General features: G+C 44.8%; 1 protein-coding gene across 2 annotated transcripts; it reads left to right on the top strand.

Annotated features, from left to right (window-relative positions):
- The first annotated feature begins 12,408 nt into the window (after positions 1-12,408).
- Positions 12,409-66,655, top strand: LOC115149130 (acetyl-CoA carboxylase 1). 2 transcript variants are annotated; one of them, XM_029691671.1, is made up of 52 exons: positions 12,409-12,580; positions 15,512-15,785; positions 20,638-20,782; positions 20,884-21,022; positions 21,403-21,512; positions 21,630-21,711; positions 21,834-21,932; positions 23,617-23,834; positions 24,092-24,301; positions 24,450-24,620; positions 25,367-25,692; positions 25,817-26,071; positions 26,218-26,445; positions 26,542-26,692; positions 26,813-26,947; positions 27,096-27,242; positions 27,374-27,562; positions 27,696-27,796; positions 27,905-27,993; positions 28,277-28,401; positions 28,525-28,638; positions 28,747-28,860; positions 28,979-29,068; positions 29,247-29,365; positions 31,869-31,892; positions 32,881-33,030; positions 33,619-33,762; positions 33,925-34,027; positions 35,056-35,163; positions 35,422-35,478; positions 35,744-35,788; positions 39,466-39,507; positions 40,307-40,522; positions 40,648-40,803; positions 40,942-41,166; positions 42,191-42,346; positions 42,870-43,016; positions 43,208-43,477; positions 43,801-43,898; positions 44,145-44,265; positions 45,192-45,302; positions 49,996-50,139; positions 50,295-50,415; positions 51,339-51,435; positions 52,232-52,328; positions 52,442-52,577; positions 52,675-52,852; positions 55,564-55,676; positions 61,252-61,406; positions 63,286-63,456; positions 65,641-65,777; positions 66,030-66,655. In XM_029691671.1, exons 2-52 carry the CDS (start codon positions 15,547-15,549, stop codon positions 66,157-66,159), a joined length of 7,248 nt encoding a protein of 2,415 aa, XP_029547531.1. In that variant the 5' UTR covers positions 12,409-12,580; positions 15,512-15,546; the 3' UTR covers positions 66,160-66,655. The 2 variants fall into 2 exon arrangements, with proteins under 2 accessions (XP_029547531.1, XP_029547530.1); XM_029691670.1 differs by lacking the exon at positions 12,409-12,580 and adding an exon at positions 13,535-13,586 and having other exon boundaries at positions 20,650-20,782.
- Positions 66,656-72,089: the final 5,434 nt, after the last annotated feature.

Here is a 72,089-nt window from a genome sequence, read left to right as displayed (position 1 = left end):
CATGTGGTTCTGTAGATATCCAGAAGACATTACTGCTGGGCAAATACTGGCTGGATTATGCTGCACTCCAGACAGGAGACAACAGAGCATGCAAACACAGATTAAATCAGATGGAGACTCTTGCAGTGTTAGTAAATATCCACTGGGTGGCAGGGTTGTACTGTGATCTTTATGTGGTTACCAAACCCTATCGTCCACTTTTTAGTCAGGACTACATCACCTTCTGTTTAAGGAGGGGAAGGACCTCAACCTTAAGGCCTAGAATGTTCCCTGCACAGTTCACAACAGATCACCAGATGAGGCAGTTTAAGAAAAAGCAAAATGGCAATTTTATTACAGCGTTTAAATAGTTTCACAAGGGTTAAGGAATGGGTGATGGTTATATATTTAAAATACTCTATCCTGTCTAGCCGATCACCAGACCGATCCCGGGGAGCTGGAGCCTGCTTCCAACCCTTGTCCCCGAATCAGGCATCTGCAAGGGAAATAGTGATGTGAAAAGAGAGAGAGAAGGAAAAGCACAGCAAACCAGGGCGGACTGGCCATCTGACATGTCGGGCTAATGCCAGATGAGCTGGTTCATTTTTTGCCTAGTGGACTTGTCTAACTTGTTTTTTTTAATGCAAAATTATCATTATCTGGCTAATAATAGAAGCCTCAAGGGAGGGAGGAAAAAAATGTATTGCTGGGTCTCAGGAGGATCTCTTAATTGCCAAGAAATATTCACTGATGCAGTCTCAATTACCATTGGGTCTTCAATGCCACTTGCTCCTTCCACTCTTCTCACTGCCTCCAAATAGGAGACCCACTGGACAACCCTTTTTCTCACCACCTCTGTCTCCTTCAGCCTAACAAGGCAATTTGGGGATTTGGGCACATGTTCGTCAACACAGTTGCAGCATATAACCTCAGCTGGCATACACTCAAAACATTTTGAAGAATCTTAGGGTTCTTGGCACGAAATGGCCCCCAAAAGGTTCTTCCAAGAACCCCATAGGAGGTGGGGTTCATTGAGGAACCTCCTTATTTGGTGGGGGTTCTTGCAGGAGCCTAACTGCCCAACTGAACCATTTGGATTTGAATTTGAAAGGATTGCAGGTTAAGGCACTTAACTGAAAAATGTAAAGATCTCCTTAATTTAAGGTCCCTTGTATTATCTAAATTGATATTGTTTTATGATGATACCATCTATCTTTTCATATTTGTGCAAATCTTTCTAAAACAGAGAATGGACACAATTCAATGGATATGAATCAACAAAGAGGTAAGAATGTAGGCTATATCCAGGCTGTATCACAACCGGCCGTGATTGGGAGTCCCATAGGGCGGCACACAATTGGACGCCAGCGTCGTCCAGGTTTGGCCGGTGTAGGCCGTCATTGTAAATAATAATTTGTCCTTAATTAACTGACTTGCCTAGTTAAATAAAGGTTAAAAAATAAATCAAAATAAGAATATGTTGAAGGCTAGCTGTACTGGGTACAGATGACTGAACTGCTCACTTTTGTGTCTGTGTCTGCAGGTATACAGACAAGGAGGCATAAAACGGTATGTCAATTGGTATTGGTATGTTATGCAGATCACAGTTACCATCCTCCTCCTTTACCTCTTCAATGAATATCCCATAGGCCTCTACATTATGGACAATGTGTGTGTATGAAAACTATTATCAAACATTTTTTTTCATTCACACTCACCACAGATACCAAAGGTATGAATACTGTTGTGTGTTTTGTTAATCATCTGTATAATCATCTGTATAATTATATTTTTGGGATTCCCAGAATCCACCCTCTCTACACCTCTGATTAATATAACAGGAAACCTGTTCAATCACCATGCACTGCAAAATCATTCTGGCTAAGGATACAGAGAACATCAACACATTAACATCAACACGCCAGAGGATAAACTCATTGGACTTGGGGCTCTGCTGGGAATTTACCTCATATTTAGATTTTTAAATGCTGCTTTGCCACTAAAATCATAATAAACACTGAGAACTAAAATATTTTGTTATTGTTGTTATTGTTATACATATTATTATAATTACTAATAACAGAGGAGGGGTAGTTTAAAAATTAACCCCAAAAGGGTCTTCAAAAGGTTCTTCGAGGATCCATTAAAAGGGGTTCTTTGAAGAACCGCTGAAGGATACTCCAGGAACCTTTTCTTTTGAGAGTGTACATTATTCTTCCCTATCTGCATACACTGGATACATGACCAAATATTTTGCATTTATAACACTGGAGGGGCTTATGCACAAAATCTCTTGCAGGGTATAACATAAAGCCTAGCTTTACATGAGAAAACAGTAATATGGACAAAATGGGTTTCCTTACTCCATCCACCATACAGTCGACATGTACCAATCACTTCATCTTCTTCTTCTGCGTACACTTCATGCGCAACCACAAAAATAGCCCCCTTGAGAGGGGCTCTGCTTCGAAAATCCATACACAAAATATTCCAATCGCAAAGCATGCTACTTTTGTTCCACGGACACGCAAAAATCTGAATAAGATCACCTCTTGTGACTCTCACCCAAGCCACCTTACACAACGCCTCCATGATACTCTTTGAGACATCGAACAGATCCCCCAGGTAACATTGATCCAAAACCCTCACTATAAACAAATCTATGGAATTTCTTAGTTTCAATCACAACTTTAATTATTTTGTTTCCTTTCTTTTTCACAACTGTTACCAACTCGTTCTCAAGCTCTGTACTCTCATCGTCACCCGACCCACCATCAATTTCCAACAGAATATCTGTTTCCGCAATCTTCCCTGAGAGCAGTCACTCCATTACCTCTCTCTCAAACCAAAGCAGAAATGCCTTTCAAATACTCCACACTGCCCACATCTAGGCTATTGGGTCTTGGGTGACTTCTATGGGTGCACTACTGTGTGGGGACTGTAGATGTCAGCCTGGTAAACACTCATGCTGGACTGGGCTTCTTCTTTGAGGTTTTATTGCAGACCTATTGGTGTATTGCCACCACCTACTGTACACTACAAAGTCCACTTTCTTAACATGCAACATGTCAGTGTCCTTCTGTTGACAGGGAATATTCTCTGGTGTCTCTTCTCCTACCACCATTACTTCTTCAACATCACTCTTTTCATTGACTCTTCTCACCACCGCCAGATAGGAGACATGCTGGACAGACTATTTCTTTTTAATTTATTTAACTAGGCAAGTCAGTTAAGAATCAATTCTTATTTACAATGACAGCCTACCAGGGAACAGTGGGTTAACTGTCTTGTTCAGGGGAAGAACAACAGATTTGTACCTTGTGAGCTCGGGGATTCGATCCAGCAACCTTTTGGATACTAGCCCACCGCTCTAACCACTAGGCTACCTGCCGCCCCTTTATTCTTGCCACTTCTCTCCTTCACCCTAACAGGGCACTTCAGGAATTCGGGCGCATGTTCGCCACCACAATTACAGCATTTAGGCCCCATCTACATACCTTGACACATGACTGTCACAGGAATTTTCGAATCCCAATGATAATAATTAACAATCAATAAGCCTTGACTAATTCCCAAGGTTTGTAAGACACTGGGTAAATAATAATTAGGCAAAAGGTCTGTACAGTTTATTCAGAGAACGTTCTGAAGTACAATTACACAAAGAAGTTCATTTTATGCTCCCTCCCCGCTTACGCACATACCTCCACACAAACAGTAGATATCCTACGCACACCCATACACACAAACAGTAGGTGAATAGTATCCCTCCCCGGACTTCCCACCACTGTTAATCACTATCCTGCGCTGCCTGTTCCTTTCCCCCGAGATTAGGGGGACCTTGAAAGTTACTCCCTGTTGCTTCCAAGCCTCTTCAAGTCGGGACACACACACACACACACGTCTACAGTTCCCTTAGGCCCACTAATCTCACACACACACACACACATTTCTCTGCCTTCCGGGTCTCTACTAGACCTTATGGGATTTCCGTTCAGTACTTTAATTATTCATTACCCATGCTACATAACTACTAATTGGTTACGTGACAGGGTCTAATTCTTTATTCATTTACCTTTATTATATAATTCTCTTATCAATGACCAAATACTGTAATTTGCATTTATCACACTGCATGGGTTTGGGCCCAAATGCTCTTACAGGGTATCTCACAAAACCCAAATACACGTGCGAAAGGAGAGACTTTTCTTTTAAAAAACTATGGAATGGATGGAGTCAGTCGGTGTGCACCAACCACTTGATCTAATTCCTCAAGTTTATCCTGTGCATTGTATGGATACATAGAAAACCAAAATAAGCTCACTTCTCGATACTCTCACCTACGCCACGTCAACCAACGCATTCACAATTCTCATAGAGACTTCCAACAGATCTCCCAGGTAACTCCATTGATCCAAACCCCTCACTCTGACCAAAAAATAATCAGCACTAAGCTTGGATTTACTAGATTCCACTATCACTTTATTTCTCTCATTTCCTTTTGTATTCGTCACTGTAATCCTTACTCCCATCTCCACTCAACGCGCCTTCTGATTCAAACTTCCAATACCTCCGCTCCCTGGACTGAGCTTGGGCACCACACTTAGCTTATTACAGAGTTACTACACCACATAGATCACATCCCTGTAGCAAGGACTATTTAAAATCAAATTTATAACAATCCTGTTAGGTAGACTGCTCAAAAGGTTTCACTCAGTAACATGATGGGGAACAGGAAAAAAGTACTGATCAATTTGACAGACAAGGTATTGCAGTGTCTCTAGTCACCCAATTGGCAATATATCTGATCTTACCATAATATGTCTGCCGGCTCTGGGTAAGTCGTTAGGGTCAAGGCTGCATGTTTAGTGGGGACACAGCGGCCTGTGGCCAGCCAAACTGTGGTGCATCCGCCATGTGGTTCCAAAGTACAGTTCAGGTTCTGTAAAGAGTAGGACAAAGGGATAAATACACCAGGGAAAATAAGTGATACCAGGAGGGGGTGGAGACAATCACAAGGACAGGTGAAACAGATCAGGGCGTGACAGTACCCCCCCTCTAGAGACGCCACCTGGCATCCTACCTGGGCACATACCTGGCTACCTGGCTGACCGGGGTGTCAGCGGTGAAAATCGGTGATGAGGGCAGGGTCCAGGATGTCTTTAGCCAGAACCCAGCACCCCTCCTCCGGGCCATAACCCTCCCAGTCAACCAGATTCTGGAAACCCCTGCCCCGTGGTTGAACCCTCAGGAGGCGTCTCACCATATACGCTGGCTGGCCATCGATGACACGGGGGGGAGGGATGGGCCTAGAAGCAGAAGATAGAGGACAGTGAGACAAGGGTTTAATCCTGGAAACAGGAAAAGTAGGGTGAACACAGAGGGTACGGGGCAACAGCAGACAGACAGCAGTGGGACCAATGACTCTAGAAATGGGGAATGGACCAATGAAACAGGGGGAAAGTTTTCGGGATTCTACCCGGAGGGGTAGGTCCCGAGTGAACAGCCATACCCTCTGCCCGACCCGATAGCGAGGAGCCAGAGTCCGGTGCTGGTCCGCTTGTCGACGATACCTGGAGGTGGTCTTGAGAAGAGCCGCCCTAGCTCTTTTCCAGGTACGCCGACAGCGGCGGACGAACATCTGGGCTGAAGGTACGTTGACCTCAACTTCTTGCTCTGGGAAGAGCGGGGGCTGATACCCCATGTTGCATTCAAAAGGGGATAGTCCAGTAGCTGAGCAAGGGAGAGTGTTTCCGGCATATTCCATCCAGACCAATTGCTCCAGGTGGTGGGGTTACTGGCAACCAGACACCGGAGTGCTGTCTCCATATCTTGATTGGCTCGCTCCGACTGGCTGTTAGGTTGGGGATGAAACTCAGAGGACAGGCTGGCTGACGACCCAATAAGAGTGCAGGACGCCTTCCAGAATTGGGACGAGAACTGAGGACCACGGTTCGAGACAACGTCAACCGGGAGTCCATGGATACAGAAGACGTTCTGCACCATAAGCTGGGCCGTCTCCTTGGCTGAAGGTAACTTAGGAAGAGGGACGAAATGGGCGGCCTTGGAGAATCTGTCCGCCACCGTCAGAATGGTGGTGTTGCCATCTGACGGAGGAAGCCCAGTGACGAAATCCAGAGAAATATGGGACCAGGGGCAATGAGGGACAGGAAGTGGCTGTAGGAGGCCCGACAGAGCTTGCAGCGGAGTCTTGATTTGAGAAACCACGGTAGGCCACCAGAAGCGTTGACAGAGGAAAGCTTCTTCCGGTCCAACGAGTACCAGCATGACAGGTAAGCCTGGAGGAGTGAGCCCATTCCAGGATCTTAGACCGGATCGCATCAGGCACAAACAGACGGTTAGCCGCTGCTGCCCTCCCCAAACAGAAGCCATCAAACAAGAGGCAGGGAGGATGGTCTCAGATTCAGAGGGAGTGGCAGAGGAACTGTATAGATGGGAGAGAGCGTCCGGATTCACGTTTTTGGACCCCCTCTGGGCCTGCCTGAAATTAAGGCGCTTGGCTGTGCAGAGATATTCCAGATTCTTGTGGTCGGTCCATACCAAAAACGGATGTTCAGATCCCTTAAGCCAGTGTCACCACTCCTCCAGTGCCATCTTGACTGCCATGAGTTCTCGGTTACCCACGTCGTAGTTTCTTTCTGCCGAGTTGAGTTGATGGGACAGGAAGACACAGGGATAAAGCTTTTGGTCCTGGGCAGATCGCTGGGACAGGATGGCCCCCACTCCAACATCAGACGCATCAACCTCAACCACAAATTGACAGGATGTGTCCGGATGGATGAGGATGGGTGCTCTTGTGAACCAATGCTTCAGGTCCACAAAGGCTTTGTTGACAGCTGGAGACTATGTAAATGGTACTTTGGGAGAGGTGAGTGCAGAGAGGGGTGCTGTAACCCCGAATGAAATGGAGGTAGAAGTTAGCAAAACCTTGGAAACATTGCAACTGCACTCTGGACGTGGGTTGAGGCCAATCCACCACTGCTTTGACCTTTCCAGGATCCATCTGGACATTTCCCTCAGCAATGACATATCCCAGAAAGGAGATGGTAGAGAGTTAGAACTCACACTTGTCGGCTTTTACGGACAATTGGTTCTCAGAGGCGTTGAAGGACCTATCTGACATGCAGAACATGTTTTTGGGCGGACCGGGAAAAAAACAGGAAGTCGTCAAGGTGTACGAACACAAACTTGTTTAGCATGTTCCGGAGCACATGTTTACCAGGGCCTGGAAGACAGGTGGTGAGTCCAAACGGCATGACCTGGTACTCATAATGTCCGCTGGCTGTGTTGAACGCTGTCTCCTTTGTGTATCTGAACCAGGTGGTAGGCATTCCAAAGGTCCAGCTTGGAAAAAATGGTGGCCCCCTGGAAAGGTTCAAAAGCTGAGGATAGGATTGGTGGGGGTTAACTATTCTTAATCGTAATCGTAATCATTATGACCTGGTATTCAATGCACGGACGCAGGGTCTTGTCCTTCTTCTCCACAAAGAAAAACCCTGCGCTGGCAGGAGAAGCAGACGGACAGACAGCCCCAGTAGCCAGAGACTCCTCTATGTACTCCTCCATGGCCTTGGTCTCCGGTCCGGATAGAGAATATAACCTACCACGAGGGGGTGTGGTGTCTGGGAGGAGATCAATGGCACAATCACAAGGACAATGCGGGGGAAGAGAAGTAGCCCGTGCCTTGCTGAAAACCTCCAGGAGGTCATGGTACTCTGTGGGGACGGTAGAGAAATCCAAGACTTAACTTAAGCCCTGAGGAGGCTGTCTCGGGGACGGCTGCGCTGCTTTGAGGCAATGGGAATGGCAAAACGGACTCCAACCCAGGATTGAACTTGTGGTCCAATCAATAACGGGGATGTGTTTCTTAAGCCAAGAAAATCCCAAAACTACTGGAACATGTGGAGACTCAATGAGAAGCAGCTGTATTGCCTCACTGATTTCCTGAAACCCGTAGATTAACAGGAACAGCGCTGTGGGTAACTCTACCAATGGAGCGTCCGTCCAGTGCTCTAGTGTCTATGGGAACAGAGAGAAGTTGTGTGGGAATACCTAATTCAGAAACTAGAGTAGCATCCATAAAACTCTCATCTGCCCCAGAGTAAATGAGCACCCGTAGAGATTTAGACTGGTCTCCCCATAGCAGTATAACAAAGGAGGAGGTGCGGTTAATGGGAATAAGAAGACTCCCAGTCTGGCTCACCAGAGTACTTGTGCCTACTATAGAGATAGGTCTCTTAACTGTGCAGGTGGCTATATAATGTCCTGCAGCCCCACAGTACAGACAGCTGTTGGAACTCAGCCTATGTGAACATTCCTTAGGCGATAATCTAGCTCTGCCCAGTTGCATAGGTTCCAGAGTATCTGACTCATCCGTCGCTGATGATTCTCGAGGGAGCTCGGGTGGCTTCGGATCCTCTCAGAAAAATAGCCTTCGGGGACTTCCGGATTCCTTTGAAGGTGAGCGAGCCACTGCGGATGAACGAGTGTGACCCAGGCTATAACTCTCACTCCTGTGTTCCCTTAGCCGCCCATCAATTTTAATGGTGAGGGCGATGAGGGAAACGAGGTCCACCGGCAATTCCCGAGTGGCTAGCTCATCCTTTATCTCCTCAGATAGTCCGTGAAGGAAGGTATCAAAAAGGGACTCCGGATTCCAGGCACTCTCGGCGGCCAGCGTGCGAAAGTCAACAGCGTAGTCTGCCACACAACAATAATTTTGACGTAAATCCAGCAGTTTATGGGCCGCCTCTCTTCCGCATACCGGAAAATCAAAAACCTTCCTCACCTCTGCCATAAAGTCCTCCAGATGACGACAAATGGCGGATTGTTGCTCCCAAACTGCTGTCGCCCAGGAGAGCGCCCTTCCCGACATTAGCGTAATAATATATGCTATGTTAGATCAGTCCGAAGGAAACAAAGATGGCTGTAGCTCAAAAATAAGGGAGCATTGAGAAAGAACCCCGGCATGTATCAGGATCCCCAGAGTATCGCTCCGGAGGAGGTAAGCAGGGGATGGTCTAATTTACTCAACAATCAAAAACCCATATCTGTTTAGATTTCTTAATGAACCAAAAAAATATATGGTTATTTCCAGTGGTGTAAATACTTTAAAGTACTACTAAAGTAGTTTTTTGGGGTATCTGTACTTTACTTTACTATTTATATTTTTGACAACTTTTACTTTTACTTCACTACATTCCGAATGAAAATATTGTACTTTTTACTCCATACATTCTCCTTGACAATCAAAAGTACTCGTTACATTTTTAATGCTTAGCAGGACAAATTCAAGCACTTATCAAGAAGACATGTGGTCATCCCTGCTGCCTCTGGCCTGGGGGACTCACTAAACACAAATGCATCTTTCTTAAATAATGTCTGAGTGTTGGAGTGTGCCCCTGGCTATCGATACATTTTAAAAACAAGAAAATGTGCTTTGCTTAATATAAGGAATGTTGAATGATTTACACTTTTACTTTTGATACTTAAGTATATTTTAGCAATTACATTTACTTTGATACTTAATTATATTTAAAACCAAATACTTTTAGACTTTTACTCAAGTAGTATTTTACTGGTTGACTTTCACTTTTACTTGAGTAACTTTCTATTAAGGATAGTATTCCCATTTTATTTGGTGTACCACTGCCGTCGTGGGTACACCAAATAAAAATGTGATTCACATTTTTTTTAAATAAATAAATATATATATATATATATATATATATATATATATATATCACTGTTCAAATAAACCTACCATTAAAATTATAGACTGAACATTTCTTTGTCAGTGGGCAAACGTACAAAATCAGCAGGGGATCAAATACTTTTCTCCCTCACTGTATATATTTTTTTATCACATTTTCAAACAGATTTTCCAACGAGGCTATACATTTGGGTGAGGTTTCTTTCTCACCTGAGTAGCCTCGTTTCACTGCCAAAAATAAAATTAAACCATCTAGTGTTCAGCGAAATAACAACACAATGTCAAATATAGGTACCCTGGTCAAATAATTAACATCCAATCACATTAACCGTTACTCTCTCGCTGGAAACCTTCACTCTTGCGCAGACATTTAGAAACAAAACATGACAATTTGAAAAATAAGCCACGGGAGCTTTTTGAGCGAGAATAAAGATGACTTTAGAGTAGTAAGACATGTATAAAAGCAACCGATACCATTAATAAGAAGGGGCTAGAAGCGTCTTATATGGTGAGCTACGGAGTGGCTAGGACAGGCAAGCCCCATACTATTGTGGAGGACTTAATTCTTCCTGCTGCCGTGAATATGGCTGGGACAATGCTGGGGGAAAAGGCCAAAAAAACGATCCATAAAATGGCTTCATCAAACAAAACTGTTTCACAACGCATCAGTGACATGGCAGGAGATGTTTTGAAACAATTACTGGTTTGCATACAAGCCAGTGAATTATATGCGTTACAGCTGGATGAGTCAACAGCTCCTGGTATATGTCTGTTACGTTTATGGGGGTCAATAATGGAAGACATCCTCTTCTGCAAACCATTGGAAACCAGGACAACATGAGAGGATATTTTTAAAGTAGTAGACAGCTTTGTGACATCAAATGGACTTTGGTGGTCAAGATGTGTTGGTATCTGTACTGATGGCGCAAAAGCCATGACAGGGAGACATAGTGGAGTGGTAACGCGCGTGCAAGCAGTGCCACTTGGGTACACTACAGCATCCACCGAGAGGCTCATGCTGCCAAGGGAATGCCTGACAGCTCGAAATACTTTTGGACATTACAGTGAAAATGGTTAACTTTGTTAAAGCAAGGCCCTTGAACTCTCCTTTATTTTCTGCATTATGCAATGATATGGGCAGCGACCATGTAACGCTTTTACAACACACATATATGCGCTGGTTATCAAGGGGCAAAGTATTGACACATTTTATTTTATTGAGAGACGAGCTTAAAGTTTTCTTTACTGACCATAATTTTCAATTGTCTGACCGCTTGCATGATAACGAGTTTCTCACACAACTGGCCTATCTGGGTGATGTTTTTTCTCGCCTGAATGATCTGAATCTTGGATTACAGGGACTCTCCGAAACTATATTCAATGTGCGGGACAAAATTGAGGCTATGACTAAGACGTTGGAGCTCTTTTCTGTCTGCATTAACAAGGACAACACACAAGTCTTTCCATCATTGTTTGATTTTTTGTGTGCAAATGAACTCAAGCTTACGGACAATGTCAAATGTGATATAGTGAAGCACCTGAGTGAGCTGGGTGCGCAATTACGCAGGTACTTCCCCGAAATGGACGACACAAACAACTGGATTCGTTATTCATGCCCTGCCTCCAGTCCATTTACTAATATCTGAACAAGAGAGCCTCATCGAAATTGCAACAAGCGGTTCTGTGAAAATGTCATTTAATCAGAAGTCACTGCCAGATTTCTGGATAGGGCTGCGCTCAGTTTTTCTTGCCTTGGCAAATCACGCTGTTAAGACACTGATGCCCTTTGCAACCACATACCCACGTGAACTCGGCCCTCACTAGCATGCAAACTAAATACAGGGACAGACTGTGTGTGGAAAATGATTTAAGACTGAGACTCTCGCCAATACAATCCAACATTGCAGAGTTATGTGCATCCTTTCAAGCACACCCTTATCATTAACATGTGGTTAGTTATTCACAATTTTTGATGAACAATAAGGTTTTATATGTAAGATGGCTAAATAAAGAGCAAAATTATTGATTATTATATTATTATTTGTGCCCTGGTCGTATAAGAGCTATTTGTCACTTCCCACGAACCGTGTTGTGACAAAAACTCACACTCATTCTTATTTTTAATAAATGTATCATATAGTGTGTGTGTTGCAGGCTTACAATGATGGTCCCGTTTGGCTCAGTTGTTAGAGCATGGTGTTTGTAACGCCAGGGTTGTGGGTTCAATTCCCACGGGGGACCAGTATGGGGAAAAAATGTATGAAATGTATGCATTCACTACTGTAAGTCGCTCTGGATAAGAGTGTCTGCTAAATGAATGAAATGTAAATGGCTAAAAACAACATTTGAGAGTGCACTGGTGCAGCTGGAGGTTGAATGTTTGAAGGGGTACAGGACTATAAAAAGTTTAGGAACCACTGTATTAAGGTATCTATACTTTTACTCAAGTATGACAATCGTGTACATTTTCCACCACTGGTTATTTCTGGTGGTTTATAAAAGTTAGCAGGCGAACCCATTGATTCTACTACGTAGTATACCACCCCAGGCCATACTGGACCAAACACGTGGACAGTACAAAGGTTTTCTCATTGGGCACACCTCCTCCCAGTCAGTTCCAGTTATGCCTCTTTCTGCCCTCCTCCTGATATCGTAGCGCAATCCGATTGGTCCTCCGCTGCAGCGTGAGGCCAAAAGTAAACCATCTTCGCATCACACCATTCGTTGCTGTCAAAAGCATCTCTTGTAGTTGCGTTAGGTCATCACAGTGTGATTTTTGTTTGGAAATGCATGTCTGAACCAGAGTGAATAAATAATCACCCATCCTTTGGGATAAAATATCCAGGATTGCTTGTCGGTTTATTTCACACGGTGAGTATCTTAAGCTCATGACGAGCACACTGACTGTCTGTGTACAGTATAACGCTAACTAGCTAGCTGCCTGTATATAGCTACACCTTGCATGCCATTGTGCTAGCTAGCAAGATGCCGGTCTGACTAGCTAGCTGGATAGCCAGTAACCAACACTTTCTTATATGATACGCATTCACATCCACCAGATTTGTATTGAGACGAAGGCGTATTGATTTATTTGATTATGGTAGTTAAACCATAACGCGACACAAAATTAGTAGCTACTAGCATGATTTGATGTAACTACTGTAGCTAGCTAACGTTAGTTACTTTGCTCGACATAGGATTCCCATCCATAAGATTCACCAGTTTTGGGCCAGTGCGGGGGAGACGTTTGTTTCCCATCATTAGAGACAACATGGACTCGGGGGTAGACGTAACATAGTAAACGTAAATCCGGAATACTCCATTTAGTTTGTTTCGTTTTGTTCGTATGGTATGTATTAATATGTGGGTAATGATCCAATTCGTATGCTATGTTACCAATGTCAATTTGTGAGCGATGCTGCAAATGTCAAGTCGTTAAGCGCTTATGTTAATTAGGCTAGGAGTTAGGGTTGGGCAGTGGTTTCTACTAGTTCTGGGTACTTTTCAGCCATGTACTTTTTCCACTTAAATTAACTATGCTACTTTTTTACAATTCGCAAGGACGAAAAAAGTCAGCCAAACTCTCTCCCGCATGAATGAATGATAGTAATTAACTAGGCTACTTTTCAATTCGCAAGTCAGAAAGTCGTCAGCTGAGCCCTCTCTCGTTAGAATGAACGATATGCATCTTCTAGTGATCTATTGATAGGACAAACGCTTGTCAGTCACAAAGTGAGCGATGACATGAAACGCTACTGGTTTGACAGTCTGCTGTCTGTCACGCCTCACTGTACCTAGGTGTGTGTTGTGTACGCTGTGGTTGCAGTCAAATTTCTTTACATGGATGGAGAGGGCATGATGTTTTTTCAATGTCTATGTGAGTCCCGTATAATGTAGTAACAATGAGTCCAAATCCACTTAGCCTATTGTTTTTTGGCACATTAATTTATTTTCTTTTGCGTGTTTCATATGCAGCCACGAAATGCTGGTGCGTAGGCTTACTGTGATTTGATTTATGAATGGCAAACTTGACTAGTTTATAAATGGGGTTGAACTGACTAAATACAGTCTCATATATCCTTGCCATTCATAAATAATACAACGTAGTTATGTCTATGGTATCGTAACAGGACAAGTAAACGAAAGATCTTGTTTGTATTTTTGATATGAAGTCCATCAGGACTTTCCAGACAGACGTTAAAGTGAGTGACTTGTCAGTAGCCTACCAAATCGCATTGGTAAGAGCCATTCATTTGACTCTCTGATTTGTAGCCTTTTTGGTGATTATCTGCAGATAAATGATGAAAACATTAGATGAAGATGATGAGTCCTCCTCACTGCAGGAACAAAAGGTAGGTTAGTGGAGCAATAGCCTCACTCTGGCCCAAAATATGTATGAATTGTTTTAAAAGCTAATGACACTTATGGTATTTTCAAAGATATTGATATAGGTCTACTGATTTAATCAAAGTATTGGCAATGGACTGCTGTTTTCAGTGTAGGAAGGCCCATGATTACCACCTGCTTCATTTTTCAGTCATACCTGTATTGCAGATAGCTGAGAATTCCTCTTAAAAGGAAGTTTGAAGCCTGTGGAAGTCAGCAGACTCTTAAAGATTTTAGAAGAAATCTGTGGGTCAGTTGTTAAACAAGTTTTTTTTTTTTTTTAATAAATGACATACTATAGTTCACTTGTTGAAATTCTTTCAATAATTTAACTGATCTTTTCTCTTAACCTGTATGGACCCAAAACTTAATTGAGCATCTCTTCTGTTTATTTTAGAGACCAATTTTTCTGTTGGTGAAAAATCAGGTCCTATTAAAAACCAACTTTATGTAAAGTTGTTGGTGCTATAGCTTGCAAAATAAACAAATGTGACTTTAGGTGACAACAAAATACTGTTTGTTTCTAACATTATAATTGTTTTCCTCAAGAAATTAAAGTCTGCTTCATGTTTTATTTCCTTGCCACGATACTTCAGAGTATGGCGATACTGGTATTGTGACAACACTGCAATAAAGTATTCAATAATTTCACTGTGTATTTAGGACGGAATCAAGCTAAAACACTGAAGTTGTTCGTGATCAGATTTGAACACGCAACTTCCTATCCACCCCGAACAATTGCCCTACTTTAGTTTTTGCCTTAAGTAAACTTCTTTCTTATGTAACCATATCAAACGTAAGATATCATACTAATTTGAGTGTCCCAGATTTACATTTACTATGTTATGTCTTGTCTATGATACCAGGCTGTTAGAGCCATGTTGTAAAACATAATGTATTATCATGCTGGGTTGCTATGTCTCTGATCAGTGCTGTTCACTCACCTTCACTTAAATTATGTCTGATGCTGGGCTTGTTTTTCAGGTCCAGCAGCTAAAACTGCTGCTGATAAGGTGTGTCTGTCTTCTGGTTGCTCTGCTCATGCGCAGTTGCAGTTTCCAGAAATTATACCCCCTCAAAGACTAATATCAAGGCAGACCATCCCTCTCAAACCAGTCAACTAGCAGTAGTTGACTGTGGTTTTGGATTGGAGTTTGTTGTAGCTATGAGATATATTACAGTAAGCACTTTATTTAAGAAGGATTGGGAGGTATTGCAATCTGTACCATTCTTTTGCAATATGAATGCAGCGTCAGCATAATTGTTGTGCAGCTGAACTCACTGATGAAATCTGACTAACAGCAGCCCATGCCAGGATGACCCTGTCATCATGCTGTGGCCTGACGTACTTGAGGACTCAGTCCTATCTCCTGCTTTATAAATACATGTGGTTTTGAATCCCCTCCTCTCCCTCAGCGTTCACAGCCTGCCAGGGTGGTGACAGTCCAGCCATGGCACAGCAGGACGCGCCTGCCAGTAAGACCCCTGCCCCCAACCTGGCCGTGCTGCACTCCAACTTTATCATCGGCTCTGTGTCAGAGGAGAACTCTGAGGATGAGTTTTTGGGGAAGCCAGACCTGATGCTGGGCCTGGAGGAGAAGGAGCGCTCCATATCCCCCACCTCTAGCCTCAGTTCAGAGAACAGCAGCTACGAGATGGGTTTTGACAACATTGACGGACCCCACATGAGGTCAGAACCCGGGCTTTTCTTTCTTGTTTGTGTTACCTGAGTCTCTCTGTTTGGTTTGTATTGTGTATCCAGGCATGGCAACCACACCGGTGTTTAATCATAGCGTGATCTTTACGGAGGTTACCGTTATCTCAATAGATTATACAAGATGGTACTGCACTAGTTTTGATTGCAGCAACAATCTGGCCCCAGTCATATGGGATGAAGAAACCTCCAATACAGACCTGTCTCCATCAGATGAGTCTGGAGGGGAGTATTCTGAAATGGCAGCAGGAGAACACTGGGTTCAGTTCAGTGCTCCCGCTTCTCTGCTATGTGTGTTTAAAAACGTGGCCTGGCCAGGCCAGCTTCACACCCTGCCTGCCTGCTATAGAAGAGCTGTGTGTTCTGGGAGGACTGGCCTCCCTGCTGCTGCTGTCCTGCCAACAGCCTCAGCCCAGAGCTCTCCCTGGAGCCTGGTTTCACCAGCTCTCCTTTGTATTCAGTGGCTCTTTTTGCAGCTACTGGCACTAGTCTGTAGAGAATGGACATTGTGAATGAGTGTGGCATACATCAGACTTGATTTGTATGATTAAGTGGCAGATATGGTGCTGGCAGGAAGAATATGGCTACATTTGTGCACATATAGTAGGCTTTGGCTGTTAATTTAATGGTGTTCAGATTTGTTTCTCACTGTTTTTCTTGTTGCAAACTCTGTTTTGTGTGTAGGTTATTTGGTCTAGTGAGGTTAAGCTAGAGTATATGCCTGCCTCAGGTCTGGGTTGTTGTTGGAATTGAAGCATTGTAAAAGAGACTAAGGCTGTGACAGTCATGGAATTTTGGATGACAGTTATTGGTCAGCCAAATGATTGCAGTCACCATTATAACCGTTTGAATAAAAAAAAGATATACACATTATATATTACAAATTTTCTCATCATCTGCTCCTGACTGCATGTGCTCCTGCTGCAGGGAGGGGCATGTTGCCATGCAACCTAAAACTTGTTTGCTACAACACCTTGCTTGTTTCAATATGGAGCAACAAAGTCTCATCTCGTTGTAGAGCAGGGATCATCAACTAGATTCAGCCGGGTGGACTTTTTTTTCTTCTCTTGAGCGTATTGTCACAGCTTGCAGGAACATCATTGCAAATCATTTGTATACTGCAAATTGACTGCAAGATGGCCAAATATATTAAAGTATTTATTTATTAATTAATGTATTTAATCCAGATAGTTGATGTTCTGAAAGAGCTGCAAAATCTGGACCCCTACAAATCAGCCTGGCTAGACAATCTCGACCTTCTTTCTAAAATCATCTGCCGGAATTGTTGCAACCCCTATTACTAGCCTGTTCAACCTCTCTTTTGTATCGTCTGAGATTCCCAAAGATTGGAAAGTTGCCGCGATCATCGCCCTCTTCAAAGGGGGAGATACTCTACACCCAAACTGCTACAGACCTATATCTATCCTACCCTGCCTTTCTAAGGTCTTTGAAAGCCAAGTTAACAGATTACCGACCATTTCGAATCCCACCGTACCTTCTCCGCTATGCAATCTGGTTTCAGAGCTGGTCATGGGTGCACCTCAGCCATGCTCAAGGTCCTAAACGATAACATAACCGCCATCGATAAGAGACGTTACTGTGCAGCCGTATTCATCGACCTGGCCAAGGCTTTTGACTCTGTCAATCACCATATTCTTATCAGCAGACTCAACAGCCTTGGTTTCTCAAATGACTGTCTTGGCTGGTTCACCAACTACTTTTCAGACAGAGTTCAGTGTGTCAAATCGGAGGGCCTGTTGTCCGGACCTCTGGCAGTCTCTATGGGGCTGCCACAGGGTTCAATTCTCGGGCCGACTTTCTTCTCTGTATATATCAATGATGTCGCTCTTGCTGCTGGTGATTCTCTGATCCACCTCTACGCAGAGTACACCATTCTGTATACTTCTGGCCCTTCTTTGGACACTGTGTTAACTACCCTCCAGACGAGCTTCAATGCCATACAACTCTCCTTCCGTGGCCTCCACTGCTCTTAAATGCAAGTAAAACTAAATGCATACTCTTCAACCGATCGCTGCCAGCACCTGCCCGCCCGTCCAGCACGGTTCTGACTTAGAATATGTGGACAAATACCTAGGTGTCTGGCTAGACTGTAAACTCTCCTTCCAGACTCACATTAAGCATCTCCAATCCAAAATGTAATCTAGAATCGACTTCCTATTTCGCAACAAAGCATCCTTCACTCATGCTGCCAAACATACCCTCGTAAAACTGACCATCCTACCGATCCTCAACTTCGGCGATGTCATCTACAAAACAGCCTCCAACACTCTACTCAACAAATTGGTTGCGGTCTATCACAGTGCCATCCGTTTTGTCACCAAAGCCCCATATACTACCCACCACTGCGACCTGTATTCTCTCGTTGGCTGGCCCTCGCTTCAAACTCATTGCCAAACCCACTGGCTCCAGGTCATCTGCAGTCTTTGCTAGGTAAAGCCCCGTCTTATCTCAGCTCACTGGTCACCATAGCAGCACACGCTCCAGCAGGTATATTTCACTGGTCACCCCCAAAGCCAATTCCTCCTTTGGCCGCCTTTCCTTCCCGTTCTCTGCTGCAAATGACTGGAATGAATTGCAAAAATCACTGAAGCTGGAGACTCATATCTCCCTCACTAGCTTTAAGCACCAGATGTCAGAGCAGCTCACAGATCACTGCACCTGTACATAGCCCGTTTGTAAATAGCCCATCCAACTACCTCATCCCCATATTGTATTTATTTATTTATCTTGCTCCTTTGCACCCCAGTATCTCTACTTGCACATTCATCTTCTGCACATCTATCACTCCAGTGTTTAATTGGTATATTGTAATTGCTTCGCCGCCATGGCCTATTTATTGCCTTGCCTCCCTTATCTTACCTCATTTGCACACACTATATGTAGACTTTTTCTACTGTATTTTTGACTGTATTTGTTTATTCCATGTGAAACTCTGCTGTATGTGTTGAACTGCTTTGCTTTGTCTTGGCCAGGTCGCAGTTGTAAATGAGAACTTGTTCTCAACTAGCCTACCTGGTTAAATAAAGGTGAAATAAATATTATTTGCAATGATGTTCCAGCCCCCCTGACAATCCACTAAAGAAAATATATCGGCCCGTGGCTGAAACTAGTTGATGATCCATGCTCTACAACATGATTAAATATTATATTTGACTAGAACATATTCATTTCATACCTTGATTATGTTTGTGTACGGTCACATACACTGTGTACAAAACATTAGGAACACCTGCTCTTTCTGTGACAGACTGACCAGTTGAATCCAGGTGAAAGCTATGATCCCTTATTGATGTCACCTGTAAAATCCACTTCAATCAGTGTTGATGAAGGGGAGGAGACAGATTAAAGAAGGATTTTTAAGCCTTGAGACAATCGAGGCATGGATTGTTTATGTGTGCCATTCAGAGGGTGAATGGGCAAGACAAAGATTTAAGTGCCTTTGAACGGGGTATGGTAGTCGGTGCCATGCGCACCGGTTTGTGTCAAGGACTGCAACGCTGCAGGTTTCTTTTTACGCTCAAGTTTCCTGTGTAAAATCACTGAATTTGGCCAGTAGGCCACGAGTTTGGGAACCGTTTTTTATAGTCCATGTTGCAGCAGAAACGGACTCAACCACACAAATGCCCGGCTGTCCAGTCTTCAGTCAGCTTTTTTAAAAATATGTAAATGGTATCATGGTTATTTTATTTTCATGCTGGTTTTCATTCATAATCATCAGTTACAGTAATACGGTAATTGTGCCAGCCCTAATAGAGACTGGTGAGAGTCAGGCCTACAGTCACTCTAGCAGTAAGGTTTTAGTGTTGTAGTGGGCCAATACCCTGAAGAAGTACATTTTCACACTGCTGTTCACCTGTCAGCTAGGCCTAACTCTTTCACACACCTCAGGCTACATTCCATAGCCATGGTTGGACAATAGCAGTGTACACACTCCTATATTAGCCTATTGGCAATCATTTGGTGGGAGGATAGAAAGAAAACAATTGAAATGTACATCAGATATCAAGTTAAGTTTAACTAAACATCATGCCAAAGTATTTACCTACAGTCTATTTGGTATTGACTGAGCTTTCAGACTGTTATGATGTGCCAGTTTGACAAAGAGGGAGGCATGTTTTTGTTGTTGATCCTTTTTTTTGTGAGCAGTTGTAGTTTCACATCTCTCCACAGCTGCCCTCTCATGTCTGGTTAGTCTTCAGGGGACGGGGAGTATGTGATGAGGGAGTGTGAGGGTTGATGATAACTGGAATTACCGGACAGTGGAAGGGGAGACTCTCCTCCCCCACCCCTCTCTCCTATAGGGCAAGGGGGAGCTCAGCTTAGCTCTGTAACGGGAAGTGCCATTCTCTGGGGGGCTTCATTCAGAAGCCTCTGTCTGCCTGTCTGAATGTAGCATGCCTGCTGAGGAGAGCACAGATCTCCCCAATATCCTCATGATGCAATGCCTGCTCCTCCCCATCCTCCCACTGGCTCTCTCTGTGGGTGGAACCTAGTTTATTTTTCCCTCAGTGGAGACGCAAGAGTGTGCAAAGCTGTCATCAAGGCAAAGGGTGGCTACTTTGAAGAATCTCAAATATAAAATATATATTTTGATGTGTTTACACATGGAATCATGTAGTAACCAAAGTGTTAATTTCATAATTTTGATGTCTTCACTTTTATTCTACAATGTAGAAACTTTGGACTGAGTAGGTGTGTCCAAACTTTTGATTGGTACTGTACATTTTTATGATAGATTGTGTTATGTTTATGCTGGGAAATGGTGAACCTCATCAACTGTACACTCTTAATGCGGAAATAATGTTAGTTGTTCACACAGACCAAGCATGTCTGGGCTGCACCTGGTCAAGCAGGGACGAGACCGCCGTCGCATCGACCTGCAGAGAGATTTCACCGTGGCCTCCCCCGCCGAGTTCGTCACCCGCTTCGGAGGCAATAAGGTCATCGAGAAGGTAAGACCAGGGCTTCTTTAGCTTCTGTGGCCTAATTTTACCACATTATTGACAGAGTATTTCAGAGACTAGTCCCCCACTCACATCTCTTCCTGTCTCAGGTCCTCATTGCCAACAATGGCATTGCGGCAGTTAAGTGCATGCGCTCCATCCGCCGCTGGGCTTACGAGATGTTCCGCAACGAGCGTGCCATCCGGTTTGTCGTCATGGTAACCCCCGAGGACCTGAAGGCCAATGCAGGTGTGCTTTACATTATGGTAGCATCACCACTAGTAACAGCAGAGTGACTCTCGTCTCTACCCATCCTCTCCTAACTCTGCTTAAATAACAAGCAGACCCTCGAGGCTCCCAGGGATGGACCAGAGCAGGCTGTCTGTTGGTTTTGTCCTGCAATGCACTGGACAGCCAAGCATGACCTAGTTCAGAAGAAAATGCTCTGTCTGATGGTGTAGAAAGGCAGTGCATTCTGAAAGTGCTATCATGTGTAAATAGTTTGACACTGATGGTGAGGTTTAGATGAGATGATATTGAGAGACGAAAGATCAGATTAAATGTTGGACTGTTATACACGCTATCTTATGTGCAGAGCGTAATGGTTTTCACTCCACTATCTTCTACAGAGTACATAAAGATGGCCGATCACTATGTGCCGGTGCCAGGAGGGACCAATAATAACAACTATGCCAACGTGGAGCTCATTCTGGACATTGCCAAGCGAATACCTGTGCAGGTACTTCTAGACAATCATTTATTTAGGCCTAGAGTAGACCTTATAAATATTGATTGAACTTTCTTGTCATCTGTATTTGAACTTGTTGTGTTTATAATGCTTGTCTTTTGTCTCCAGGCTGTATGGGCTGGGTGGGGCCACGCCTCAGAGAATCCCAAACTCCCAGAGCTGCTCATGAAGAATGGCATTGCCTTCATGGGTAAGACTGTTTCCTACTGACTCTAGTTCTTTCATTCACACACAGAGCCATGGATACTGCTTTTAGCCCCTCTGTCCTGTGCCTGAGTTGGCCTGTAAGATGTGTTCTGCGCCCACTTCCAGGTCCTCCTAGCCAGGCCATGTGGGCACTAGGGGACAAGATCGCCTCATCCATCGTGGCTCAGACAGCTGGCATCCCTACCCTGCCATGGAGTGGAGCAGGTATGTCCGTGCACTGTTTAAAAAATATATTTTTTCTTTAACCTTTTATTTAACCAGGCAAGTCCGTTAAGAATTAAGAACAAATTCTTATTTACAATGACTGCCTAACAAAAGGCCTCCTGCGGGGACGGGGGCCTGGGATTAAAAATAAATACAATATAAATATACCGTAGGCCAAAACACACGTCACAACAAGAGAGACAACACTACATAAAGAGAGACCTAAAACAACAACATAACATAGCACCAACACACAACACAGCATGGTAGCAACACAACATAACAACAACATGGTAGCAACACAACATGGTAGCAGCATAAAACATGGTACAAACATTATTGGGCACAGACAACAGCACAAAGGGAAAGAAGGTAGAGACAACAATACATCACACAAAGCAGCCATAACTGTCAGTAAGAGTGCCCATAATTGAGATAAAACTGTCCAGTTTGAGTGTTTGTAGCAGCTCCTTCCAGTAGCTAGCTGCCTAGCTGCGGTGAACTGAAAAGAGGAGCGACCCAGGGATGTGTGTGCTTTGAGAACCTTTAACGGAATGTGACTGGCAGAACGGGTGTTGTATGTGGAGGATGAGGGCTGCAGTAGATATCTCAGATAGGGGGGAGTGAGGCCTAAGAGGGTTTTTATAAATAAGCATGAATACTTCTGATGTCTTAAACAATGTCTAAAGACTGTTGACATCTAGTGGAAGCCATAGGAACTGCAATCTGGGTCCTAACCCATTAGAAACTCAATAGGCATTCAATTGAAAAAATCCCACTTCCTGGATGGATTTTCCTCAGATTTTCACCTGCCATATCAGTTCTGTTATACTCACAGACATCATTTCAACGGTTTTGGAAACTTTAGAGTGTATTCTATCCAAATCTACCAATTCTATGCATATCCTAGCTTCTGGGCCTGAGTAACAGGCAGTTAACTTTGGGCACGCTTTTCATCCAGACGTCGAAATACTTCCCCCAAGCCATAAGAAGTTAAGTAAGTGTGTTGTCAGACTGCTCCCATAGTGTGTGGGTTAGGCTTGGGCGGTATACCGTATACCTGGGTATTTTGAAATATATTTTTATTGAATAATTGTTTTCACAAAAAATGTAATTGAGCCAGTCACATGGTGTTTGTCTCAAAGAGCACACAGAGCAAACAGAAGTTTTGTGATGTGATGAACCAGTCTGAGAAAGGGGATCAAGTTACACTTGAAATTCACTAGATACTAATGTTTGGCAGCTGAATATCTTATAAGTTAACTATCTAAGATGCGCAAATAAATATTTTCCAGCTCAGGGCTATGCATTTGGTTTGCTAACTTGCTAGCTATAGGTGGCTAACTTGCAAGATCAAGCTTCTTGGTTATAGCAGAGACAATCAATCCCCTCCTGGATGAAGTGCAAGTAGCCCTTCGAGTTAGTTGTATAACTTTATGAGCTGAGTTTTCCGTGCTTGCAATTAGTTTATGTTCACTTGCATTTGTTAGCATTTAGCTAGCATCCGCTATGGGAATTCGCTAGTACTTTGTTTGCATTTGTTAGCATATTTTTTGGGGGGCGGTGAAAGAAATAGAGCCCCTTGTGTGCACTGCCGGTAATACTGAACACACTGGTATGGTACAGGAATGGTATGGAAATCTGGATACCGTCCAACCCTAGTGTGTGTGTGTGCGCGTCTCAGGACTCACAGTGGATTGGACAGAGAGTGACCAGAAGAAGAGGATCATCAACGTTCCCCCTGATCTGTATGAGCTGGGCTGCATCCATGATGTGGAGGCAGGACTGAAGGCTGCTGAGGTGGTGGGCTACCCCGTGATGGTGAAGGCCTCCGAGGGAGGTGGGGGAAAGGGCATCCGCAAAGTCAACTGTGCTGATGACTTCCCCAACCTCTTCAGACAGGTGAAGTCCAGTTTAATTCCAGTATCACTAGAAGGTTATGATGAGCTGAAATACATGATCAGTATGTGTATAATTATCTAAACTACGTGATCAGTATGTGTATAATTATCTAAACTACGTGATCAGTATGTGTATAATTATCTAAACTACGTGATCAGTATGTGTATAATTATCTAAACTACGTGATCAGTATGTGTATAATTATCTAAACTACGTCACCAGTATGATTATGATGCCTTCTCTCCTTGGCTCCTCAGGTCCAGACCGAGGTTCCAGGCTCACCCATCTTCGTGATGCAGCTGGCCAAACACGCTCGTCACCTGGAGGTCCAGCTCCTGGCTGACCAGTACGGCAACGCCATCTCCCTGTTCGGCAGGGACTGCTCCGTACAGCGGCGACACCAGAAGATCATAGAGGAGGCGCCCGCCACCATCTCCACCTCAGACGTGTTTGAGGACATGGAGAGGGTATGGCACAATTTGTGCTATTGGATGGAGACAATACTATGAGAAGAGCTATGCCAATATGTTTAATTTGAGAGAGACTATGACCAGAGGGACTTGTTGACCTGTGGTTAAGTTGCTGGGTTGTGACTGTCTATTCCTCACTCCTCAGTGTGCAGTGAAGCTGGCTAAGATGGTGGGCTACGTCAGTGCTGGCACAGTGGAGTATCTCTACAGCCAAGATGGCAGCTTTTACTTCCTAGAACTCAACCCTCGTCTGCAGGTGGAACACCCCTGTACTGAGATGGTGGCCGACGTCAACCTGCCTGCTGCACAGCTACAGGTCTGTGTCTGTTTGATTTTACTATCCTTGTCGGTACCAGAAGTCTTCACAAAGATAGTAAAACAAGGACAATTTGGGTATTTTAGGCTTAGGTGTTAGGTTAAGGGTTAGGGAAGCTAGGATTGTGAATGGGAATCAATTGTTTGGTCCCTACAAGGATAGTAAAAGAAATGCGTGTGTGGTGTCCTGCCCTGCTCATGTTCAGTCTGTTGTACATCTCTGTTGATTAGCCACACTTCACTGTTCTCGAAGGTGAGTTTTATCCTAGGCCTCTGTCTCCATGGCAACTGGCTAGGTTAGAGCGAGCTAAGCTACTCCGCAGCGTGTAGACAGACAGAGCTATTGCTGAAGAAGGCAGGCCTCTGTCTGTGCTGTGGGGGAGGGATCTGCTCTCTGTCAACCTCTCTGCAGCACAGACACGATCTAATCTCACTAGGCAGGAAGGTACAGACAATGGGATACAACAGCGCTTGGACTCCTCTGTGAGTTACACAAAAGTCCAGGCAGGAAGAGTCCATAGGAGAAAGTTCATAACCGTGTTCTAAGTGAGAGAAAAATATCTGTTTCATTCAAGATACAATGTTCCTCATATCAGCCAAGTAAAACCCTAGCCACCGTTTAGGAAATAAAATTGTTAATAATGATCATGTCACTTCTAAACATTGTACTTTTCTCATTTCTTTAAAGTCCAATTAGTTTGACAGAAAATTCTTAATTCTACAGACTATAATGATCTTCCTCCTCAGATTGCCATGGGGATCCCCCTGCACCGTATTAAGGACATCAGAATGATGTATGGGGTCCAGCCCTGGGGAGACTCTATGATTGACTTTGAGGGTCTGTCCACGGCCCCCTCCCCACGTGGACATGTCATCGCTGCCCGCATCACCAGTGAGAACCCGGATGAGGGTTTCAAGCCGAGCTCGGGCACGGTGCAGGAACTGAACTTCCGCAGTAACAAGAATGTGTGGGGATACTTCAGTGTGGCAGCGGCTGGAGGCCTGCATGAGTTTGCAGACTCCCAGTTTGGCCATTGCTTCTCCTGGGGAGAGAACCGAGAAGAGGCCATCTCGTGAGTACACACGTGTGTGTGTGTGTGTGTGCGCACACACACACACATTAGAAATAGTCATGTAAAGTTTGTTGTCAGTAACACCCAATGATGTACTGTATGGTAACACCTCTCCTGTGTGTAGTAACATGGTGGTGGCCCTGAAGGAGCTGTCTATCAGAGGAGACTTTAGGACCACAGTGGAGTACCTAATCAAGCTGCTGGAGACTGAGAGCTTCCAGCACAACACCATCGACACAGGCTGGCTGGACAGGCTCATCTCAGAGAAGATGCAGGCAGAGCGTCCTGACACCATGCTGGGCATAGTGAGCGGGGCGCTCCACGTGGCTGACGTCAACCTGAGGAACAGTGTCTCCAACTTTCTGCACTCTCTAGAAAGGTCAACACTGTTTTAAGCATTGACGAATGTTACAACTTTAGTCCAGCGAGAAGCTGCAGTGCTCCAGTGACTTTGGGATTGCTATTGATTGTGACCCTACACATCTCTACACACACCATCTCTCCCTCCTCTCTCCCCCTCTACAGAGGCCAGGTGCTGCCCGCACACACCCTTCTCAACACCGTGGATGTGGAGTTGATCTATGAGGGTACTAAGTATTGTCTGAAGGTGACACGTCAGTCCCCCAACTCCTATGTGGTCATCATGAACAGCACCTCTGCCGAGGTGGACGTCCATCGCCTCAGCGACGGGGGCCTGTTGCTCTCCTACGACGGCAGCAGCTACACCACCTACATGAAGGAGGAGGTGGACCGGTAGGATGGATGGATGGATGGATGGAAAGAAAGAATAAATGTGTTCTTTATTAAATGGAATATTGAGGCGGTAGACTGAAAGAGAATTTCTCCCAGGTACCGTATCACCATTGGGAACAAGACGTGTGTGTTTGAGAAGGAGAACGACCCGTCGCTGCTTCGCTCGCCCTCAGCAGGGAAACTCATCCAGTACACCGTGGAGGACGGGGGGCACGTGTTCTCTGGCCAGTGTTACGCTGAGATAGAGGTGTGTGTGACATATGGTTGAGGTTTGGTTAAATAGGTAAGATGTGGTTTGGCCATGGTCACACACTCCATTAGTGGAGTGAACAGGCATGTAAACCGTGTGTTTGTGTCTCTGTTTCAGGTGATGAAGATGGTGATGACTCTGACGGCGCTGGAGTCTGGCTGTATCCACTATGTGAAGAGGGCTGGTGCTGTGCTGGAGCCTGGCTGCGTCATCGCCAAGCTGCAGTTGGATGATCCTGGCAGGGTACAACAGGTCAGTGTGGCAGGGTGTGTCTGACACTGGAGAATTTAGCAATATTTGACTAAATATGCTCCTTGTATTTTGTACTGGAAATATGGATTAGGTATACAGAACGTTCCATGTGAGATTTTAGAAGTATTTTGTAACGTGTGTCTCTCAGGCGGAGCTGCACCACGGGGCCCTGCCCGTCATCCAGGCGGTGGCGTTGAGAGGAGAGAAGCTCCACAGGGTCTTCCACAGCACCCTGGACCACCTGGTGCACATCATGAGTGGCTTCTGCCTGCCTGAACCCTTTTTCAGTGGAAAGGTAAGTTGTCCACTACTACTGTACATACAGACACACACTAGTATATGCCCAACAATGTAAAAACTAAAGATGCCAATATTCTGTGTTCATACATTAATCTGTTTTAAATTGGTAATATTGTGTTTCCCCAGCTAAAGGAATGGGTGGAAAGGCTGATGAAGACTTTTCGGGACCCCTCCCTGCCACTGTTAGAGCTGCAGGACATTATGACCAGTGTGTCAGGCCGGATCCCCCTCGCTGTAGAGAAATGCATCAAGAAGGAGATGGCCCAGTACGCCAGCAACATTACCTCTGTGCTCTGCCAGTTCCCCAGTCAGCAGGTACACACACACACACACACACACATTGTATTATTCAGGTTGGTTATTACATTCTTTATGGTTATATGAAGTTGTTGATATGGAGAGTGCATTGGGAATACACCAGACTGATTGTGTGTGCTCTTTGGTCCAGATTGCCAACATCCTGGACAGTCATGCTGCCACTCTGAACAGGAAGTCGGAGAGAGAGGTGTTCTTCATGAACACTCAGAGCATTGTACAGCTGGTACAGAAGTGAGTCCTGCTCTCAGCTTAAGGGATTTAAATTGCTGATGATAAATACACATACTGTGTTCACACTGATTCTCTCTGCCAGACCATGTCCATGTTGTCTCTGTCCAGGTACCGCAGTGGCATCCGTGGTCACATGAAGGCTGTGGTGATGGACCTGCTCAGACAGTACCTCAAAGTAGAGGTCCAGTTCCAGCATGGTGAGGAACATTACACTCTACTGTGAACATTTGCAGGCTATGTTAAGCAATGGGTATCCTGGGTTGGTATAGGGGGAAAAGGAAAGGATGAGCCTTTATTTTTTAGTCCTGTTGGTCTTTGATTTATAAATAGGATTCAAAGGTCTTCTCTCAGGACTGCAGTTGCTCTATTTGTCCATGTGAGAGCACTGTTAGACACCACACATTTCATTTGCGCCTTACTTTGAGCTCCGTTTAATTTTGATTTTCCTCTGAATCCTGTATACTGTGTGTGTGATTCCAGGACACTATGACAAGTGTGTGTTCACACTGCGTGAGGAGAACAAGGGCGACATGGCCAACGTGTTAAACTACATCTTCTCGCACGCCCAGGTCACCAAGAAGAACCTCCTGGTCACCATGCTCATTGTAAGTCCTTTCCTCTTTAGAAATACATTGGTCATGATTAATTCCCAAGTGTTTGTGTGACACAGTCAACTGACTGTGTGTTTTCCTGTTTGTCTAAGACCAGAGTTTGTGTGTGTGTTGTAGGACCAGCTGTGTGGTCGTGACCCCACCCTGACTGACGAGCTGATGGCCATTTTGACAGAGCTCACCCAGCTCAGCAAGACAACCAACGCCAAGGTGGCACTGCGCGCCCGCCAGGTCAGCACTCATCACTTCCTGTCTCTCTGAAGGGTCTCTTCCTGTTTTTGTGATTGATCAGGGTATGAGTTGTCATCTTCTCACTCCCGTCTGTTTCCCCCTCCTCAGGTGCTGATCGCCTCCCACCTCCCCTCCTACGAGCTCCGCCACAACCAGGTGGAGTCCATCTTCCTCTCTGCCATCGACATGTACGGACACCAGTTCTGCATCGAGAACCTGCAGGTAGGGACAATGGCCGTTGTTTACTCTTTATTGGCATTGCTGAAGGCAGTAAATTGAGAATCTTTGTTACATTTTCACGGCATTTTCAAGATTCTGAATTCTCTCCCGTTCTTTGTAGAAACTGATCTTGTCTGAGACGTCCATCTTTGATGTGCTGCCCAACTTCTTCTACCACAGTAACCAGGTGGTCCGGATGGCTGCCCTGGAGGTGAGAGGAAGCAGACCGTGGTTTTTGGATTCAAAGCCACCGTAGCTGGTTGCCCAGAGAATTGAACCGTATTTGCCAATGAACTAAGAGGGACATTTCTGGGGATTAAAGGTAACGATCCACCACTGTAGCCAGATCTCTACTGTGTTAACTCTAGTGTCTGTGTTTCCCATCCCAGGTCTACGTACGTAGAGCCTACATCGCCTACGAGCTCAACAGCGTCCAGCACAGACAGCTGAAGGACAACACCTGCATCGTAGAGTTCCAGTTCATGCTGCCTACCTCCCACCCCAACCGGTACGTGTACACACACACACACACACACACACACACACACACACACACACACACACACACACACACACACACACAGGAGATCGTTCTATATGAGAGGTGGTTCTACGGTGCTTTCGGAAAGTATTCAGACCCCTTCACTTTTTTACATTACAGCCTTTTTCTAAAATTGATTAAATTAACTGTTTACCTCATCAATCTACACACAATACCCCATAATGACAAAGCGAAAACAGGTTTTTAGACACATTTTTGCAGATTTATTAAAAAATAAAAAACAGAAACCTTATTTACATAAGTATTCAGACCCTTTGCTATGAGACTCGAACTTAAGCTCAGGTGCATCCTGTTTCCATTGATCATCCTTGAGATGTTTCTACAACTTGATTGGAGTCCACCTGTGGTAAATTCAATTGATTGGACATTGATTGATTGGATTTGGAAAGGCACAGCGCTCCAGAGATCCTCTGTGTAGATGGGAGACCCTTCAAAAGGACAACCATCTCTGCAGCACTCCACCAATCCGGCCTTTATGGTTGAGTGGCCAGACGGAAGCCACTCAGTGAAAGGCACCTAAAGGAGTCTCAGACCATGTGAAACAAGATTCTCTGGTCTGATGAAACCAAGATTGATCTCTTTGGCCTGAATGCCAAGCGTCAAGTCTGGAGGAAACCTGGCACCATTACTATGGTGAAGAATGGTGGTGGTAACATCGTGCTGTGGGGATGTTTTTCGGCAGGGACTGGGAGTCATGATCGAGGGAAAGATAAACAGAACAAAGTACTTGATGAAAACCTGCTCCAGAGCTCTCTGGACCTCAGACTGGGGTGGAGGTTCACCTTCCAACAGGACAACGACCCTAAGCACACAGCCAAGAAAACACAGGAGTGGCTTCGGGACACGTCTCTGAATGTCCTTAAATGGCCCAGTCAGAGCCCGGACTTGAACCCAATCGAACATCTCTGGAGTGACCTGAAAAGAGCTGTGCAGCAACGCTCCCAATCCAACCTGACAGAGCTTGAGAGGATCTGCAGAGAAGAATGGGAGAAACTCCCCAAATACAGGTGTGCCAAGCTTGTAGCACAATACCCAAGAAGACTTGAGGCTGTAATCACTGCCAAAGGTGCTTCAACAAAGTACTGAGTAAATTGTCTGAATACTTATATATGTGATATTTCAGTTTTGTATTTTTTTTTATAAATCTGCAAAAATGTCTAAACCTGTTTTGGCTTTGTCATTATGGGTTATTGTGTGTGGATTGATGAGGGAAGAGAACAATTTAATCCATTTAGAATAAGGCTGTAACAAAACGTGAAGGGGTCTGAGTACTTTCCCAATGCCCTTTATATGGGAGGTGGTTCTACATGGGAGATGAGCACTAATAGAAACCAGAGTCTAAGGAGAGTACTGTCTTTCACCATCTCCAGAAGGGTCCAGTTCTCATCCATGGTGTCATGCTTCTTTTACCCACATTCCACTGTGTTCAACCCCTGAAAAACACTCCTCATGTGCAAAAGCAGGTGTTCTGTGAGAGCTCAAATACTTTCTCTGGTTTACAAAAAATATGTGAGTGGAAACTAACTAGTCTTCTGTCAGCATAAGATTCCCACTTTTGTCGATCTGTCCACTGGATGACTACGAGATTTACATATTCTGAAGATATGTCTCCTCTGTTTCAGTAACACAAAACCAGAGAGTGACTCAGGACTTGTACTGTACATGTTCAGCGTTTGTGTCGACTGCCTGTTACAGATCCCAGATACATAGATGTTCTGTGTGTAATGTTGTGGATGATCATGTCTTTGCTTCTTGCTGTTGTGCCCATGTACAATTTCATATGGCTGATAAATAACTGTGAGCCAGTGTGTTGACCCCTCAGACATGAGAGATGTTGTAACCATCTCCCATTGACTGCTATGCTCAGATTGTTGCATGCACCTGCTTTCACCTATTTTAAAATGTTTAACCCAGTTGCATTAACCAACCATGATTGCCTTCCTCATTGGAACTAAGCTAGCTGCGTGCATGTCTCCCACCTCGGGAATGAACCGATACCCTGATCAAAGAATTGGCTTCTAGGGAGGTTTAGGCCTATTGTTGCATTTCTGGAGGATCAATCCTAGAGTACAATGTGTATGTTTATGAGACAATACATTTGCTGTATGACAGTGCTCTAGGGTGTCACATTTAATGTCTTGTTGTAAAAGGGACAGGTTCTGACACCACTGAACATCCAGCCCATGTGCTGCCTGCCATTTGTAATACATTGTTAGTTCATGAAGCCCTTGAAGTCAACAATAAGGCCTACATCATGAGAGATTGTGTTACTCCCTGACAACCTAACAAATTATAACAATGTTCAAAATGTACCATATGAGACGCCAACCATATCCACAATACATAGTCTCACACTCGTATGTTTCACACACACTTCTCTGAGCCCTGACTGCTTCCTCCAACTGATGTCTGCCTGCCTAACTAACCAATCAGTGTTGTTTGATTGCAGAGGGAACATCCCAACTCTAAACAGGTATAGTACACATTCTTCTTATTGCAACCAATATGTAGACCTCAGTGGAGGCTGGTGGGAGGAGCTGTAGGAGGACGGACTCGTTGTAATGGCTGGAATGGAATAGGTGGAACGGTATCAAACATATGGAAACCACGTTTGACTCCGTTCCATTTATTATATTCCAGCCATTACAATGAGCCCGTCCTCCTATAGCTCCTCCCACCAGCCTCCTCTGGTAGACCTGAGATGCTCTAGTCTAGAAAGCAGCATGGTCAACAATCTGCAGAAAAACGTACTGAAAGCCTTAATGCCTGCAACATTTAGAATCCAATCGAATTGTAATTCTACCATTTACACTTAACAAAAATATAAACGCAACATGTAAAGTGTTCTTTTTTTTCATGAGCTGAAATTAAAGAACACAGAAATGTTCCATATGCACAAAAAGCTTATTTTTCTCATTTTGTGCACAAATTTGTTTACTTCCCTGTATGAACTGTAACTCAGTAAAATATTTGAAATTGTTGCGCATATATTTCTGTTCAGTGTGGGTGTAGATTATATATATATTATTGCGTTTTGTGGCAAGACAAGATAACGTTGGGCATTATTGAAATGTTTGGCTATACTGCTTGTTCTGTAAAGTGTTACAAGTTATCCCAAAAATAAATCAGATTTTTACAATTGGAGCTGAATATGTTTGATCATGGATCATTTCCTAAATCAATGGTAACAGCATGGCATGATGCAGCATACTGAGATTCTGTCTTTCTGTGGGTGTATTGTCAGTGTATGTACGCTACATTGTGTGTATGCAAATCATGGATCTTGTGCCGTTTTCCGGTGAGAAATGGGGAGTCAAAAGATGTTGGCTACATGTACATTAACTGTGTAATATTCTGGGACAAAATGTTATCAAATAGTGCTCTGTGAGATCAGATGCCCTGTTTTGCGTGGTGCTAGCTGTGTTCTGAATGTGCTGCCTGCTACTGTCCTGTCCTCTCAGGAGACTGTCTGCCCTGCCCCTGCCTCTTCTACTTAAGCCGGTGTCTGTGGACAGTAAAATACAGGACACTAAAGCAAAAGATGATAAAACAAAGGATGATTCTAAAACGGAGGAGAATAAACCTCCAGATACAGATGACTCTGTGGACAGGTTGGGCCCTATAGCAGCCTCTAGGCTATATATCATTCTGTGGGCTAACAGGCTAACTTCTGGGCTTAACCTCTCTAAAAGGGGACTTGGCCTCTGTGTGGAGGGGAGAGGAGGACCTCTGAATACTAAAAACACCTGGGGGAACTTTGGGTCTTTCTACTATGTTTGGCTGAGGGAAAATCTACAACACTTCCATGTCCACTAACATTATACAGATGTGCTCTTCCACATAATCTACAGTACCACTTAGCGTTTGAACACTGCTGCTGGGCTGCTCCATGAGTATTACATCCAGAACTATAAGAGGCATATTTACTTCTTATATTCCGATCCTCATTCACTGATCTCTGTGAGAACACGGTGCTATATTACTGTTAGTTTGGAAGTGAATAAGGAGTCAATGTTCCTTCTGTCCCAGCAGCTTATCAGAGATAATAAATACTGGTGTGTGATAGAAGTGGCTGGTGGGGGGCTCTTAAAGGTGACTCTCCTTTGGGCCAGAAATGGGCTCTGCCCTGCTCTGGGTGGGTGAGTGAATGCGTTTGCTGCAGGACCCCGGTCTAATGGCTGTCTGTATTGTGATCCCAGGATGTCGTTCTCGTCCAACCTGAACCACTACGGCATGGTGCACATGGGCAGCGTGAGTGACGTCCTCCTGGACACTTCCTTCACCCCACCCTGCCAGCGCATGGGAGCCATGGTCTCCTTCCGCTCCTTCCAGGAGTTCACCAGGTGAGGGCTGGGCACTTTGACCTTTTCAAAATCATTACATTATAACTTTATTATTATCCCACATTGGGAAATGGCATTATTGAATTAGAGCTGTAATACTTAGATTTTACCTTAAGTGTCTGTTTGTGTGGTGTATAACCGTGGTCCTTTCCACTCCCTCAGGAACATTAAAGACGTGATGAGCTGTTTCTCTGACTCTCCTCCTCACAGCCCCACCTTCCCAGAGGGAGGGAACCCTGTGCTCTATGGAGAGGAGGACACCAAGGTCAGAATGTTCTGCTTGCACTGATTCTGAGGTGTATTGCAACACTAGAGTATTATGACTGAGAGAGCCCTTTGTTCAATGCTACAAAGTAGAATGACCTTGCTTTTCTTCACATAGTCGCAATATTCACGACTGAAATGATTGGCACCCTTGATAAAGATGCGCAACAAAGACTGAATTAAACAAATAATACAAATACTGAGCTATATTGGATGTAATTTTTTAAAGAGATTGTTAATATACTTGCTCAGAGAAAAAGATTTTGTTGAACAAGTAATATGTTATTTTCTCAAAGGTAGGGGTCAAAATGATTGGCACCTCTGTTTTCAGTACCTGTGGTTTGAATTAAAGGGGGGATTTGATCCAGCAACCTTTCAGTTACTGGCCCAACGCTCCTACCCGTCAGACTACCTGCCGGGCAGTCCATAAGTGCAGACTAAGGATATCAAGGATATGGAAAGATTATGTATGGAGGAATGGTCTAAGATCCCTCTCAATGTGTTCTCCAATCTCATAAAACATTTTAGAAAAAGGCTGTCCCATTATCCTTGCAAGGGGAAGGTGCTGGAGTATTGAAAACAGGGGTGCCAAAAATGTTTACCCCTATCTTTTGGGGAGAAAATAAGTATTACTTGTTAAACAACATCTCTTTCTCTGAGCAATTGTTAGTATAAAATAATACATTTTTCTAAACAAATTTGAGCTTACAATATAGCTCAGTGTTTGTATTGTTTATTTCATGTAGTATTTTTTTTGCTCATCTTTGGTTGCGTTCCCCTGCTCAGGCATTGCATGCATCAACCCTTGATTGTGTGCCATGTCATCGACAGTGTCATCGACTGACGGATTGCTGTAACGTGGTTAGCTGATACATAAAATACCTATCCAGGCATTGTAAATCTGGCAGGTGTCAGCAACACCTAGGCAGAGGAACGCGCCCAATATCAAGGGTGCCAATAATTTTGGTTTTGACAACTTTCTCTTTGAATTGTATGACTGAGGTTTGCCTGCATATGTTTGTGCCCCAGAGTATCCAAGATGAGCCCGTTCACATCCTCAACGTGGCCATTAAGACTGACAGTGACATCGACGACGACGGCCTGGCCGCCATGTTCCGGGAGTTCACCCAGTCAGAGGTCAGATGAGCCTTTCAGGAAATACAACTGGACACATTGGCATTTTAGTCATTTAGCAGACACTCTTATCCGGAGTGACTTACAGGAGCAATTAGGGTTAAGTGCCTTGCTCAACGGCACATCAACAAAAACAATTCACCTGGTCTGCTCGGTGTCTCAAACCAGCAACTTTTTGGTTACTGGCCCAACGCTCTTAACCGCTGTGCCGCCTGCCTCCCAGTTGCTCACACTTTCTCTTCCTCTGTCTTTGTGCCCCAGAAATCCCTGCTGTTTGAACATGGCATCCGCAGGCTGACCTTCCTGGTAGCTCAGAAGGTGAGGACTAAGATTCCCACTCCCCTACTCTACCCTCGGTTTTCTAACCAACACTCTGCCAATCACCGTCAACTATCTTATCTTAATCACAGTGATACTGGTTGAATCTCCAGACATCCAGACGGCACGAGAGAGTCACTTTTTTAATTTGGAATGGCCTATAATTTGACTACTTTGTATTTCAAATTTGGCTGTTTTGTTTGCTTGCTATCCTTTCCCTCTCTGTATCCATGTCTTGCCTTTGCTGTGGTGTTTGTGCTGACAGGATTTCAGGAAGGCGGTCAACTATGAGGTGGACCAGAGGTTTCATGTGAGTAGCCTGGGAGGATGTGGATGATGACTGAAACAACAGTACAGTTTGTCTTCCTGTATTGTCAACTCTTTCCTTTAAGCACTCAAAGTAGCTTTTATGTTCTGGGAGAAAATGAAAGCATTTGAGCCTAAAGACATTTGGGTAAATGCCAGGTTCCCTTCTCTCTCTCTCCCCGCATCGTGACTTCAGCCCTTTGACTCTGTCGTCACTAGTTAAAACAGCCACAAAGTCATCATAATGGCTAAACCCTGCTCATTTATACATTTTATTTTCTTAAAATCTGATTTTAAACCTAACCTTATGCCTAACCTTAAATTAAGACCAAAAAGCCCATTTGGACTGTCGCTGTGGAATCTGACTTTGTGGCTGTGTTATCTACTGGAAACCCTTTAAGAGAAGAAGAAGAAGGGTCCCGATGAGAGATGATCACTGCCATTGGTGTGGCTGCCCTCGTTATGTGGGTTGGTGTGGCTGCCCTCGTTATGTGGGTTGCTGTGGCTGCCCTCGTTATGTGGGTTGGTGTGGCTGCCCTCGTTATGTGGGTTGCTGTGGCTGCCCTCGTTATGTGGGTTGGTGTGGCTGCCCTCGTTATGTGGGTTGCTGTGGCTGCCCTCGTTATGTGGGTTGGTGTGGCTGCCCTCGTTATGTGGGTTGGTGTGGCTGCCCTCGTTATGTGGGTTGGTGTGGCTGCCCTCGTTATGTGGGTTGCTGTGGCTGCCCTCGTTATGTGGGTTTGTCTCATACAGGGGAGACACGTCCTCTGAATATTTGTATTTATTTAACTAGGCAAGTCAGTTAAGAACAAATTCTTATTTACGACAGCCTACACCAGCAAAACCCGGATGACGCTGGGCCAATTGTGCGCCGCCCTATAGGTCTCCCAATGACAGTCGGTTGTGATACAGCTTGGATTCGAACCAGGGTGTCTGTAGTGACGCCTCTAGCACTGAGATGCAGTGCCTTAGACCACTGCGCCACTCGGGAGCCCGAGTGGCCAACCCTCTTCAGACTACACTGACCAGTGTATTCACACACATTAAATTGTGTATTCTCTGTTATAGAGAGAATAGGGGATGTGATGTACTACCATTGTGTTGTTGTCAAATCAGTCCTCTATACAAGCTTGTGGTGGGCATACTAGAACACAGCTCTCTGACAGCTCTCTTGTTATCATGTACACATCGAGTTGATGAGTGTTTGCAATTAGGCCAGTATTGTTTGGCCAAGTGGGGTACGATCATCAAAGACAAACCTGCCAACCAGGCTTCTAGCTTGAGCATTCAGAAATACAAAGCACTCCCTGTAGGAAAGATAATGTTTTATTCATTGGTTCAGATGTGACTGCTGCCTGTTGCGGTCTGTCATTATGTAAAAAGGCAGTTTTGGTAAAATACACTGTAATTTCACCCTCGGACACCAGGCCAAATAGGAGATCAGGGCTGTTGAATGTTAAACAGGCTGTTGCTGATCACAGACTGATGCCATAGTGTTCCTCTTCAAGCTCACAGCAATTCACATGATAGCGCTCATCTAAGCTTATTGAGGGAGAAATGTAGACCCTTAGAAGGAAATGTAGCCGCTTAGTCTTGTTAGAATGTCGCTGTTATTTTCACCTGCAGTCATTGGGTTCTCTAGATGTCATGTCTATTTTTAGTCTAGATGGTTCTGTAACTTTAGGTTATTTTCACACTTGGTCCCTTTCAGACAAAACATTTTTTTACCCCAGTGCATTACGCTTCATTTTTTGGTGGCGTGTACAATCCAAAGGAACTCAGACGCCTCAAAAGAGCCCCCAAAGCGAACCAAACTGAGAGTGAGGGTTTTTTCACATATAGTCCTCTTTAAAAGAACCAATCTCAGTCCTCTTTAAAGTGAACTCTGGGGCCAAAAACAGCAAAATAACTCTTATCTTTGTATTCACACTGCCCTTTCCCTTTTGCCAGTTCACTTTACCTATTTTGTGGTCTGAGTCCTCTTTGCATTCACATTGCTATCTAGAAAGGAACCAAGATCTTTTTCCAACATTCACTCAATGCACTCTGGGTTTTTACAATGTGCAGGAAAAGCCATTCCATCAGAACATGTTATCAGACAGCTAGATATACCTACTTACATTTTGGAAGCTTATTTTGGAAGCTTTTAACTGCGTTTAGTTAGAAGATAAGACAAAATACTTTTAATCAGAAGATGCTATTAAGAGGTTTGAATAGTGTGAACATATTTGGTGATAATAGGGCACAAATAAATTCTAGCTCTTAAAGGGGCAGTAGCCTACATTGGGTGTACAATTGTCAATTAGAGCATTATTTAATCTGCAGTTATTTGCGAATAAACAGTTTATGAAGCTCTCTTAGCCTATAGATCACATATCGCAAACAAATCTGAACCTTCACGTTATCATCTTCTCTATTTTGTGGCACCAATGTGAGGGGTTATGGCAGGGGAGCGGTGTTGCAGTAGTCTAGTGTGAGGGGTTATGGCAGTAGTCTAGTGTGAGGGGTTATGGCAGTAGTCTAGTGTGAGGGGTTATGGCAGTAGTCTAGTGTGAGGGGTTATGGCAGTAGTCTAGTGTGAGGGGTTATGGCAGTAGTCTAGTGTGAGGGGTTATGGCAGTAGTCTAGTGTGAGGGGTTATGGCAGTAGTCTAGTGTGAGGGGTTATGGCAGTAGTCTAGTGTGAGGGGTTATGGCAGTAGTCTAGTGTGAGGGGTTATGGCAGTAGTCTAGTGTGAGGGGTTATGGCAGTAGTCTAGTGTGAGGGGTTATGGCAGTAGTCTAGTGTGAGGGGTTATGGCAGTAGTCTAGTGTGAGGGGTTATGGCAGTAGTCTAGTGTGAGGGGTTATGGCAGTAGTCTAGTGTGAGGGGTTATGGCAGTAGTCTAGTGTGAGGGGTTATGGCAGTAGTCTAGTGTGAGGGGTTATGGCAGTAGTCTAGTGTGAGGGGTTATGGCAGTAGTCTAGTGTGAGGGGTTATGGCAGTAGTCTAGTGTGAGGGGTTATGGCAGTAGTCTAGTGTGAGGGGTTATGTCAGTAGTCTAGTGTGAGGGGTTATGGCAGTAGTCTAGTGTGAGGGGTTATGGCAGTAGTCTAGTGTGAGGGGTTATGGCAGTAGTCTAGTGTGAGGGGTTATGGCAGTAGTCTAGTGTGAGGGGTTATGGCAGTAGTCTAGTGTGAGGGGTTATGGCAGTAGTCTAGTGTGAGGGGTTATGGCAGTAGTCTAGTGTGAGGGGTTATGGCAGGGGAGCGGTGTCGCAGTGGTCTAGTGTGAGGTGCGGGAATGACAAGCGAACCTGGGGAGCTTTGTGTTCACATTGCCCTAAAAAAGGGAACTGGACAGGGGATTTCAAGCGAACCAAACTCAGACCACCTCTCAATGGGTTTGCTTCGGGGGCTCTTTTGAGGGGTCTGAGTTCCATTGGAGTGTTCATACTGGATAAAAAATTAAGCGAACCACACTGAGTTCACAAAAATTGTCTGAAAGAGACCAAGTGTGAAGAGGACTATATGTGAAAACACCCTTAGTTGCAGCATAGCAGGGATCCTTGAATTCCGGGACTCAAAGCCCTAACTGTCATTCTTAACCAGTAGAACTGGTAGGTTGGCAACGTGTGTTCTTCGTAGCATGAGAATCTGTTTAACTGTACTCTCTCTCCTCACCTGTCTGTCTCCCACACAGAGAGAGTTCCCCAAGTTCTTCACCTTCCGATCCAGAGACAAGGTTAGTGTCTTCACACTGTGTCAATATGAACACTGGCTTTATGGGCTACCATCAAATAATAGGGAATGGTCTGCTCAGTGGTAGTGGTCAATAAACGGGTTGAATCCATCCCAAAAAGATAAGGGAATTCATATTTGAAGTGCAAACACAGACTGAATATATTACTGAGATGAAAGATGAGCCCAAATGACCATGTTTCTCAATGTGTAGACTAGAGTTACAGTGGAAGAGGTAAGCCAGTTTCAACTAGGCAAGTGTCAATTTCACATAATGACTACAATTGAGGTGAGGCAATTTGAATAAGATGGCTGCAGAAGTACCTTCCCACTGTCCTTGCTCACCCCTTCGTTGGCACTGAAAGTCTCTCCAACATGATCAATGATGGCTCATCCCCTGCCTAGGCCCCTGATAGGCTCACTACAATGGCACCACAAACTCATTACCGTAATTATCTGTTTAATGACGTCTCCATTTAAGAGAAATTACACCCATTAGCAGGCTGAGATTGCCTTTGATTTAATTTACTTAATGCAGTGTATGGCTGGCGGGCACCCTCTACTCTTATACAAACCCAATGCTCCTGAAACAGCCAAGTTCCCTGAGTTCTGCAGCTATTAATATTGGGGATGATGGTAGAATAGCCTTAACTGGATAAGTCATTTCTAGGCCTTGAGGAAAGATCATTCCCATCTCTTGAACCCTTATTGGTTGGTGTGACCGTATCTTGCTGTTCCTGCTGTCTGACGGTGTCTTGTGCGACTGCCTTGCTATCTAATGAATTGTCACCATGCGTCTCCAGTTTGAGGAGGACAGGATCTACCGTCACTTGGAGCCAGCGCTGGCCTTCCAGCTGGAGCTGAACCGCATGCGTAACTTTGCCCTGACCGCCATTCCCTGTGCCAACCACAAGATGCACCTTTACCTGGGCGCTGCCCGTGTGGAGGTGGGCACAGAAGTCACAGACTACCGCTTCTTTGTCCGGGCCATCATCCGTCACTCAGACCTGGTCACCAAGGTGAGAGCAATAATGACACTGCTTTGTGTGTGTGTGTGTGTGTTTTGATTGTTACACCTGTTCAGTTTGTCTATGAAAATGTGTCCCTCTCTGACCTCTGCTTCCGTCCTCTGTCTTATCTCCAGGAGGCGTCTTTTGAGTACCTCCACAATGAGGCAGAGCGTCTGCTGTTGGAGGCCATGGACGAGCTGGAAGTGGCCTTCAACAACACCACTGTACGCACCGACTGCAACCACATCTTCCTCAACTTTGTCCCCACCGTCATCATGGACCCCTCCAAGGTCAGTGGCAGCACACCCAAGACCTGTACATGCACTGTGTACATTGGTTTTGTACATGTTTGTACACTGTACATGTAGTGATGTGTTTTGATATTGTATATGTTTATAACAAACTTCTCTCTGTGTAACCATGCTCAGATTGAGGAGTCGGTGCGCTCCATGGTGATGCGTTACGGCAGTAGGCTGTGGAAGCTCCGGGTGCTCCAGGCTGAGCTGAAGATCAACATCCGGCTGACGCCCACAGGCAAACAGATCCCCATCCGCCTTTTCCTCACCAACGAGTCAGGCTACTACCTGGACATCAGCCTGTACAAGGAGGTCACCGATTCCCGTACGGGACAGTTGGGGCCTAAAGACCGACAGGTGGGGCACTCGCACATCCCTCACGCCCCACACTCCCATCCAATCACAGGCCGGGGAAGCAGCTTCATACATAATCTTCAGCTCCCAGAATGTACCTTTTAATGGGCCACTCTTGGTTCTTGCTCAAGTATTTTCAAGTTTAGTTAAGAAATAAATGACATGCCAACTGTGGATCAGTCAGACCACTGTGTAAAGTGGAGCTGAGGGTTCTATAAGTGGTCTGGCCAGCCTGTTGGACAAGACTAGCAGTGATCATGATATTTTCCTTTTATATAGGAGAACAGGTAAGTTACAGCCATCTATATGTCATCCCATTCCAGGGTAAATGATTCATAAATCAAATGGTCATAGGCAGAGAGCATATGCAGAAGCTAAGAGGGGTTAAGAAAAAGAATACCCCCACTACTACAGTCTGTGAACCATAGTTGAGAGAGAAATACTGAAATGTAACGCTTCCCATTTATATTCTGGGCAGGTACCTTTATTCATTTAATGAATCTGGGTTCTATTTTGGAGGTGGTAGATGGTGCTAAGTGAGGATCCGGTGCATTGAGCTTAGCCTTATTCGTTAACACTTAAGCACCGGTGACACCAGACCTATTCTTACCTTATGCTACTGTAGGTCCATGACAAAGTCTCAATAGCCAGATGTGTTAGATTAATGCTTCTTTTCTTAAAAAATGACTTCTATTGTGTTCTCATTCTGAGGAGTCGATATGCTCCTGTCTCTAATGTGAAATGACCACTCAGGTTGCCAGGTCTGGTCAAAGAACCTAATCAGACGGATGTGCGATGTGCACAGCTGATTGGGATTTTAAAGAACGTGGTCTCCTATGTAGATAGAACTGATTCCACAACTCTAAACACCTTTCTCACCATTTCATGTTTATCTTGGAATACGGTCCATGCCTGATGTCTGTCCTCATTACATATTGGGTTCTGTGTTGTTTTTGTAGATGTGTGTGCTGCAAAGGGCATCTAGTGTCTGTGTGTGGGGAGTGACTCTGAGTCCCCTCTCCTCCAGATCATGTTCCAGGCATATGGGGACAAGCAGGGTCCTCTACATGGCATGCTCATCAACACCCCATATGTGACCAAGGACCTGCTGCAGTCCAAACGCTTCCAGGCCCAGTCTCTGGGAACCACCTACGTCTATGACTTCCCTGAGATGGTCAGACAGGTACGGACCGTGACGCAACGGCCCACAGTGGTCTCTGTTGATGGTGTACATAAAAACATACAATCATGTGTTTTTGTTTCATTTAACTAGGTAAGTCAGTTAAGAACACATTATTATTTACAATGATGGCCTACCCCGGCCAAACCTTAACCCGGATGACACTGGGCCAATTGTGCACTGCTCTATGGGACTCCCAATCATGGCCGGTTGTGATACAGCCTGGAATCGAACTAGGGTCTGTAGTGACGCCTCTAGCACTGAGATGCAGCGCCTTAGACCGCTGCACCACTCGGGAGCACTGTTTGGGGTCAATTGCATTTCAATTCGGTTAATTGAAATCCAATGCATGAAATGAAGATTTCACATTGTAAAATAATGGGAAATGTCCAATTCATTAATTAAAATGTCTAACCTGAATTGAAATGTAATTGACCTCAACCCTGCATGTTATCACTTTCCAGTAAGGTTGTTATATTAAGAGTGAGCAGCAGTCCCTCGTGTCTCTGGCTCCTCTTTCCTCCAGGCTCTAAAGAAGCTGTGGCAGTCCACCAAAGCCTTCGCCCACCTGCCCAAATGCCCTCTGCCCTCTGAGCTGCTCACTTTCACTGAGCTGGTCCTGGATCCACAGGGACAGCTGGTGCAGATGAACCGTCTACCAGGAGGGAACGAGGTGAGAAGTAACTCCTTTTAAAGTTGCAGTTCCATTTCTGATCTGTAGGTGTCTCTGTGTTTCTTTGGCAGGATTGTTCAGTAGCTGTTTGCCAGGTTATTGTATTGCATGGGTATTGTCTTTGTGGAAATGCATACAACAGTAATGTCTCGACTACATAAATGAATGTGTACCTGTGTGTGTCTCTCTAGATTGGCATGGTGGCCTGGCGGATGACCATCAGGACCCCGGAGTACCCGGCAGGGCGTGAGATCATTGTGATCAGTAATGACATCACACACAAGATTGGTTCGTTTGGGCCGCAGGAGGACCTGCTGTTCCTGCAGGCCTCAGAGATGTCCAGGGAGAGTGGCATTCCTCGTATCTACATCTCTGCCAACAGCGGTGCCCGCATCGGCCTGGCAGAGGAGATCAGACACATGTTCCATGTAGCCTGGCAGGACACGGCAGACCCCTACAAGGTCAGCTGGCAGAAGGGGGCATGGGGGTGTAGACCTCTATTGAAGAATTGAAACTCTATTTTGATTTGGAGATTAGTGTTGTAGGTCTCTTAGCAGATGGTTCTATTGTGATGCTGTTTTGTACTGTAGGGATTTACTGTTGTTTTGTCTATTGTTGTATTCCATTGGGGACCACGTTGGAAACAAGTGATATTTGCTTTAACGTGGAATCCCCTGGGTTGTACTCGGTGCATCTTTTTTTCCCAATAAATTGATTTGATTGATTAATCTACCCATGCCCGCCCCTCGCAGTCTGTTGATGCAAAGTCTGTTTCTCTCCCCAGGGCTTCAAGTACTTGTACCTGACCCCTCAGGACTACAAGAAGGTGTCAGCCCTGAATTCTGTTCACTGTGAACACATAGAGGATGAGGGAGAGTCCAGGTGAGTCCAGACATTACCCTTCAGCCATATTATTATTCACTGTCACCCTATTCAATACAGATAATACATCCAGCTCACTGGATTAGGCCAACGGAGAAACTGTAAATCAACAAATTAAGAGAGTCAATGGACTGTGCATGAATACACATGAAAAGCCCCTTGTACAATGGGAGAAATGGAATAAGGTTGAAGTGATGATTTCCACCGAGAAAGGCGTGATGTCTGACTGAGCCTTTCCTTGTTCAGGTACAAGATCACTGACATCATCGGGAAGGAGGAGGGTCTGGGGGTGGAGAACCTGAAGGGCTCCGGGATGATTGCTGGAGAGTCCTCTTTGGCCTATGACAAGGTCATCACTATGAACCTGGTACGCACCGACGCACTGGATGTACCGACACACACAGGCCTACGCACAGCACTTCTAGGAATGGTGGACTGGCCTACGCACAGCACTTCTAGGAATGGTGGACTGGCCTACGCACAGCACTTCTAGGAATGGTGGACTGGCCTACGCACAGCACTTATAGGAATGGTGGACTGGCCTACACACAGCACTTCTAGGAATGGTGGACTGGCCTACGCACAGCACTTCTAGGAATGGTGGACTGGCCTACGCACAGCACTTCTAGGAATGGTGGACTGGCCTACGCACAGCACTTATAGGAATGGTGGACTGGCCTACACACAGCACTTCTAGGAATGGTGGACTGGCCTACGCACAGCACTTATAGGAATGGTGGACTTAACACCTCTTTAATTCGAAACTGTCATATCTAAGTTACTACTTAAAGACAAGCTCCGGAACTATGGCGACTACTAAGTATATTTTTAAACATGGATTCAGACGTGATGGATGTGTCAATGTGTAGTTCGTACATGTAGAATATATGAGCAGAATTACTGTCTTACATCAATTAGCAAAGAAATCCTTATATTGAAAGCGGATGTTTTTCTGGAAGCTGTGACGTGCCATTTTTTTCCCCACGTGGGCCAGCCCCTTAACAATTCGAGTTCTAGCCAATGGGTTTCAGTCCCTCGCCATTTGAGTAATAGCTAGCAAGATGCACACACAGCAGAGAGGGAGAACAATGACGTGGTGCACGTATATCTGCAGATATGCACTTTTGGCTATTTTTAGAACTACTGGCTGAAAAGTATACAGAAGTACCGGAGAATCTGAGGCAGAGGATGGCAAATCTAAGAATTGGTTTACCCTGATCACTGACATGCACTTGACCAGTGGTTTCCTGACCAGTGGTTTCCTAACCAGGCTGTGTGTACTTCTCTCTTCAGGTGACTTGCCGAGCAATCGGGATCGGAGCCTACCTGGTTAGGCTGGGTCAAAGGACCATCCAGGTGGAAAACTCTCACATCATCCTCACTGGGGCTGGAGCACTCAACAAGGTAAGGGCCAGTATCACTCACCCTGTCCTAGCTGTACCTCATGGCACACAAAACTGGGTGGGGGGTGTCAATGTAATTGGCCATTTGATTAATTGTTCAGCGGTCTTATGGTTTGGGGGTAGAAGCTGTTAAGGAGCCTTTTGGTACTAGACTTGGCGTCCTGGTGCTGCTTGCCGTGCGGTAGCAGAGAAAACAGTCTATGACTTGGGTGACTGGAGTCTGACAATTGTATGGGCTTTCCTCTGACACCGCCTAGTATATAGGTCCTGCATGGCAGGAAGATTGGCCCCAGTGACGTCCTGGGCCATACACACTACCCTCTAGCGCCTTACCAGGCGGTGATGCAACTGGTCAGGATGCTCTCAATGGTGCAGCTGTAGAACGTTTTGAGTATCTGGGGACCCATGCCAAATCTTTTCAGTCTCCTGAGGGGGAAACGGTGTTGTCGTCCCCTCTTCACGACTGTCTTGGGTGTGTTTGGACCATGATAGTTCGTTGGTGATGTGGACACCAAGGAACTGGAAACTCTCGACCCATTCCACTACAGACCCGTTGATGTTAATGGGGGCCTATTCGGCCCGCCTTTTCCAGTAATCCACGATCAGCTCCTTTGTCTTGCTCACATTAAGGGAGAGGTTGTTGTCCTGGCACCACACTGCCAGTTCTCTGACCTCCCTATAAGCTGTCTCATCGTTGTTGGTGATCAGGCCTACCACTGTTGTGTCGTCAGCAAACTTAATGATAGTGTTGGAGTCGTGTTTGGCCATGCAGTCGTGGGTGAACAGGGAGTACAGGAGGAGACTAAGTACACACCCCTGAGGGGCCCCAGTTTTGAGGATCAGCGTGACGGACATGTTGTTGCGTACCCTTACCACCTGGGGATGGCCTGACAAAGTCCAGGATCCCGTTGCAGAGGGCGGTGTTTAGTCCCAGGGTCCTTAGCTTAGTGATGAGTTTTGTGGGCACTATGGTATTGAACGCTGAGCTGTAGTCAATGAACAGCATGCTCACACAGGTGTTCCTTTTGTCCAGGTGGGTAAGGGCAGTGTGGAGTGCGATTGAGATTGCGTCATCTGTTGTGGCGGTATGTAAATTGGAGTGAGTCTAGGGTTTCCGGGAGGATGCTGTTAATGTGAGCTATGACCAGCCTTTCAAAGCACTTCATGGCTACTGACATAAGTGCTACGGGACGGTAATCATTTAGGCAGGTTACCTTCGCTTCCTTGGGCACAAGGACTATGATGGTTTGCTTGAAACATGTAGGTATTACAGACTCTGTCAGGGAGAGGTTGAAAATGTCAGTGAAGACACTTGCCAGTTGGTCTGCGCATGCTTTGAGTACACGTCCTGGTAATCCATCTGGCCCTGCGGCTTTGTGAATGTTGACCGGTTTAAAGGTCTTGCTCACATCGGCTAACGAGAGCGTTATATCAGTCATCCAGAACAGCTGGTGCTCTCGTGCATGCTTCAGTGTTGCTTGCCTCGAAGCGAGCATAAAAGGCATTTAGCTCGTCTGGTAGACTCGTGTCACTGGGCAGCTCACGTCTGGGTTTCCCTTTATAGTCCGTAATAGTTTTCAAGCCCTGCCACATCCGACAAGCGTCAGAGCCTGTGTAGTAGGATTCAATCTTATCCTGTATTGACGCTTTTCTTGTTTGTTGGTTCGTCTGAGGGCATAGCGGGATTTCTTATAAGCGTCCGGATTAGTGTCCCGCTCCTTGAAAGTGGCAGCTCTAGCCTTTAGCTCGATGCGGATGTTGCCTGTAATCCATGGCTTCTGGTTGGGATATGTACGTACGGTTACTGTGGGGACGACGTCGTCGATGCACTTATTGATGAAGCCATGACTGAGGTGGTATACTCCTCAATGCCGTTGGATGAATCCCGTGCTAGCAAAACAGTCCTGTAGCGTAGCATCCACGTCATCTGACCACTTTGTGCTTTAGTTTTTGATTGTAAGCAGGAATCAGGAGGATAGAATTATGGTCAGATTTGCCAAATGAAGGGCGGGGAGAGCTTTGTATGCATCTCTTTGTGTGGAGTAAAGGTGGTCTAGAGTTATTTATTATCATTTTTTTCTTCCTCTGGTTGTAGTGCAGTGTCTGCAAAGGGACATTGGTTCTTTGTCTGATGAATAAAAGGTATATTCAGCTGTAGCACTCACCACCATGCATCACTAACAACAAGACCACACATAATTAAATGAACCATTTATAAAACAGATACCGTGAAGGACATTTTATACTCGTTTAATTGTCCTGTGTTTTTAAAAAAAATAGGCGATGTTCATGTGTGCTTATGCATCTGTGACGCACATAGATTGTTCCTTAGTTGATGCAATTAACACATCTGCATTTTAATTTGGAATTTCACTATTAATATGTATTACTCGGTCATGCCATTTATTTTGCAGTTAATTTGAGGAAGAGGACAAAGTGTGTGTAGTTTTGTTACTGTATTCTGTAAGGACAGAGCGTTAGCCATTGGATAGCTATCCCGTAAGAGAGCTCCCTCTGAAATAATATGGAGGCAGGAAGACTGCATTACGTCTGAATCTAACAATGCAAATTATATAATGGTGTTTTCTGATCCCATATTATTCTCTCACTCAGTGTGCAGTTTTCCACCTCAGTGATCAGGCCTTTTTCGCCCTTGTTCTGTGTTTGAACCCCCCCCCCCCCGTCTCCACAGTCATTCTGCTGCAGCTCCTGGTGGAATAATAGAAAGAGAAGCGTCAAGTTGTTGTTTGCATAGAAATAGCAGCGTGATGCCTGAGGCTGCTGCTGGGGCGAAGGACATTCATATCATTTGTCTCCAATCAGAATGAAAAGTTTTGCTGAGGCAGATTGTTTTCTCTCTCTCTCAGGGCTTCACTAGCACTGACTACCCACTGCTTTCCCCATCTCCCTGCCTCCGTCTCTCTTCCCCATCTCCCTGCCTCCGTCTCGGCATTAACATGACTTTATAACAAATTACATGACAAATCGCCGCATGACAAAACACAACATGCGTGTTTCCATTTGCAGGTTTTGCTTGCAAGCTCGTTTGTATGTGTGTGTTCGGATGCTAGAGAAACATCAGAAGATTATGTAATATATCACAATTTTACAAATGTATTGTGTTACAGTAAATGTTTAAATGGGAAACTATATAGATTTACTGAGAAATGTATACATCTACCAGTGCAGCGGTAAATCTATAGTTTTCCCCAAATGGATGTCACAATGATGGACCGTCCATTCAACAATAATATGGCAGAAAAATGTACCTAGACATTCACTATAACCTTGCCTTCATATTATATCCCCATAGACTCCCTGGTTCACCAAAGCCGTAGATACAGTCTGTCATCTAAAGACACTCATTTCATTCACTGATGGACATCTTTCTCCTATTTGTATGGTGACTGGATAGTAACTACTGGTACAAATATCCCAGTGGGCCACTAAAAGAGCCTACGTCCCTCTCTCGTGCCTCCACCCTACCTCTTTTCTCCCTCTGCTGTGGAATGTTAATGAACCAAGGCCCAGCCCGGTGGCACAGAGGCCCTGTGTCTGCCTGTCAAGGTGACTGCAATGCTTCCCGGGGCCACGGGCTGGCCTGACAGCTTTAGGAGAGCACCCAGGATTTGTAGCCAGGGACATATCCATTAATGGGAACAGAGAAAGTAAATGATGGTGAAGAGGTGAGAGCTGAGTGATCAACGAGCACCTCTGTGTTTTACGGAACTGTGTCCCCTGCACGGCCGCCTGTGTGTGTGTGTGTGTGTGTGTGGGGAGGTTAATGGGTCCATGCCATCCTTCATTAGCCTCTCACACCAGGAGAGACGCACAATAAACCAATATACACACACACATACAGGCAGTCTCATACACATGCTATTCACTGTGTGTGTGAGCATGTGTGTTTTTGTGTATGCGTGTGCGTGCTCATAAACCGTCTGTGAGGCAGTGTGCGGTGCGGGCGGGCAGCTCTTTGTCACAGCTCCTGTCGATTGTGTCGGGGAGGAGAAACCTCGGGTATTAATTCACTCTGGAGGTTACAAATAACCCCTGGGAGGGAGAGCGCTGGATGCTAGCGGGCCCCCGTGACCGCCGTGATGCAGTGATCCCTAGCCACCGATCGACAGTATTGACGAGGCTGTGCGGTGCCACGGTGGAGAGCAGGGGGGTCCCTGTCCCCTTTCAGATGTGTGTGTCATCCTATTGATCCACAGCCCCAGGGACCAGAGGCCTGGTGACACCACCCTTTATCCTCAGCCCTAAGCCTCAAAGGGCGTGGTTCACTATGCCCTGTAGGGAGAAGAATGGGTGTCTCAACATAAAAATACCCATTATTGTATTATTTTTTTTAAAAGGTTTTGCCTTTTTATTTAACTAGGCAAGTCATTTAAGAACAATTTTTTATTTTCAATGACGGCCTAGGAACAGTGGGTTAACTGCCTTGTTCAAGGGCAGAACGACAGATTTGTACCTTGTCAGCTCAGGGATTCAAACTTGCAACCTTTCGGTTACTAGCCCAACGCTCTAACACTAGGCTACCCTGCCGCCCCACTATCTAGTGTCTACATATGGTTGGCGGTCTCTCGGCTTGTAGTTTGTAGGGAAATTGGCTTACATAGTTTGACACTACCAAGGAAGAATTAGTGATTATTATACAGAATATGACATCACCCCCATCTTCTTTCCCGTAGGTGCTGGGTAGAGAGGTGTACACCTCCAACAACCAGCTGGGTGGGATTCAGATCATGCACAACAACGGTGTGACCCACAGCACTGTGTGTGATGACTTTGAGGGAGTCCACATGCTGCTGCACTGGCTCTCCTACATGCCCAAGGTAAGCATCAGCTCTTACTGTCAACATGTATTCCACTGTCCATTCATTTAGGCTTAACCAATGCAAATGTACCTTTATACTGTTAGCTACTCACAGTGAAGCTCTGTTAAATTCAGAGGCAATGTTTAGAGTTCTTGAATGTTTGTCCCCAATAGGACCGATCTAGTCCTGTGCCCATCATCAATGCCAAGGACCCCATAGACCGGCTGGTGGAGTTTATGCCCACCAAGGCTCCCTATGACCCCCGCTGGATGCTGGCAGGACGCCCCGGCCAAAGTAAGTAACCCCCTTTTTTTTTTTTTCTCCAGAGATTAATATTTCTTAAACATTTTAGAGTACCCCACAAACGAGAAATAACTACTTTTTACTTCCAACATATTGTAAACTTTGTACCTCACTCTTCACCAACTCTATCTAATCTTTCCATCGGTGTGCAATAAAGGATCCTGTTATTCTCTCTTATTGTTATAATAATAACAATAACAACCTATGTGTACAGTAGTCATTCATCCTCGTATCCAGTCTGCCTCAGCAGGTGTGAAACAGCAGCTGATTGTCATTTAAAGGTTGACATGCGATTTGCGCTGCTATCATTTTGGGCAGATCTCCCTGAGGTCAGGGGTTAAACTAATTCCTGACTGTTAGAGAGGGTTATAGGCTTGCTGTAGGGGGGATATTCCTCATTCAGACACTGTGAGAGACACTGTGAATCCTGGGCTCGCTGGGTGGATGAAGAGGTGGAGATAGCAGGGGAATGGATGGCTTAGGTTTTACATGCATGGTCAGGCCCGAGCAGATTCCATATCAGTGTAATTACAACTTTGGGCAGAGGAAGAGACTGAGGGGTGAAGCGCGAGGCAGAGCAGTCCATGTCTTTAGCTGTGATGAGTGGGGAGGCTTAATTGAATGGTAACCTCTTGGACTAGCCCTGTCGCTCTGTCTGCCAGGAACAGCAGAGCTGAGCAAGGCTCTTTACAGCCTCATCCGTCTGAAGATTAGAGATCTCTGTTCAAAATATAAAACAAACTCTGCTTTTGGCTGCATGGATATGACATGAGTGTATGGTCAGCATCTGGAGGGAAAAATGTATTTTTCTGCCAAATAAGGGCAAATGGTATTTCTCATTTACAGATGTTTACTTTGTAATAATCAAATATTAAAACTCTCTCTCGCTCTCCTCTCTCTCTGTCTTTCTGCAGCTCCAAAGGGCCCGTGGCAAAGTGGGTTCTTTGACCATGGCTCATTCATGGAGATCATGCAGCCTTGGGCTCAGAGTGTGGTGGTGGGCAGAGCCAGGTAAGGAGCCACATCACTCCACTATTTCTAAGCAATATAGACACACTATTAGTCCTTTGTCAAACATACCAGAGCATTAAGACCAAGTCATTCTCGTGTGTCCGCAGAGCTTCAATGGTCATCTTGGTCACAACATAATTTGTTGAGAATGTATGTAGTTATAGAACAGAATCTTGTTTGAACCATGCAGGAAATATATTAAGTGGCCTGAGATCTTTCCTCTGTTGAAGGTCATGCAAGTCGATCTACATTCTCCCGTACTGAAACCCCTCTAGCCTTTTTTTCACATGAACCCGTGGAGACCATTTTTATGCATCTGTGTCCAGCATGAGGGAAGTTGAAGTTAGTTTTGCGAGCCAATGCTAATTAGCTTAGCACAAAGGCTAGAAGTCTTTGGGTACAGCTAGCATGTGCTAGTTAGCATTAGCTCGCGAAACTACCTCTAACTTCATACTGGATGCAGATGCATGCATACAAATGGTATCCATGAGTTCATCTGACTCTGGGAAGAAAATAAAGGTATTCATTGCCAAAATCCTGAACTATCCGTTTAAGAGGCACTTACTATAGTGATTTTGTTTTTATTTAAGCTCTTGAGATGGGGAAAACATACTTTTTAATAAGTTGAACATGTGCTCTTTATGACAGAATGTTCAAATGAGGGGACATGTTTTTTTTTTTTTTTTACAAAGTTACACTACCCAAAAGGTACTCGTTCGGTGGAACGACCCTCCTATCAGCCCTCAGTGTCATAGTTGTGTGTCCTGTCCTGATATGACCCTCTTCTTTCTCACAGGCTAGGTGGCATACCTACTGGAGTGGTTGCTGTGGAAACTAGATCTGTGGAGCTGTCAATCCCAGCCGATCCAGCCAACCTGGACTCTGAAGCCAAGGTAACATCCTTTCAATACCTACAATATGTTGTGTCCTAATTCAGATTGTTTTACATGAACACAGAGAAATACACACACACACTTACTGTAACCCTCTGTTGTCCTATCCTCAGATCATCCAGCAGGCAGGCCAGGTGTGGTTCCCTGACTCTGCGTTTAAGACGTCACAGGCCATTAAGGACCTGAACCGCGAGGGCCTCCCTCTCATGGTGTTCGCCAACTGGAGGGGCTTCTCTGGAGGCATGAAAGGTACCAGAAAACACATGTTTTCTAAATATCTTAGTTATACCTGTGTCTGTGGGTTTTCAGTCTCTGATATAAAATCCCACTCCTGTGCCTCCCACAGACATGTATGACCAGGTGCTGAAGTTTGGAGCCTACATCGTGGATGGGCTGAGAGAGTACCGCCAGCCTGTTCTGGTGTACATCCCTCCCCAGGCAGAGCTCAGAGGAGGGTCCTGGGTGGTCATAGACCCCACCATCAACCCCCGCCACATGGAGATGTATGCTGACAAGGACAGTCGGTGAGTTTCTCTGAACATAACCCAGGTGGTAAGGGTAATCAAAAACACATCTGCCAAGCTGATCCTCAACACTGGGGCCCCTCAGTGGTGCGTGCTCAGTCCCCTCCTGTACTCCCTGTTCACCCACGACTGCGTGGCCAAGCACGACTCCAACACCATTAAGTTTTCTGACGACACAACAGGCCTGATCACCGACAACGATGAGACCGACTATAGGGAGGAGGTCCGAGACCTGGGAGTGTGGTGCCAGGACAACAACCTCTCCCTCAATGTGAGCAACACAAATGAGCTGATTGTGGACTACAGGAAACGGAGGGCCTAACAGGCCCCCATTAACTTCGATGGGGATGAAGTGGAGCGGGTTGAGTTTCAAGTTCCTTGGTGTCCACATCACCAACGAACTATCATGGTCCAAACACACCAAGACAGTTGTGAAGAGGGCACGACAACACATTTTCCCCCTCAGGAGACCGAAAGGATTTGGCATGGGTCCCCGGCTCCTCAAAGTTCTACAGCTGCACCATCGAGAGCATCCTGACCGGTTGCATCACCGCCTGGTATGGTAACAGCTCGGCATCTGACCGTAAGGCGCTACAGAGGGTAGTGCGTGCAGTCCAGGACATCACTGGGGCCAAGCTTCCTGCCATCCAGGACCTACAGTTGAAGTCGGAAGTGTACGTACACTTAGGTTGGAGTCATTAAAACTTGTTTTTCAACCACTCCACACATTTCCTGTTAACAAACTATCGTTTTGGCAAGTCAGTTAGGACATCTACTTTGTGCATGACACAAGTAATTTTTCAGACAGATTATTTCACTTGTAATTCACTGTATCACAATTCCAGTGGGTCAGAAGTTTACATATACACTAAGTTGACCGTGCCTTTAAACAGCTTGGAAAATTCCAGAGAATGTCATGGCTTTAGAAGCTTTTGATAGCCTAATTGACATCAATTGAGTAAATTGGAGGTGAAATCAGCCAAGACCTCAGAAAAACTAATTGTAGACCTCCACAAGTCTGGTTCATCCTTGGGAGCAATTTCCAAACACCTGAAGGTACACAAGCCTTTTCAGTTCTGCCCACAAATTTTCTATAGGATTGAGGTCAGGGCATTGTGATGGCCACTCCAGTACATTGACCTTGTTGTCCTTAAGCCATTTTGCCACAACTTTGGAAGTATGTTTGGGGTCACTGTCCATTTGGACGACCCATTTGCGACCAAGCTTTAACTTCATGACTGATGTCTTGAGATGTTGCTTCAATATATCCACAGTTTTCCTCCCCCATGATGCCATCTATTTTGTGAAGTGCACCAGTCCCTCCTGCAGCAAAGAACCCCCACAACATGATGCTGGAGGAACGGGTACAAAATTACCTATATCCACAGTAAAACGAGTCATATATCGACATAACCTGAAAGGCCGCTCAGCAAGGAAGAAGCCACTGCTCCAAAACCGCCATAAAAAAGCCAGACTACGGTTTGCAACTGCACATGGGGACGAAGATCGTACTTTTTGGAGAAATGTCCTCTGGTGTGATGAAACAAAAATAGAACTGTTCGGCCATAATGACCATCATTATGCTTGGAGGAAAAAGGGGGATGCTTGCAAGCCGAAGAACACCATCCCAACTGTGAAGCATGGGGGTGGCAGCATCATGTTGTGGGGGTTCTTTGCTGCAGGAGGGACTGGTGCACTTCACAAAATAGATGGCATCATGAGGAAGGAAAATTATGTGGATATACTGAAAATTTGTGGGCAGAACTGAAAAGGCTTGTGTGAACAAGGAGGCCTACAAACCTGACTCGGTTACACCAGCTCTGTCAGGAGGAATGGGCCAAAATCCACCCAACTTATTGGGGGAAGCTTGTGGAAGGCTACCTAAAACGTTTGACCCAAGTTAAACAATTTAAAGGCAATGCTACCAGATACTAATTGAGAGTATGTAAACTTCTGACCCACTGGGAATGTGATGAGAAATAAATCTGAAATAAATCATTCTCTCTGCTATTATTCTGACATTTCACATTCTTAAAATAAAGTGGTGATCCTAACTGACCTAAGACAGGGAATTTTTACTAGGATTAAATGTCAGGAATTGTGAAATACTGAGTTTAAATGTATTTGGCTAAGGTGTATGTAAACTTCCGACTTCAACTGTATATACTAGGCGGTGTCAGAGGAAGGCCCAAAAAAATTGTCAGACTCCAGTCACCCAAGTCATAGAATGTTCTCTCTGCTACCGCATGGCAAGCGATACCAGAGCGCCAAGTCTAGGACCAAAAGGCTCCTTAACAGCTTCTACCCCCAAGCCATAAGACTGCTGAACAATTCATCAAATGGTCACCCAGATTATTTACATTAACTATTTACATTATCTATGCATAGTCACTTTAGACATTACCTCGACTAACCTGTACCCCCTGTATATAGCCTCATTATTGTTTTTTCATTTACTTTTTGTTTTTAATTATTTTATTTTTATTATTTGGTAAATATTTTATTAACTCTATTTCTTGAACTGCATTGTTGGTTAAGTAAGCATTTCACTGTAAGGTCTACTCCTGTTGTATTCTGAGCATGTGACAAATAAAATGTGATTTGATTTAGCAAAGCACTTTCCAAACCGATTTTTACTTCTACTACTGTAATAGTGTTCAGTCAGTAATGTTAGGGTGCTGTGTTGAAGACGTCCTCTGTCTGTTCTACAGTGGTGGAGTGTTGGAGCCAGAGGGAACAGTAGAGATCAAGTTCAGGAAGAAGGACCTGGTGAAGACTATGAGGAGGGTAGACCCGGTCTACATGGGCCTGGCAGAGAGACTGGGTGAGTAAGATGCACTCGCTTTTTTCCTATATTCTCTCAATCACACAATGCCGTTCTCTTTTGCAAATAATCAACTCTTTCACAACTGCTCTTCTCTTTCTCATTTGCTCTCTCTTTCTCATTCTCTCTCTGTGAGGGAGGGATGGTAATATCTAGCGGAGTATGTGTGCTGTAATTCCCTGTCACTCTTGTTCTTTATCTGAGGGTGATCGTATCGTCCCTGCTCTGTTCCCTGGGGAGATGTGTCAATCACGGCAGGGCCAGATCAATCAGCAGGGCCTGCTCTCCCCCCACCCAACCCGGGATTATTGATTGTTCTCTGGGCTCACAGGAGCACCATGGAGCAATGGGCCAGCGCCGGGCCTCAAGGGGCTGTGGTGGGGATGCTGACCGATTGGCTCTGACAGAAATCAATCTCTGCTGACAGGTAGCACAGCAGCCAGAGGTTCTGGAGAACAGTGTAGCAAAACAGACAGTGAAACGGAGAGCTGAGCTGAGCCTGCACTCAATCATGAAGAACCAACCAACTCCGGGATAATGAGTGGCGCTTACACACTATTGCATAAAACCAACACCATGCTAATGGAGTGTAGCTTCTTACCTAAACACTCCTGTTGTCAAACACTCCTGTTGTCATGCGGTTATCACCGTTAACTCGGACATCATGCAGCCTCAGCCCGGTCAATTCCTGCCAGTCTTCACAGCGCGATATCAACCCAGAGCATATCGGACTGCTTTTTCTCTACCACATCTCCGGATTCCTACCGCAAGCTCCGAACCTTTACACCGGATCATTGCAGCTAGCTAGCTGCGATCCGAGTAGCTACTCCTGGCTAACGTCTCTATCCCGACGCAAGCACCAGTTAGCCTGGAGCTAGGCACATCTCCCGGCTAGCTGAAGATGTCCATCATCCAATTCTTGGGCTACAATAGCTATTTTGCCAATTGGCCTGGACCCTTTTACTGCCGACACGGAGCCCCGCCAATCCATCACGACTGGTCTGCCGACGTAACCGTCCGAGGGGGTTTCAACAGGCTCTTCCGCTGCGACGTCCCCCTGAGGCCCATTTGCTAGCCCCGGCCCGCTAGTTGTCTGAATCGCTGTGACTCCAGCTCGCCTAGCTACTCACTGGACCCTATGATAACTCGGCAACACATGCCCCTCCCTAATGTCAATATACCTTGTCTATTGCTGTTTTGGTTAGTGATTGTCTTATTTCACTGTAGAGCCTCCAGCCCTGCTCAATATTCCTTAGCGTACCCTTTTGTTCCACCTGCCCCCCACCAGGATCTCAACGATCATTGCCTCATTGCCTGCGTCCGTAATGGGTCTGCGGTCAAACGACCACCCCTCATCACTGTCAAACACTCCCTAAAACACTTCAGTGAGCAGGCCTTTCTAATCGACCTGGCCCGGGTATCCTGGAAGGATATTGACCTCATCCCGTCAGTAGAGGATGCCTGGTTGCTCTTTAAAAGTGCTTTCCTCACATGTTATATAAGCATGCCCCATTCAAAAACTGTAGAACTAAGAACAGATATAGCCCTTGGTTCAACCCAGACTTGATTGCCCTTGACCAGCACAAAAACATCCTGTGGCGTTCTGCATTAGCATCGAATAGCCCCCACGATATGCAACTTTTCAGGGAAGTCAGGAACCAATCTACTCAGTCAGGAAAGCTAAGGCTAACTTTTTCAAACAGAAATTTGCATCCTGTAGCACTAATTCCAAAAAGTTTTGGGAGACTGTAAAGCCCATGGAGAATAAGAGCACCTCCTCCCAGCTGGCCACTGCACTGAGGCTAGGAAACACTGTCACCACCGATAAATCTACGATAATTGAGAATTTCAATCAGTATTTTTCTACGACTGGCCATGCTTTCCACCTGGCTACCCCTACCCTGACCAACAGCGCTGCCCCCCCCCCCCCCCCACGCACTTCCTTCAACCAAATCCAGATAGCTGATGTTTTGAAAGAGATACAAAATCTGGATCCCTACAAATCAGCTGGGCTAGACAATCTGGACCCTCTCTTTATAGAATTATCTGCCGAAATTGTTGCAACCCCTATTACTAGCCTGTTCAACCTCTCTTTCGTATCGTCTGAGATCCCCAAAGATTGGAAAGCTGCCGCAGTCATCACCCTCCTCAAGGGGGGAGACACTCTAAACCCAAACTGTTAAAGACCTATATCCATCCTGCCCTGCCTTTCTAAAATATACGAAAGCCAAGTTGTTAAACAGACCACTGACCGTTTCGAATCCCACCGTACCTTCTCCACTATGCAATCTGGTTTCCGAGCTGGTCATGGGTGCACCTCAGCCACGCTCAAGGTCCTAAACGATATCATAACCGCCATCGATAAAAGACAGTACTGTGCAGCCGTCTTCATCAACCTGGCCAAGGCTTTCGACTCTGCCGATAAGAATGTGGTGATTGACAGACTCAATAGCCTTGGCTTCTCAAATGACTGCCTCGCCTGTTTCACCAACTACTTCTCAAAGTTCAGTGTTTCAAATCGGAGGGCCTGTTGTCCGGACCTCTGGCAGTCTCTATGGGTGTGCCACAGGGTTCAATTCTCGGGGCGACTCTTTTCTCTGTATATATATCAATGATATCACTCTTGCTTCTGGTGATTCTCTGATCCACCTTCACGTAGACGACACCATTCTGTATACTTCTGGCTCTTCTTTGGACACTGTGCTAACAAACCTCCAAACGAGCTTCAATGCCATACAACACTCCTTCCGAGGCCTCCAACTGCTTTTAAGTGCAAGTAAAACTAAGTGCATGCTCTTCAACCGATTGCTGCCCGCAACCTCCCGCCCGACTAGCATCACTACTCTGGACGGTTCTGACTTAAAATTTGTGGACAACTACAAATACCTACAGTTGAAGTCGGAAATGTACATACACTTAGGTTGCAGTCACAAGTCAGTTAGGACATCTACTTAGTGCAAGTAATTTTTCCAACTATTGTTTACAGACAGATTATTTAATTTATAATTCACTGTATCACAAATCCAGTGGGTCAGAATTTTAAATACATTTAAGTTGACTGTGCCTTTAAACAGCTTGGAAAATTCCCGAAAATGTTGTCATGGCTTTAGAAGCTTCTGATAGGCTAAGTGACATCATTTGAGTCAATTGGAGGTGTACCTGTGGATGTATTTCAAAGCCTACCTTCAAACTCAGTGCCTCTTTGCTTGACATCATGGGGAAAGCAAAAGAAATCAGCCAAGACCTCAGAAAAAAAATTGTAGACCTCCACAAGTTTGGTTCATCCTTGGGAGCAATTTCCAAACGCCTGAAGGTACCACATTCGTCTGTACAAACAATAGCACGCAAGTATAAACACCATGGGACCACGCAGCTGTCATACCGCTCAGGAAGGAGACAAACATACTTTGGTTTGAAAAGTGCAAATCAATCCCAGAACAACAGCAAAGGACCTTGTGAATATGCTGTAGGAAACAGGTACAAAAGTATCAATATCCACAGTAAAACAAGCCCTATATCGACATAACCTGAAAGGCCGCTCAGCAAGGAAGAAGCCACTGCTCTAAAACCTCCATTAAAAAAAGACAGACTACAGTTTGCAAGTGCGCATGGGGACAAAGATTGTTCTATTTGGAGGAATGTCCTCTGGTCTGATGAAACAAAAATAGAACTGCTTGTCCATAATGACCATTGTTATGTTTGAAGGAAAAAGGGGGAGGCTTGCAAGCCGAAGAACGCCATCCCAACTGTGAAGCACAGGGGTGGCAGCATCATGTTGTGGGGTGCTTTGCTGCAGGAGGGACTGGTGCACTTCACACAATAGATGGCAACATGAGGAAGGAAAATTATGTGGATATATTGAAGTAACATCTCAAGACATCAGTCAGGAAGTTAAAGCTTGGTCGCAAATGGGTCTTCCAAATGGACAATGACCCCAAGCATACTTCCAAAGTTGTGGCAAATGGCTTAAGGACAACAAAGTCAAGGTACTGGAGTGGCCATCACAATGCCCTCAATCCTATAGAAAATTTGTGGGCAGAACTGAAAGTGTGTGTGCGAGCAAGGAGGCCTACAAACCTGACTCAGTTACACCAGCTCTGTCAGCAGGAATGGGCCAAAATCCACCCAACTTATTGGGGGAAGCTTGTGGAAGGCTACCTAAAACTTTTGACCCAAGTTAAACAATTTAAAGGCAAAGCTACCAGATACTAATTGAGAGTATGTAAACTTCTGACCCACTGGGAATGTGATGAACGAAATAAAATAAATCATTCTCTCCTATTATTCTGACATTTCACAATCTTAAAATAAAGTGGTGATCCTAACTGACAGGGAAGTTTTCTAGGATTAAATGTCAGGAATTGTGAAAAACTGAGTTTAAATGTATTTGGCTATGGTGTATGTAAACTTCCGACTTCAACTGTGGGTGTCTGGTTAGACTGTAAACTCTCCTTCCAGACTCACATAAAGCATCTCCAATCCAAAATTAAATCTTCCTATTTCGCAGCAAGGCCTCCTTCACTCATGCTGCCAAACACCCTCGTAAAACGGACTATCCTACCGATCCTTGACTTCGGCGACATCATTTACACAATAGCCTCCAACGCTCCACTCAGCATACTGGATGTAGTCTTTCAGTGTCATCCGTTTTGTCACCAAAGCCCCATATACTATCCACCACTGCGACCTGTATGCTCTCGTTGGCTGACCCTACATATTCGTCGCCATACCCACTGGCTCCAGGTCATCTATAAGTCTATGCTAGGTAAAGCCCCGCCTTATCTCAGCTCACTGGTCACAATAGCAACACCCACCCATAGCACGCGCTCCAGCAGGTATATTTCACTGGTAACCCCCAAAGCCAACACTTCCTTTGGCTGCCTTTCCTTTCAGTTCTCTGCTGCCAATGACTGGAACGAATTGCAAAAATCACTGAAGCTGGAGTCTTGTATCTTCCTCTCTAACTTTAAGCATCAGCTGTCAGAGCAGCTTGCCGATCACTATACCTGTACACAGCCAATCTGTAAATAGCACACCCGACTACCTCATCCCCATATTGCTACTTATCCTCTTGCTCTTTTGCACCCCAGTATCTCTACTTGCACATCATCAGCACATCTATCACTCCAGTGTTAATGCTCAATTGTAATTATTTTGCCTCCATGGCCTATTTATTGCCTTCCTCCCTACTCTTCTACATTTGTACATAGATGTTTCTATTGTGTTATTGACTGTACGTTTATGTGTAACTCTGTTGTTTTTGTCGCACTGCTTTGCTTTATCTTGGCCAGGTCGCAGTTGTAAATGAGAACTTGTTCTCAACTGGCCTACCTGGTTAATAAAGGTGAAATTAAAAATTCAAAAAATTCTGTCAATAAGGAAGTGTAGCCCATCCCAAACGTTCAGCATCACATTGACACAATGTCCTTGGCATGTTAGTTTCTGATGTTACATAAATGTTCTCGACATACAGCCTGCTTGAATCATACCTCCGTGAATAATCCCTGCCTCACCATAACCTGCTCAGTATGGTTTGTGTTGTAACCCTCCTGCTCATTTTGCTCCCTCTCCCCAGGTACCCCAGAGCTGGGCCCGCCAGAGAGGAAGGAACTGGAGACCAAACTAATGGAGCGGGAAGAGTTCCTGTTACCCATCTACCACCAGGTAGCCGTGCAGTTCGCCGACCTCCACGACACCCCGGGACGCATGCAGGAGAAGGGCGTCATCACGGTGAGACGACACTGTCACAAAGTCACGCTGAAGCAAAAGTGATCACAACAGAGATTGTGTCAGAACACTATCAAAATGAAGGGTGCAATAGGGTCCCCCACAGCAATATGAGAAGAAATGTTAGTTTTCTTTGATAAAATCTAACTCATACACACACAACTGTGTCTATGCAGTATGTGAGTAACCAAGCCTGTATTACCCAGGATGCAGTAGCCTGGTACAGTTGATGAGATGCCTAGGGAATAGTGTGTTCCAATCTATCTCAGGCTGTGAGACGTGTCTTTATAATTATCTGCTGATGACCCGGACCATCACCTCAGCAAGCACAGAACAGCCCCAGGCAGGATTCCAGGCTCTCTATCACACACACGCTCACACACTTGAAACACACACTCGTGTACGCACAATGGGTTACTTCATGAGAGAAGACTGCTGGGGCATTTCTGTATAAGAGATGACAATCTCTCTGACACTCTCAAGATGCATGCAAATGTAACAGCAAAATCATCTCTGATGGATGCCTGCAAATGCAACAGCACAATAATCTGTGATTGACAGACACACAGATTCCCATTAGAATACCAAGGACCAATGGATTTCTCTGGGGGTCTCTCTTCCTCTCAGTGGCGATTTTTAGCATGAAAATCTTGGTGGGGCAACCCCCCCCCCCCCCAATAAAGCTGTCCCAACATCAGAGCTTTATTTCCAGCACCATAGAGGGAATCCTTACCACCGCTACACCTGGATATCAGTGGATCCTTGTCTGGCAACGAAACAATTCATTCAGCCTCGTTTACTACCTTTTAAAAAACATAGCTGATATGGCTGACCATATCTCCCTGGCACATTACATAATTTATGCAGCAACTTATAAGACATTGTTGTGCGCGGCGGTTACAATTCCGAGTTGGATGACCGTTCAAAACATATTTTCCCAATCCGACTTCCCAGTTGCAATGCTTGCGGTTAGCCACTGTCACCGATTCCTTCCAAACAACTCATTGTTGAATTTGCGATGTCCAACTTGTCTAATGTTTATGGTCGATGAGCACAAAACGTTTTATCTATATTTTCTCTTCATTATTTCTCTTCATATGACAAGGATTAAAAAGGATTTGCCAGTAGACGTGATTCATGACGATGACTGCTAGCTAAGATTGTGAAAGTAAGATGTTGACATGATCAGTCCAATCAAAGCTACTGTACATATAATGTGATTTGATGTCATTTCTGTGGCCAATGACCTTGAGCCTTCTTGGAAGGGCACTTGTAATATAACTCTATGGTAAGACCCAAAGGGCTGAAATTTTGGATGTACTAAAGGACTGAAGCTAGGCGATTGCACGAGGTCCCCATGAGTGATAGAATACTGAGCCAATCACGGTGCAATGCTCCTATTTTCTGCTGGCCCGCCCCACCACCACAGAAAGCACTGAGCTAGGCTGAAACACCTGCATTTTGGAGCTGCCTTACTCAAGAAAACGGAAAAGAGACCGTGGTTGTATGCGGCTTTATTAACTCAATTCTATATATTTTTTTCACATTGCTTTCAAACTGATATGTGACACGTATTAATGCCAAAATATATATTTTTTAAATTGGCATGTAGGTCTCAAAGCAGGTGGGGCTCAGCCCAAATAAATGACAGGACACCACTGCTTGCACTCATAAGTTCTCATATCATGATGAACAAATATTTTATTCAGTTCAAAATAATAAAACATGTATGTAAGTAATGTCAGATATTAGACAATGTTTTGGTGAATAATTACACATTATACGATTCTATTTAAATGTTAAAAGTACAGTGTCAGCTAGTATGGCTTGTCTGTGAGATATATCCTCTCTGAAGCTCTGGTGTGTGTGGTTGGTTTCCCAGGACATTCTGGAGTGGCGGACATCACGTCACTTCTTCTACTGGCGCCTGAGGCGTCTGCTGCTGGAGGACACGGTCAAGAGGAAGATCCAGGTGGCCAACAGCGAGCTGACTGATGGACAGATCCAGGCCATGCTGAGACGCTGGTTCGTAGAGGCTGAGGGGACCGTCAAGGTGACTGTCCACTACCTGCTCCTCTACTTTCCTTAAACCAGCCCACCACAGCACCGAGACACTGACGGTCACTGTCGGCTAGTTTATTTATTTATTTCACCTTTATTTAACCAGGTAGGCTAGTTGAGAACAAGTTCTCATTTGCAACTGCGGCCTGGCCAGGATAAAGCATAGCAATTCGACACATACAACAACACAGTTACACATGGAATATTCAAAACATACAGTTAATAATACAGTAAAACAAAAAGTCTGAGGTAGATATATATATATATGGGCTGTTTACAGATGGGCTATGTTCAGGTGCAGTGATCTGTGAGCTGCTCTGACAGCTGGTGCTTAAAGCTAGTGAGGGAGATATGAGTCTCCAGCTTCAGAGATTTTTGCAGTTCGTTCCAGTCATTGGCAGCAGAGAACTGGAAGGAAAGACGACCAAAGGAGGAATTGGCTTTGGGGGTGACCAGTGAGATATATATATATATATATATATATAATATATATATATACTATATATATATATATAATATATAGAGAGAGAGAGAGAGAGAGATAAGAGAGAGAGAGAAGAGAGAGAGAGAGAGAGAGATAGAGAGAGAGAGAGAGAGAGAGAGAGAGAGAGAGAGAGAGAGAGAGAGAGAATAGAGAGAGAGAGACAAAGAGAGAGAGGAGAGAGAGAAGAGAGAGAGAGAGAGAAGAGAGAGAGGAGAGAGGAAGAGAGGGAGAGAGAGAGGAGGAGAGAAAGGAGAAGGAGAAGAGAGAGAGAGAGAAGAAGAGAGAGAAGAAGAGAGAGAGAGAGGAAGAGAGAGGAATGAGAGAGAGAGGAGAGAGAGAGAGAGAGAGAGAGAGAAGAGAGAGGGGGGGGGGGGTAGAGAGAAGAGAGGGAAGAGAGGAGGAGAAGAGAGAGAGAGAGAGAGAGAGGGAGAGATAGAGAAGAGAGAGAAGAGAGAGAGAGAGGAGAGAGAGAGAGAGAGAGAGGAGAGAGAGAGAGAGAGAGAGAGAGAGAGAGAGAGAGAGAGAGAGAGATCTGCTGGAGCGCGTGCTGCTATGGTGACCAGTGAGCTGAGATAAGGCGGGGCTTTACCTAGCAGAGACTTGTAGATAGCCAGTGGGTTTGGCGACGAGAATGAAGCGAGGGCCAACCAACGAGCGCGTACAGGTCGTAATGGTGGGTAGTGTATGGGGCTTTGGTGACAAAACAGATGGCACTGTGATAGACTGCATCCAGTTTGTTGAGTAGAGTGTTGTAGGCTATTTTATAGATGACTTCACCAAAGTTGAGGATCGGTAGGATGGTCAGTTTTACGAGGGTATGTTTGGCAGCATGAGTGAAGGATGCTTTGTTGCGATATAGGAAGCCGATTCTAGATTTAATTTATGGATTGGAGATGCTTAATGTGAGTCTGGAAGGAGAGTTTACAGTCTAACCAGAGGCTGCAGAGTATATATCTATACCGTCCTTTACAGTATCATAATTAAAGTCTGGTTTTAGTCATTTTCAAAACAAATACATTCCGATCAGTTACATTTCAAACCAGGAGTTGTGGTGTCTTGGATATGGCTAGGTAGAAATAACTTGAAGTGATGGTGATAGAAGAGATGTCCCTTAGCCCAGACATCTGCCTTCAGGGGTGACTAGAAAAAGCCCAGCTCCTGAGGTACACTGAGAGTATATCTTTAGAAGCGGCCGTCTTGTTAGCTTAATACATTACTCCAATCAGGGCCGGCTATCTTAAGCTACAATTAATCCGAGCCCTGGCACGTGCAGATAGGAGTGCGACACGCTGTTTCTTAATTAAAATCAAACGGATAAAAAATGATTAATAAGGGCATTAAATGTTCTTGCGGACTACAAGCAGGAGCGCTCTTAAAATGGCGTGAGGTCATGCCCTCCCAATCTGCCTAAGCCCCCCCGTCTGCCTTTGTTTGGGATCAGAGACTGGCTGCGCTCATGAATAGGGATCTCTCTATCAGGTCCAGTCAAAAAGGCATCAGTGGTCTGCTTTGTAGCTCTTTCACTTCTGATAGGATATTATTTTCATTTATTTTATTTTTTTCACTTTCTTGCTTTGCTAGTTCAAACAAGCAAGGTTATGAGAAAATTATTGTAGTGCTCTCCTGCTCGAAAATGGGTACATTTAAGGCCAAAAAAAGTAATCTTCCTCTCTTCTCTCTGTATGTGTGCAGGCGTATCTATGGGACAGCAATGAGGAGGTAGTGGAGTGGCTGGAGAAGCAGCTGAAGGAGGAGGAGGGGGCCAGGTCTATCGTCGATGAGAACATTAAGTACATCCGCAGGGACCACATCCTCAAGCAAATCCGCAGGTGAGACAGACAGCCTGTTTAACAGGCAGATCACTGGGAACTTACTGGCCTTTAGATGTCCAGTAGCAGTCAACTCAAAGCCTTGTATAGTACCATATGTTTATGCAGTGGGATATTTCCTGGTGTCAGGAAAGTGCAATGTCACTGATTCCCACATAATCAATTTATTCCATGTAATTCTTTGTTTTACTGTGCATTGCCTTAATTTCACTCACAATCTCTCATCTCTTTTTTTCTCTCATCTCTTCTTAGCCTGGTCCAAGCCAACCCTGAGGTTGCCATGGATTCCATCGTGCACATGACCCAACACATCTCCCCAACACAGCGTGCTGAGGTGGTCCGCATCCTGTCTACCATGGATGCTGCCCCGGCCGCCACCTAAGCCTCATTTATACCTGGTTCTAACATGCGTCCTTTGTCTTGATCTTGTCCACATTCTGATCTTGTCCACATTTTTTGAGCGGTATAGATTATTGTGATCAGATCTTCCTGACCACCTCCAGAGGTAGTCAGGGACCCATTGTATTTGGATAACAATCCATTGTAAACAGATCTGGATGGTCAATCCATTTAAATCATTATACCAGTCTCTAAAACCATTGACAGGTAGCTCCATTGACTTATCGCCTCCTTAATTGTCTTACAAAAATTATATATATTTTTAAAGATTATCTGTCACATAATTTGCATACAGGGAGGCACCAGGAAATCTGGTCACAGTGGTTGGCGGATAAGAGACACATTTTACTACCATGTGTAGATCAAATTGTATTTGTCACATGGGCTGAATACAACAGGTGTAGACTTTACTGTGAAATGCTTACTTACGAGCCTTTTCCCAGCAATGCAGAATTAAAAAGTAAGAAACATTAGCAAAATAAAAAGAAGTAATAACACAATCAATTAACAATATCCAATTAACAATATCGAGGCTATATACAAGGAGTACCGGTACCGAGTCGATGTACGAGGTAGTTGAAGCAATCAGGAAAATTGAGCGTATCAGCAGCGTGTGTGTGTGTGGGTAGAGCAGTGAGTATGCAAGAGAGTCAGTGATATTTTTTATTTTTTTTATAAAAGGGTATTCATCAGAGGCAATGTGGGCACAATCAGAATGTGAATATGATCCGGACAAAGGACTCACGTTATCACCAGTTATAAACCTAGAGGGCCTCTCCTCTCAGCCTGGCCCCACTGTCTCCGGTGCACTGCACCCTGGCACTGCCCCTGTGGAGGAACAGTGCTGGAAACTGGAGCTGGAGGAGCCAACATGGCAGCCGATGAGTTTGTGCTGTTACTGATGAAACTGTTGGCAATGATTCTGGAGGGGGGGGGGGGGAGAGCGGAGACACACAGGGACTGATGTCCAGGGTAATGAATTTACACAAGTCTTACAGAATGTGTGTTCATGTTGATAAACTCCTTCCTAATATTGATTTGCAACACCTTTTGCCCTGAGAATAGCCTCAATTTGTTGGGGCATGGACTCTACAAGGTGTTGAAAGCATTCCATAGGGATGCTGGCCCATGTTGATTCCAATGCTTGCAACAGTTGTCAAGTTGGCTGGATGTCCTTTTGGGTGGTGGACCATTCTTGATACACACGGGAAACTGTTGCGCATGAAAAACCTAGCAGCATTGCAGTTCTTGACACACTCAAACCTGTGCCCTTGACACCTGTTATAGCCCGTTCAAAGGCACTTAAATCTTTTGTCTTGCCCATTCACCTTCTGAATGGCACTCATACAGTCCATGTCTCAAGGCTTAAAAATCATTCTTTAACCTATTTCCTACAATTCATCTACACTGATGTGAAGTGACAATAAGGCATCATACTGTAGCTTTCACCTGGTCAGTCTGTCATAGAAAGAGCAGGTGTTCATGTTTTGTACACTCAGTGTATCTAATAGATGTGAATATGTAAGTGCAATTTGAAAAATGATCAACAAAGCAGAGACCAGACACGATATGCTTGTATAGCTAACATGAATGAGGCCAAGCTTAGGGACGACACACTTGACCAAAGTGGAAGCAGCTCTTCATCTATTTGCAATCATAAAGAGCCTCTGTCCTATGGGACAGGAAAACATGCATTGGGTTTTGGGGTGTTTTGATGGTGATCTTGATGATAATAAAATGGCAGCAGATTGCTGGGAGTGTTCACTAGGGTGGGGGGGGGGGGGGGTTAGTACACATTTTGGAGGGAGCACTTTATTTACTGATAAAACCCAGGGTAGTGAGTGTTGCATGACGGTACCGGGGCATTGTGATTGGGAAAGTGGGCCGATCTGCCCTGGGCCTGGAGTGCGGGAGAGAAGAGTCCAGCAGGAGGAGAGGCCTATTCAGACCAACCACACTGGCCCTGGGGTGAGCCAAGGGCAGGCTGACGCAGATAGACGAGCGGCTGTCACCTTACACGCATTGATTTGAATGGACCTTACTGTTCTATTACTTACATTAGGCTTTAGTGCAGCACAGCTTGCTCTATAGTATACTAAAAGTCTGACACACAAGCAAACACTATCAATGGTAATCGTTGCCATAATGGTTAAGAATGAATCGTTTTCTTACCGTGGGGTATATTTTTGGCAATTATTGTGGCTTATTCCCACCAAAAAACATGTTCAAAATGTGTTTTTTCTGTATTTGTTTTTGTTGAAAATGTGAAACATTTAGGTGACTAATTTATTAAATGGCAATCATGTTAAAGAGAACTAGGTACTGTACGCTGGAGTAATACAGTCAGTATTACAGGTGTGTTTTAAAATGTTCACTGTAATTCTGAGTTAATTATTGATCAGCAGTTCTTTCCATGGAGTCATTGGGATCAGGGTTTGCTATAAAAAATTTAAAAAAGTTTGCTTGCTCACTCAAACTCTAGGCCCGATTACTACAACATTCAAATGTACAAAAAAGTATCTGAAATGGAGCATAAACAACTGTCATTTTATATAGTTTAATAACCAGTGGTGTAAAAATACCCCAAAACACTACTTAAGTAGTACTTTAAAATATCTGTACTTTAGTTGTCAAAAATATAAATAGTAATGTACTTTCTACTCCATACTTGTTCCCTGGCACCCAAAAGTACTCGTTACATTTTGGATGCTTGGCAGGACAGGAAAATGGTCCAGTTCACATACTTCAAGAGAACATCCCTTGCCATCTACTGCCTCTGATCTCTGGCGGACATGCTTTGTTTGTAAATGATGTCTGAGTGTTGTAGTGTGCCCCTGGCTCTCCGTAAATAAAAAATAAGCTGTGCCGTTTGGTTTACTTAATACAAGTAATTTTAAATTATTTATATTTTTACTTTTGATACTTAAGCATAAACCAGACTTTTATTCAAGTAATATTTTACTGGGTGACTCACTTTTCCTTGAGTAATTTTCAATTATGGTATCTTTGCTTTTACTCAAGTATGACAATTGGGTACTTTTTCCACCACTGTTAATAAAAGATAGATATTGGTCTCCACTAGGCTGATGACATACAAGTGTATACTAAGGTCAAACTTTAGTCCAATTGTGGTCTGGGGTGGTCAAGCTGTTAGGGCCACTGACTTCAGCACGCACATATGGGCCTACCATGTTCTGGCCCAAATACAGTGCATTCGGGAAGTATTCAGACCCCTTGACCTTTTCCACATTTTTGTTACGATACACCCATTTTAGAATAAGGCTGTAATACATTATTTTCCCTCATCAATCTACACACAATACCCCATCATGACAAAGCAAAAACAGGTTTTTAGATAATTTGTGTATAAAAAAAAACATTTGAACTATATATTAACGTACTGTAACAGTAAAAAGTTTGGACACCTATTCATTCAAAGATTTTTCTTTATTTTTACTATTTTCTACATTGTAGAATAATAGTGAAGACGTGAACTATGAAATAACATATGGAATCAAGTAGTAACCAAAAAAAACAGTTAAATGAAAATCGATATTATATTTGAGATTCTTCAAAATAGCCACCCTTTGCCTTGATGACAGCTTTGCACACACTTGGCATTCTCTCAACCAGCTTCATGAGGTAGTCACCTGGAATTCATTTCAATTAACAGGTGTGCCTTAAGTTAATTTGTGGAATTTCTTTCCTTAATGCGTTTGAGCAAATCAGTTGTGCTGTGACAAGGTAGGGGTGGTACACAGAAGATAGCCCTATTTGGTAAAAGACGAAGTCTATGTTATGGCAAGAACAGCTCAAATAAGCAAAGAGAAATGACAGTCCATCATTACTTTGAGACATGAAGGTCAGTCAATCTGGAACATTATAAGAACTTTGAAAGTTCACAACACATCCTAGATCTGAATGAAATAAATAATCTTATTAAATACTTTTTTCTTTACATAGTTGAATGTGTTGACAATAAAATCACGCAAATATAATCAATTTTAAATCCAATTTATCAACCCATGGAGGTCTGGATTTGGAGTCACACTCAAAATTAAAGTGGAAAACCACACTACAGGCTGATCCAACTTTGATGTAATGTCCTTAAAACGAGTCAAAATGAGGCTCAGTAGTGTGTGTGGCCACCACGTGCCTGTATGACCTCCCTGCAACACCTGGGCATGCTCCTGATGAGGTGGCGGATGGTCTCCTGAGGGATTTCCTGCCAGACCTGGACTAAAGCATCCGCCAACTCCTGGACAGTCTGTGGTGCAGCGTGGCGTTGGTGGATGGAGCGAGACATGATGTCCCAGATGTGCTCAATTGGACTCAGGTCTGGGGAACGGGCGGGCCAGTCCATAGCATCAATGCCTTCCTCTTGCAGGAACTGCTGACACACTCCAGCCACATGAGGTCTAGCATTGTCTTGCATTAGGAGGAACCCAGGGCCAACCGCACCAGCATATGGTCTCACAAGGGGTCTGAGGATCTCATCTTGGTACCTAATGGCAGTCAGGCTACCTCTGGCGAGCACATGGAGGGCTGTGCGGCCCCCCAAAGAAATGCCACCCCACACCATGACTGACCCACCGCCAAACTGGTCATGCTGGAGGATGTTGCAGGCAGCAGAACGTTCTCCACGGCGTCTCCAGACTCTGTCACGTCTGTCACGTGCTCAGTGTGAACCTGCTTTCATCTGTGAAGAGCACAGGGCGCCAGTGGCGAATTTGCCAATCTTGGTGTTCTCTGGCAAATGCCAAACGTCCTGCACGGTGTTGGCCTGTAAGCACAACCCCCACCTGTGGACGTCGGGCCCTCATACCACCCTCATGGAGTCTGTTTCTGACTGTTTGAGCAGACACATGCACATTTGTGGCCTGCTGGAGGTCATTTTGCAGGGCTCTGGCAGTGCTCCTCCTGCTCCTCCTTGCACAAAGGCGGAGGTAGCGGTCCTGCTGCTGGGTTGTTGCCCTCCTACGACCTCCTCCACGTCTCCTGATGTACTGGCCTGTCTCCTGGTAGCGCCTCCATGCTCTGGACACGATGGTGACAGACACAGCAAACCTACTTGCCACAGCTCGCATTGATGTGCCATCCTGGATGAGCTGCACTACCTGAGCCACTTGTGTGGGTTGTAGACTCCGTCTCATGCTACCACTAGAGTGAAAGCACCGCCAGCATTCAAAAGTGACCAAAACATCAGCCAGGAAGCATAGGAACTGAGAAGTGGTCTGTGGTCCCCACCTGCAGAACCACTCCTTTATTGGGGGTGTCTTGCTAATTGCCTATAATTTCCACCTGTTGTCTATCCATTTGCATAACAGCATGTGAAATTTATTGTCAATCAGAAAGTGGACAGTTTGATTTCACAGAAGTGTGATTGACTTGGAGTTACATTGTGTTGTTTAAGTGTTCCCTTTATTTTTTTGAGCAGTGTATATACATTCCTAAATAGTAAGATCGCAGCCATTATCAGATATTGTTTCTGGACAAATCAAAGACAATTATAATACTGGTAAAATGGTGTTTCAATACGTTTTTATTTCTGAAAGCTTGCAGGGCCAAAGTGCCTGAAGTTGCAGAATCACCCAAGTAGGACATGAATAAAATAATAAGTTACACAAACATTCGTTTTCATTCATACAAAACGTCACGTGAATTGCCACAGTAGATTTGCCATGGTAAATGAGGAAATATTGTACTTTTTTATATTGTAAGGAATGCTTGTAAAAATGAATAAATCCCCCTTAGGGCTCTATTCAATCTATTCAAACTAAAGCGTTACAGATTCCGTGATAAAAATGTAAAGGTCATTTCCGTTTGAGGCGACATATGTAGCGTATACAATGAATTTTACAATGAAGTCTCTGCTAAAGCAGGAACACTACCCTTTACATTTGGGTCATGCTG

The sequence above is a fragment of the Salmo trutta genome, chromosome 15 (assembly GCF_901001165.1).
Source record: "Salmo trutta chromosome 15, fSalTru1.1, whole genome shotgun sequence".
Classification (NCBI taxonomy): Eukaryota; Metazoa; Chordata; class Actinopteri; order Salmoniformes; family Salmonidae; genus Salmo; species Salmo trutta.
Note: the sequence above shows the minus strand (reverse complement) of the source record. Positions and strands in the feature narration are given on the sequence as shown.

What these genes read in the sequence shown, in the direction of transcription:
- LOC115149130 (XM_029691670.1), top strand. Translation starts at nt 13,550, where the DNA reads ATGGATGGAGAGGGCATGATGTTTTTTCAATGTCTAT. An exon ending in ACAGATGACTCTGTGGACAG is followed by an intron (nt 33,031 to 33,618) that starts GTTGGGCCCTAT and finishes TTGTGATCCCAG; the next exon opens with GATGTCGTTCTCGTCCAACC. An exon ending in GAGGATGAGGGAGAGTCCAG is followed by an intron (nt 43,899 to 44,144) that starts GTGAGTCCAGAC and finishes TTCCTTGTTCAG; the next exon opens with GTACAAGATCACTGACATCA.